This window comes from Schistocerca americana, chromosome 2 (assembly GCF_021461395.2).
Source record: "Schistocerca americana isolate TAMUIC-IGC-003095 chromosome 2, iqSchAmer2.1, whole genome shotgun sequence".
Classification (NCBI taxonomy): domain Eukaryota; kingdom Metazoa; phylum Arthropoda; class Insecta; order Orthoptera; family Acrididae; genus Schistocerca; species Schistocerca americana.
Window position 1 is genome coordinate 18,951,446 of NC_060120.1, and position 72,089 is coordinate 19,023,534.

Sequence of the window (72,089 nt, forward strand, 5' to 3'; positions counted from 1 at the left end):
GAAATGACAGCGAAGACGAAAGCAGTGTGTTAGCGCCACCATATAATGAATTAACTAATGTTCAAAGTAGTAATTTGGTAATTGTGCATAGGGAAATGGAGCGAGCTGCAAATAATGGTGTATGCAGTGAAACAATTAGTGAACAGGGAAGCATTATCGATCGATCGGTCGGCAACAGCTCGCCTCAGGATTCCGAAACGACAGGACACAATCTTGCAAATACTGTTGATTCAAGTTTTGCGTCCTCACTGTTTTCTCAAATAAATCAAGACACATTTTTAGCTTTTTAAAATGCGAATATTGCCGGTTCAAATGCACTGCCGAATAGCACTGAGGAACAGGTTTCAGACACCAGTGCACTGTTATTACAGTTAATGCAACATATGGGACAAAGGCTACAAAAGTTAGACACAACGCTTGAACAAAATCAGAAACAAATCGGACAAAATCTTCAAAAGTTAGACACAATGTAACAAAATCTTCAAAAGTTAGACACAATGGGACAACACCAGAGACAAACACAGCAACAGTTTGACACAATGGAACAAAATCTTCAAAAGTTAGACACAATGGAACAAAATCTTCGGAAGTTAGACACCACACTTGAACAAACACGTGAAGATTTAACTACTGAGTTACATAACATTGAATCGAAATGTCAAAAAGTCTGTAATGACGTAAAAACACAAATTTGTGAGCATTTCCAACCTATTTTTTCGCATCATGAAAATGCATTACAGAATCACGAAGCAGCCATAAAAGAACTGCAAACTATTGTTCATGAAAATCACGACACCTTGCAAGCTAAAATTGACTCAGTTGCATCTACCGATTCGGTTACACAACTTGCAAAAACTCAGGAAAACTTAAAGGACACAGTAGGTACGATTTCAAAACAAATGGACACTCTGAAACTTTGTTCAGAAAAACACACAGAGGAAATAATTTCACTAACGGATAAAGTCGCCGAACTTTCGGATCAGCTCACCAACTTATCTGCAAAGCTAGATGATGATCTGAATGACGCAAGACCTGTAGCCATCACTGACGCAGAAATGAACAAATTAAGAAATTCAAACAAAATCAGAACCAAATTAATACACAATACAAAAGAGAAATCCGGGAAATACAAGATCAGTTGGCACAAGTAATACAAAAATTATTTATTTCAGAGGACACTCGCGCTCTAACACGGGAAGAGGGACTTAGAAATACGGAAAAGCCACAAAATAATAACACAGGGCATTTCGGATATTATGAAAGAAATTGGCAAGGTGCACCGAATTTTGAGATGGAACCGCCGACACGACGTAACAATGACCGATATGCTACTCGTCGACACGATGATTTTGACTATAAGCTGTTAATTACTACACGTAAATACAAAATGATTAAGAATTATGGCCACGACATTCATCCACATGCGTGGCTCCATCAATTCTCGCATTGTTTTCCTCCCAACTGGTCATTAGAGCACAGACTAGAATTAATGTGTGGCTATTTAGAGAATGAACCAGCTGAAAGAATGTGATCGGTCATTCACGATTGTCACAGTGAAGGAGAATTTTATCATTCCTTCCTCTCAGCTTATTGGTCTCAAGCTACACAAGACCGAGTAAAACATAGCATCATAATGATGAAGCTTTTCGAACAATCTGAATTTTCCAGTCTTGTGAAATATTTTGAAGACATGTTGCAACAGAATCAGTACCTGTCAAACCCATACAGCCCCTCAGAACTCATCCGCATTTGCTTAATCAAATTACTTGAACATTTACGACATATTATTTTGGCAGGACGTTGAAAAGACGACATTGAAGCTTTTCAGGGACTCTTACAAGAATTAGAAATTGACATTGAGAATCGTGGAACGCGAAAACTGGAGCACAACAATTACAGGTCACATCCGTCGCAATTCCGCGATGAAATAAATAATAACTGGACACGACGAGGATATTCTCACAACACAAATCGTGACCAAAACAGGAGCACAACAATTACAGGTCACATCCGTCGCAATTCCGCGATGAAATAAATAATAACTGGACATGTCGAGGATATTCTCACAACACAAATCGTGACCAAAACAGGAGCACAACAATTAAAGGTCACATACGTCGCAATTCAGCGATGAAATAAATAATAACTGGATACGACGAGGCTATTCTCACAACACAATTCGTGACCAAAACAGACACCACCCCTATGACAACCACTGGCAGAGTAATAGTTAGAGAGAAAGTTCGCATTTCCATAGTAATGAATATGACAGAGACAATCATAGAAACAGACAATATGGTAACCAGAACTATTATTATCAAGGGAGACAGAAAAATTTCAGACGCAACAGTTCAGCGCGCAGTTACAATTCAGGGAGAAACTCTCCACCACATGACCGACAAACAAGAAACTATGTAAACTACCGACAAAACGACAGACCTGAATTCCATCAGAACTGGTGAGCTTCAACCAGGGCAGGGCCTTCTCGTCAGGGTGAATTTGTAGAAGTTAGGTCTCCTAATCCCAATAACGGCGCTCGCCAACAAAGAGACAGACAATGACTTGCACCACAGGCAGCCATGTGCGCCGGCTGGATCAGAGAAAAATAACATAGATGCTAACCTTGAGAAAAATTCCAGTATTCTTTACCGACGTATACCACACGATGATTCCGTTGTAGCTGGAGCTCTGCATAGTAGTAAGAGTAAAGGTTTACACCACATTTCACTTGTAAAACCGTTTATTGAAAGATAATTTGCTTTTTAACTTTGTCTTTGCCATATACCTTTCATTTTACATTACTAGTATGCTTTGTCAGACTTAAAATCTGTTAACATGCAACAATGTTTGAAGTTAAATATACAGTCAAGAACCAAGAGAACTTATTTAAACAGAAATTAAGAATGCATAGTTATTGTGAACAGACGACACAGTGTTATTGTGTGTGTACATTCTTGCTTGTTAGTTGCACGATTACGTTTCGACTATAAGGCTCACATACTTAGACCATTTACCAGTACTGCTTATGAGATTTTAATGCAACATTTTGGTTTACTTGAAAATACATTCTGGATTTAAAGTACTTTCTGAGAGATACCAGATGACACAGTGGTTAGTTTATCTGACAGCTACACGATTATATCACGACGCTACTAATGTATGACACAATTTACATTGTTGCTTTTGCAGTATATCTGTTTTTCTGAATTCTTCTGGAAAGTAAAACATGTTTTAGTAGTAACTTTTGTGGTATAGCTACAATGTGACAGCCTTTTTCGTAGTACAACAATACGTTACAGTATAGTACTTTCTTGATCACGGTAATGTACATAATAACTACGATATCTATACGCATAGCATTTCAGTTTTGTTTATCATGAGGTGAGTACATTGACTTCTGCAGAACTTAGTTTTCGGAGGACGATAACTACCACACTTCCACAGAATTATCTTATAGCAAGACACACATTTAGCGCTAAAGGACACGTATTTGAGTGATTAATTTTGTACTTAAAACATTTATTTTTAAAGATATTTGAAGTACAATGATACAAAGGTTTTCCGTGATACATTTCATTCCATTGCTGTAATCTGTAACACCTGAGGGTATAATTAAATTAATCCTCAGGGGGGTACACGCTTACTTTGTGTGCCATGTGTTTGCCAAGCACAAGGAGCCCTAGCTAATATGGTATTTGCTTATACAACTTTACACATCGGTACCATATTTCTCTAACACAGAATAACACAGCTATCTGATCATTTAACTGAGAGAGACAAATATTTATTTTACTACATCAGTGACAGATGTTTACGTAATTACACAGTTGGGTAACTTCAACCTTATGAATCTGTATTTTGTCTGTACTGTGTGAACTGTTCATATTTTTTCGGAACCATTGTGATACTATGAGAGCTTTGAATGATGTATTTGGTATGGGATCATGATTTTTAAAGTACGTTTGAGATAGATGACACTATTGAAATGAGCAGAGAATTTTTTTTTAGGTTTTTAAATTATTGCAGAAAGCTACGACGTTTTTGAGATTTGACTGAGGTGTTATGATGTTATTTTTACGACGACGATGTGTATTATGCTGTTGAGGTATGTTTATATCAATAAGCTGATGTTATATGAGGAATCTGATTATGCTACATATTAATTATGATGAAATATTGAAGTGTCGATGCAAGATTGACGTGTCGACGAATATGTATATGTTTAATATGGTTAGGAATAAGGAGTAGTGGTTAGGGACTCTGGTTTGTGAAAAAGGATGTTGGAAACCGAGAATCGTACTTAAGAGTTATGAAATGTGGGTATATGCGTGAATGTTATGCTGGCGAAAATTTTTTGGTCACTGTTATATTTACAGGATTTTGTTTATACAGATTTGAAACGCAAATTCTCGACCTGGGGAGTTTTTATATGAGACTGTCACTGTAAGCAAACTGGTGTCGTAAATATTTCGGTAAGAAAGTTAAGTGACCACCTTCACGTAATGAGTCGTGGGGACCCAGCTGCATGACAGTCGCCTGAAAAAAAAAGCCATTAGTGTGTGCCTTTCAAAGGCACAGGTGGAGAAAAAAAAGGGGGCCACTATCCTCGCTATTGACATTCCTGTGTAGAAAGCATTGAAAATACGACACGCTCAAACTTGAAAACATATGATAACACTGTGGAGCTCTTAATTTATCATACTTACTGAAATGCCTAATGAAATGATGAGAAATATTTTTATGTCTGTACACCTGATTATGACTACTGTCTTTCTAGTTGAAAGATTTTTTACTACCTTATGAAATGGCATATGGCTAATGAATGATATTTCATGCTTTCCTTTGTACATATTTGCTCATTTTATTTAATATCTAGTTTCTAGCTGCACTGCAGCACTGGTTATTATAAAATTTAATACATGTACTAATATCACTATTTTCTGTCTACAGACCCAGTAAAGAATACGTTTATGATGTACTTTCTTAGAAAAGAGAGCACAAATAATTTCCCTTCACAGGAATTGTATAAATAATTTTTTTAATGACTTGGTAACTTTCTTGCAGAGTAAGTTTTTGTGATGCATCACTCTAGAGTTAAGATGTGACATAGGTATTAAAAATGGCCATTTTTACTGTAATATTTTTTCTTCTTGAGCTATGTCATGTTTAGATATAAGTTATTGCATTTGCTGCTGCTGTTTGCCAGGCATAGTGCTACTAAATTTCAGTTTGTATTACTCTGTTAAGCCAGATTTACTACTGATTTATTTTTCTTGTTGCTGCAGATTTGCTCATATTAGTGATAATGTTGCATTTGCTTTGCTAACTTATATATGTATATACTGCAGCTTGCTTAGCCAATTTGAATTTTTTGTCATTGCTGTTTTTGTTAATTGTTTTGTGCTGCTGCATTGCCTCATCTCTTAGTTTAGCATCTGAGCTCAGCAGACTTAAGTTAGGGGTAGGCCATATAAGAGAACAAGTTGTGATGAATTGGAAGAAATGCACTGAGAAGCTATAAGAAAATGGTTTGCCCAAAAAAGTATTTTGAAAGAGGATATGAACAAAAAAAGTAGGGTTTAGGGACAACAGGTTTGGGTAGGATTTTCTTGGAAATAAATGATGGGGTAAGATAATGGAAAATAAATAATGAGGTAAGAAATGTGTGAACATATAAATTCAGAAAGCACGCTTGAATAGAATTTTTCTGGTGGAAACAAATGTTGAAATAAGAGGAAAGATATATGGAATGAAGTTTTGGGGATGGCTTGCAGTACCAAATGTTACACTGAAAACGAACCCTGTCCTTTCCATTGTGTTATCCCACTCTGTGTTTGTGTACTCTTGCATATTTGTGTTTTTCCTGTCTTTATGTGTTTAGCTAATAAGAGTTATGTTGTAGAGTTTTTCTGATAATATGTTATTTTCTTTGTAAAGTTGTTTAGACATTATTTATTCTGTTCTGTTTTAATGCTCATGTGTGAAGTTGATGTTTCGAAAGTTATTCTGACTTTTATGTATGTACTCATGTCATAATTCCTGTAACACTGATCTATATGTTTATTTCTAATCTTTTCTAAAGCTTGTGTTACTACAAATGTTATCTGTATTGTTATGTTCTTTAATGATGTATTTTGTACCTTTGTAATTGTATTCTTATGTTATCAAATTGTAATTGACATCAGTTCATTATGTTATTAACTTGTAAGTTCCATTTCACTGCACACGTTTCTGTTGGTCATAGCATATGGACAATATGTGAGAAGTAGGGCATGTTAGTGATGCACGTGTGTTAATAATTCAGCAAGGGACTGGATAACAGCATTGCCGGTTCTAAGGATAATTCCAAAAACTGTGAGTGCACAAGTGGTGGTTATGGACTTGCTATATTGTCCGCAAGACTCTTCGATGGTGATTGTGCACCTGCACACTCGCAGCAGATGGCTGCTGGCCATCTCTACAAGCACTACAGTGGGTCTGCATCTTTGATGACCCACCAATACCACAATCTCTACCAGGACTACAGTGGGTCTGCACCTCTGGTGGCCCACCAATACCGTAAAAGGACTACGGTGGGTTTACTCTGTGATGACCTGCCTACCAATTTTCTTCAAAACTTCAAATGACTCTGCTGTGGGTTTGCTCTGTTGTGACCCATTACTATTCTGCATGTCGAGAGTCAGCACTGTCTTCCCGTTGGAAGGACAACACTACTTCTTCAAGACTGCATGGAAATCCACTACTTCCGTGTGCATTTTCTTTTACTGCTCCAACTTTGAGAAAAACACTGCAATTTCACTGTGATGAATGATCAGGACTTGTAGGGAAGCAGCCTACTCACGCTGTAGTAAATTCACATCAGTTTCCATTGTGTGCCAGCCAGTCTGCTGTAACTAGCTCTGACGTCATAAATGTTGCGCAATACCTTAAAAATCAAGCGAATGACCTAAAACTTTTCTAGCATGTCAGGAATAATACTAAATTAATGTGTGTTAAATATCAGTTCGATAACTTCAGTCATTTTCGAAATTTGGACGTTTTTATGAAAAAATCATTGGCGCAACAGAAAAGAGCTAGAGACTTCAAAATTTATATTTAGATTCATCTTTCATAATGATTTAATAAAAATAGTACTTTGAATTTCACAAATTAAGATTTTAGAGGAAATTCATGATTTTGTGGTTTTCGTCTCAAAACTGAAGGAAGCAAGATAGATTAAGTAGGCTAATAAATAAGGCTAGGATGTTTAGATTTAAATAGGTTGGAGGTCCGCTATGATTATGAAGATGTGTAAAGTTTCTTTTTAATACCTATAAAATTATAGCGATAGCGGATCTCAACAGGGCCAGTTCAGAGCTCATCTACTGCGTGCAGGGCAATTAAATTAATTCTCTCGCCTAAAGTATTTAACTTAGTCACGTCAAAATTCTATTATCAATACTTACCTGCGTGCTGAATGCACGTTTAAATTAAAAGCTTCATCGGCCATAAGCAAAAGAAGCTATAAATTATTATGTAACTTGAAGTGGTGCGTTACTAGCCCAGCGGCTAGTCGAGAGAGCCGAAAAGATCAGGCGTTCCCTTCGCCGTCCGCACCGCGGCTTTATATATAAGGACGCTACGCGAGGAAGCAAGGCCCCAGTTCTCTCCAGACGCTGAATGACACGCCATCTGTGTCGGTAGTCGCGTCGCATCAGTGTATCTGCTACAAACAGCCTCGGGTGCCGTATTAAGTTACTAGAGATACGCGGAACCATGAAGACATTTTATGTGAAGTGTTAATTCTGGGATGATTTTCATTAACTAGCTTCAGTTTGCGTATTGTCGTGTTTTCACGTGCCGTCGCGGGACAGACATTCTACCAAATATTTAGCGTGGCGTTTGATGAAATATTTTCATCAAATTATGGCGAGCATTCTTTTTAATATTTAATTCGGACATTTATAGTTGCATCAGCGCATTAGACTCTGAACTGCTCTGTTAGTTAGGTTGTAGGGATACTTGTGTTTTTTATCAGTGAATTTCAGAATATACTCAACTATTTTGGAAAACCGTTTTTGATTAGAAATCCCGGACAAACTCCTAATTCCTCAGAGCTATAAGCTGCAGCTATAATGGTATCTCAATTGAAGTGGGCACTAGGATCTCTAAATACTGGCTCCATGTTTTATTAAATCACTTTCTGGGTGCCAAGAAGTAAATAGAGAGCCAGTGTTGAGAACGGCGAAAAACAGCATTAACAACATTCTAAAAGCCAGAAACTGATTCTACATGCAAGCATTGTTACAGCAAATTTATTTATACAAACATATCCGCCGCCCCACAGACTGTCTTTATGGACTGTGAGAAAACTTTAGCTTTTGACGAAAATTGTATCAATAAGTGTGTGCATTTGATATCTTTGCTATTGTAATTATGAAAAATTTTATGAAATCATAATTTGCCACTGCACAAAACAATTTGTAAATTTTTTTGTGGGGAGCATGGGGGCTATGTAAGTAGGCTGTTTATATTTTCTTACTGGCAATGTTACGTAGCGCTCTGTATGAAAATCACTGGCTGTGCTGTGTGCATTCTGTGGCTAGTTTGCATTGTTGTCTGCCATTGTAGTGTTGGGCAGCTGGATGTGAACAGCGCGTAGCGTTGCGCAGTTGGAGGTGAGCCGCCAGCAGTGGTGGATGTGGGGAGAGAGATGGCGGAGTTTTGAAATTTGTAAGACTGGATGTCATGAACTGCTATATATATTATGACTATTAAGGTAAATACATTGTTTGTTCTCTATTAAAATCTTTCATTTGCTAACTATGCCTATCAGTAGTTAGTGCCTTCCGTAGTTTGAATCTTTTATTCAGCTGGCAGTAGTGGCGCTCGCTGTATTGCAGTAGTTCGAGTAACGAAGATTTTTGTGAGGTAAGTGATTTGTGAAAGGTATAGGTTAATGTTAGTCAGGACCATTCTTTTGTAGGGATTATTGAAAGTCAGATTGCGTTGCGCTAAAAAATATTATGTGTCAGTTTAAGCACAGTCATGTATAATTGTTCAAAGGGGACGTTTCAGCATCTTAATATTAACAAATTCCCAGCGTTCAATTCAAAGCTGAACGTCACTGTACTCCCTTTTATGGACAGCAACAATAGCGTTTTACGTCATTTGTCCCCGAAAATTGGCCTTTCGTGGGAGGGCACCGCTGTTGTACCACTGTAACCTGTGTAAACCCACTGATACTGCTTTTTACGTCTGCTAATATGTGCCTTCTTGTGAGCATCTTCTACTGTGACTGCAACTGTTGTGTTCGGATGCAGGCTGAGTTGGCATCCCTTCGCTCTCAGCCTCAGGCAGTGTTGGCTTCAGTCACACAGCTTGAGGCTGTTGCCAATGAGCATCACTGTGGGGGTACGGATGGGGGTTTGTCGGGGACGGCCAGCTCGTCCCACGCATCCCCCGATTTGACTACGACTGTGGTTGCCCAGGATACTACCCGCATTGAGGCTGATCCCTCACCTTTGGTAGAGTGGGAGGTCGTCTCAAGGTGTGGCAGGGGGCGACAGACATTCTGGAGGGCTGACCGGAAGGCCTCTCCAGTTTGTCTGACGAACCGGTTTCAAGCTCTGTCTCAGGCTGATACTGATCTTCGGCCTGACATGGCTGCTTGTCCTGTTCCAGAGGTTGCCCCTCAGTCTGCAAGATCCGGGCAGTCGCAGAGGGTGGGCTTACTGGTAGTTGGGAGCTCCAACGTAAGGCGCGTAATGGCGCCCCTTAGGGATATGGCAGCAAGAGAGGGGAAGAAAACCAATGTGACCTTCGTGTGCATACCGGGGGGAGTCATTCCAGACGTGGAAAGGGTCCTTCCGGATGCCATGAAGGGTACAGGGTGCACCCATCTGCAGGTGGTCGCTCATGTCGGCACCAATGATGTGTGTCACTATGGATCGGAGGAAATCCTCTCTGGCTTCCGGCGGCTATCTGATTTGGTGAAGACTGCCAGTCTCGCTAGCGGGATGAAAGCAGAGCTCATCATCTGCAGCATCGTCGACAGGACTGACCGCGGACCTTTGATACAGAGCCGAGTGGAGGGTCTGAATCAGAGGCTGAGACGGTTCTGCGCCCGTGTGGGCTGCAGATTCCTCAACTTGCGCCATAGGGTGGTGGGGTTTCGGGTTCCGCTGGATAGGTCAGGAGTCCACTACACGCAACAAGCGCCTACACGGGTAGCAGAGGTTGTATGGCGTGGGCTGGGCGGTTTCTTAGGTTACATGCCCTTGGGCAAGTACAGAAAGGGCAACAGCCTCAACGAGTGTGGGGCAAAGTCAGGACATGTGGGGACCAAGCAGCAATCGGTATTGTAATTGTAAACTGTCGAAGCTGCGTTGGTAAAGTACCGGAACTTCAAGCGCTGATAGAAAGCACCTAAGCTGAAATCGTTATAGGTACAGAAAGCTGGCTGAAGCCAGAGATAAATTCTGCCGAAATTTTTACAATGGTACAGACGGTGTTTAGAAAGGATAGATTGCATGCAACCGGTGGTGGAGTGTTAGTCGCTGTTAGTAGTAGTTAATCCTGTAGTGAAGTAGAAGTGGATAGTTCCTGTGAATTATTATGGGTGGAGGTTACACTCAACAACCGAGCTAGGTTAATAATTGGCTCCTTTTACCGACCTCCCGACTCAGCAGCATTAGTGGCAGAACAACTGAGAGAAAATTTGGAATACATTTCACATAAATTTTCTCAGCATGTTATACTCTTAGGTGGAGATTTCACTTTACCAGATATATACTGGGACACTCAGATGTTTAGGACAGGTGCTAGGGACAGAGCATCGAGTGACATTATACTGAGTGCACTATCCGAAAATTACCTCGAGCAATTAAACAGAGAACCGACTCATGGAGATAACATCTTGGACCTACTGATAACAAACAGACCAGAACTCTTCGACTCTGTATGTGCAGAACAGGGAATCAGTGATCATAAGGCCGTAGTAACATCTCTGAATATGGAAGTTAATAGGAATATAAAAAAAGGGAGGAAGGTTTATCTGTTTAGCAAGAGTAATAGAAGGCAGATTTCAGACTACCTAACAGATCAAAACGAAAATTTCTGTTCCGACACAGACAATGTTGAGTGTTTATGGAAAAAGATCAAGGCAATCGTAAAATGCGTTTTAGACAGGTACGTGCCGAGTAAAACTGTGAGGGACGGGAAAAACCCACCGTGGTACAACAACAAAGTTCGGAAACTACTGCGAAAGCAAAGAGAGCTTCAATCTAAGTTTAAACGCAGAAAAAACCTCTCAGACAAACAGAAGCTAAACGATGTCAAAGTTAGCGTAAGGAGGGCTATGCGTGAAGCGTTCAGTGAATTCGAAAGTAAAATTCTATGTACCGACTTGACAGAAAATCCTAGGAAGTTCTGGTCTTACGTTAAATCAGTAAGTGGCTCGAAACAGCATATCCAGACACTCCGGGATGATGATGGCATTGAAACAGAGTATGACACGCGTAAAGCTGAAATACTAAACACCTTTTTCCAAAGCTGTTTCACAGAGGAAGACCGCACTGCAGTTCCTTCTCTAAATCCTCGCACAAACGAAAAAATGGCTGACATCGAAATAAGTGTCCAAGGAATAGAAAAGCAACTGGAATCACTCAACAGAGGAAATTCCACTGGACTTGACGAGATACCAATGCGATTCTACACAGAGTACGCGAAAGAACTTGCCCCCCTTCTAACAGCCGTGTAACGCAAGTCTATAGAGGAACGGAAGGTTCCAAATGATTGGAAAAGAGCACAGGTAGTCCCAGTCTTCAAGAAGGGTCGTCGAGCAAATGCGCAAAACTATAGACCTACATCTCTGACGTCGATCTGTTGTAGAATTTTAGAACATGTTTTTTTCTCGAGTATCATGTCGTTTTTGGAAACCCAGAATCCACTATGCAGGAATCAACATGGATTCTGGAAACAGCGATCGTGTGAGACCCAACTCGCTTTATTTGTGCATGAGACCCAGAAAATATTAGATACAGGCTCCCAGGTAGATGCTAATTTTCTTGACTTCCGGAAGGCGTTCGATACAGTTCCGCACTGTCGCCTGATAAACAAAGTAAGAGCCTACGGAATATCAGACCAGCTGTGTGGCTGGATTGAAGAGTTTTTAGCAAACAGAACACAGCATGTTGTTATCAATGGAGAGACGTCTACAGACGCTAAAGTAACCTCTGGCGTGCCACAGGGGAGTGTTATGGGACCATTGCTTTTCACAATATATATAAATGACCTAGTAGATAATGTCGGAAGTTCCATGCGGCTTTTCGCGGATGATGCTGTAGTATACGGAGATGTTGCAGCATTAGAAAATTTTAGCGAAATGCAGGAAGATCTGCAGCGGATAGGCACTTGGTGCAGGGAGTGGCAACTGACCCTTAACATAGACAAATGTAATGTATTGCGAATACATAGAAAGAAGGATCCTTTATTGTATGATTATATGATAGCGGAACAAACAATGGAGCAGTTACTTCTGTAAAATATCTGGGAGTATGCGTGCGGAACGATTTGAAGTGGAATGATCATATAAAATTAATTGTTGGTAAGGCGGGTACCAGGTTGAGATTCATTGGGAGAGTCCTTAGAAAATGTAGTCCATCAACAAAGGAGGTGGCTTACAAAACACTCTTTCGACCTATACTTGAGTATTGCTCATCAGTGTGGGATCCGTACCAGATCAGTTTGATGGAGGAGATAGAGAAGATCCAAAGAAGAGCGGCGCGTTTCGTCACAGAGTTATTTGGTAAGAGTGATAGCGTTACGGAGATGTTTGGCAAGCTCAAGTGGCAGATTCTGCAAGAGAGGCGCTCTGCATCGCGATGTAGCTTGCTCGCCAGGTTTCGAGAGGCTGCGTTTCTGGATGAGGTATCGAATATATTGGTTCCCCCTACTTATACCTCCCGAGGAAATCACGAATGTAAAATTAGAGAGATTATAGCGCGCACGGAGGCTTTCAGACAGTCGTTCTTCCCGCGAACCATACGCGACTGGAACAGGAAAGGGAGGTAATGACAGTGGCACGTAAAGTGCCCGCCACCACACACCGTTGGGTGGCTTGCGGAGTATAAATGTAGATGTAGATGTAGATTATATCAACGGCTAGGCGGTGAACGGAGATACTAATTAACTCTCTGGTGTGAAACATCTCCCATGAGACAGCTGCCCCGAGTGTCTGCAGTTCTCAGGGTTCTAGCACTGCAGTTGAACTCCGGTAACCTACTTTTGCCTGCTCTCTGCATTATGTCACTGATTTCCTATCTTGGAGTGCTTTTGCTGATTTCCAACAGCCTTAACCTTAACAACGTACAGGTCGTTATATCGTCAATATATGAGACCGGGTCTCGTGGATTTCAGATTTCTACCTATAATATTTTAAGTTTTTATGCTTTAAACGAGTGTCTTACGTTACATAGTTGAGGCTGTGTATAATATCCTAATAATGCAAGGAAGTGATTCTTCATTGAGAGGAATTTATTATCTAACCTCATTACATAACTATCACTAAGACATATTCTGTGCCACCGATTCTCTGGCATCATAACTCTATAAGTCTGCTTTAGTTTTTCCATAGCTCCTAACAGCAGCCTTTTCAAGGAATCCATGACCGATTATTTGGCGGACTTCATTGAGTGCCATTGCGTTTTCTTTCAAATTTAGGATAAATAAATAAATTGTAAGTACGCTGCTTAGGTTCTTATACTATGTAAGTAGGCTGTTTAGGTTTTTATATTGGTAACGCCACGTACCGCTCTGTATGAAAATCACTGGCTGTGCTGTGTGCAGTCTGTGGCTGGTTTGCATTGTTGTTTGCTATTGTAGTGTTGGGCCGCTGGATGTGAACAGCGCGTAGCGTTGCGCAGTTGGAGGTGAGCCGCCAGCAGTGGTGGATGTGGGGAGAGAGGTGGCAGAGTTTTGAGAGCGAATGATCTGGACGTCAGTCCATCAGAGACAGTAAATTTGTAAGACTGGATGCCATGAACTGCTATATATATTATGACTTTTGAACACTTTTAAGGCAAATACATTGTTTGTTCTCTATCATAGTCTTTCATTTGCTAACTATACCTATCAGTAGTTAGTGTCTTCAGTAGTTAGAATCTTTTATTTAGCTGGCAGTATTGGCGCTCGCTGTATTGCAGTAGTTCGAGTAACGAAGATATTTGTGAGGTAAAAATTCATGACAGGTATAGGTTATTGTTAGCGAGGGGCATTCTTTTGTAGGGATTACTGAAAGTCAGATTGCGTTGCGCTATAAATATTGTGTGTCACTTTAGTTAACGTCTGAGTACGTTCAGTTTTGCTCAGATGTTTGACAATCAAATAATGTAAGAGGTATATCAGCACAGTAATTCATTATCTTTTCTAAAGGGACGTTTCAAAATAAAACATAAAAATCTGCTTTCTTCCTATTATTTGCACTATTTTATTTTAGTGATAATCTATTGACTTTTTTATGCTATTCGTTTCTTCCCATCCTGCGACGAACTTGTCATCTCTACGTAGATACTACCCTTAATATTCTGTGTAATTTGGTTATACTTTAAAAGGTTTGTTTGCTCCTATAAATGTGCCTTATGTTGCTTCTGTGATCGGCAAGTAGACCATTCCTTGTTGAAATATCAGGTATTCCAATTATGTGTCCCTTCATTTGGTAGTGGTTTATATATATATATATATATATATATATATATATATATATATATATATATAGAGAGAGAGAGAGAGAGAGAGAGAGAGAGAGCGAGAGTGGCCATTGGTGAACTCACACGTGACTGGCTGATCAGTCGCGACGCCCTTTTTTGCCATGGATCTTTGTCGATTCCTATGTTCGCAGTGCGTTCTGGATTCGGTTTCTTGTTTTGAAGACTTCTGCAAAACCGTTTCAATCCACACCACATCTTGTCTACAGATTTATTGTGTTGGAGAAAAAAGATTTGAAAATTTCTGAGCAGTGTTATTCACAAAACATTTCGCCTCTCTGTCACAATGTCGCGTTTAGCTCAGTAAGTGGCTTTCGAGGTTATAAATTGTGCTATTGGCAGTTCGATTCTCGCAGTCACTAAATTATTTTCATTTTTTTATTTTATTTGAATTGAATTATCCTATCGGATTGAAATGTCAGTTACGAAATCCGGGATCATGGTCTTTTTACGTTTAATTACTAATCGTATGAAAATGCGAGTATCCGTAATAACACCGGTTCCGTTTTCGAAAATCACCCGTAATCAAATCCTTTTACTGAGCTTTTTAGCATTTAAATATCAGTGCGGAAATATGTTTTCTGGATTTTTCCCATGTAAGGCAGCTTATACATCCACCAGGAGAACGTCTAAAATATATTAGCTGGGAAGCAGAAAACCTACATGGACATTAGAGACTTGTAATTTCAAAAATGAATACCCAAGTAGCTAGCTATGTAACGCTTCAGAGTCTCTAAAATAATGCAGATGAAACCCTTTCTTTTACTGGTCGATTCCAATTTTTTTCCGGGACGTTGTAATAAATAGCTAGTATACCGCATCTCTTCACATTAATTTACTTCACATTAAATGTACAGTAGTAATATACTAAATAACAAGCTAGAGTTTCTGCTATAATGTTAGTGTCAAATCAATGTCTTGCGACAGTTGACAGGCGACAGTATTTCCTGAGCGAATTTTGGCAAAAATGACACCGACTTGTGCATATTATTTATGGTCTATCGAGCACTGGCGATTTTGTCTGTGTATATAGGCTCTCTAGTTTTCCAGAATCTTCTTATCTCAGCTTTTATTAATAGTACGGGAGAGTGTTGCACCTTAGAGCACTTTACTGTCTTCTGCCTCTGGATCTCTGAGGTTTTTAAATGATGGCATTCACTTTCTAAGTGCAGCAGTCTTTTTCAAATAAGTACAAAAATCTCTCCGGAACATAATTTTGTTTTCAAATGGGAAATCATGCTCCAAGACACAAAATAGTCATGTACCTAGGAATAAATATTCTACCGAAATTTAAAAGCGTTGCAGTCAAGTAAATCTTGTCTATATGATATTTTATCTTCTGTTCATCAAGTTAATAATCTAGTACACGATAATACAATCGGTAAGTGGAATCAAATTAAGGAGAAGTATTATCAAAAAGAGTTAAAAACACATTTTGAAACTGAAGGTATTGGAAACTAATGTAAATTTCAATTTTCAAGATATGCAAACTTTTTAAGACATTGAAGAAACTCAGTTAATTCGCAATTATCATATGTTTCATGGTAAAAAGCCTCGTATTTCAAGATACAAGATGGTGCACGACCGACGAACTATGGTTGAACCGTGCACATGTTACGTAACTAGTTTCAAAAATATGCAGAATTTCACTTGCCATAAAAATCTGCAACTGAAGAATTAACATGATACTCCAAACAGCTTTAATATATTGAACTGCACTTAAATGTGTAGAACTCTAAATAGAAATTCCTACGAAACAATACCTCACGTCTAACAACAACAAAACTGTAAAATGTGGGGGAAACTGATTATGGCAGTTTCTAGTGCACATTCTTTTATGTGATCCTCGTCACTAGACAGAAAAACCGACCACATAACATCATGTGTTTCGGTACTCTATCCTCCGGGTAAGAGAGTCTCCCCTACATCTTGCTTTTTGCAATTTTTACCCAACATTTATCACCCTTGTGCTCCAGCACAATGTAATTGTTTCGACATTCATTACCTATGTGTGCTCAATTAGCGTTTCACTTCCGTGCAGAACTGTACCACACGTGTGCTTATCTTAGTTCCATATCAGTATTTGATTCCAATGCAGCTGTTCTACTGAAGAAAATTAGACCATGTTGTATCTACTTTCTTAGATAATTTGTTTGTTTTAGGAGACACAGGTGAAACGTTTACCAAAAGCTAAAAATAGAGCACAGTAACAAGCTGGTAAGAAGAACTAGTGAAGTTAAGAAGGCAACATTAAGAATAGCAAAGAAAACGGTAGTAAAAGGAAAAGACTGAAAGGGGAAGAACACAAACGAGAATAGTACTTCGCTTAAAAAAAAAAAAAAAAAAAAAAAAGACACTGTGCAAGATGTTGCATTCAGAAAGACGCATCATTCATAGATACCTGTACGTCTCCAGGTACACAGCTGCTTATGAATATACATTTTTTCGAAAAATGGATTTTATGACACCAATATACACTCTTTGCAAATGGTTCAAATGGCTCTGAGCACTATGGGACTTAACATCTGAGTTCATCAGTCCCCTAGAACTAAGAACTACTTAAACCTAACTAACCTAAGGACATCACACACATCCATGCTCCAGGCATGATTCGAACCTGCGACCGTAGCGGTCACGCGGTTCCAGACTGAAGCGCCTAGAACCGCACGGCCACACCGGCCGGCACTCTTTGCAAGAACCGTAGTTTAGCATTCATTCTGAGGTCCAAGTATTTTACGTAAGGTATTCGAGACCAAATCGCTGCTACCAGCGGTATTCAGTACGGAAAAGTGGGCTGCTGGAGGCGGCTAAAGGCTATATCTGCTTTCTTTTTGAGGAAAAATCTGTTCGGTATCACCTCACTTTCACTGCGGTCGAAATTCCCAATTGTGATACTATTTGGTTGTGAAGCGTTACCCACTAGGCATAAATTTCTTTCTAGGCACCTGCTGCTTACAATATACTTCTTCTCGATCGCTTGTTCGGAAGAAGTATAATACTAATGACATAATACGTATCCATGTTCATGGATATAAAATCTCCGTGGCATGGAGGTAATATCCCCGTGGCATTGTGTACGCAACTCTTTGCATGTTGAAATAAAAAAAATCTGAAAGCAATGAACTGCATCCAACCGAACACACTATTTTCCTCCTTTCTGCCCGGACGATTCTGGAAGTGGAACTCGTGCGTATGGCGGCGGCACCCGCTGCCAGTGCAGCACACAATGCGCACGAAATTTAGCAACCGGCATCTGCGCCGAAGCTTTCAGCGTAATGTGAGCGGAGAGCCATTATTTAGGAGGCAGCTACTCATTGGTCCATTAGGCGGTGCCGCTCATCTGGAGCACCGCTAGCGCGCAGTTGGCAGCACTGTCCCCTGCCCCGCTCCATCCCTCCTTTCGCGCGGGCGGCAAGTTGCCGGTGGAGGTAAGAGGCGTTTCCCGCCGAGTCGATGGTCTGCCCCTGCAACGTATTGCGCCTGGACTTTGCAGGCTCGGCAGCCGTCACTCCTCCCCCCCCCCCCCCCCTCTCCCTCTCTCTCTCTGTCTGTCTTGCTGCCTTTGGTCCTTTCTGACTGAAAGTGCAGTTTGAAGCCTAAGCGTGCTGATAATACTGCCCAATTACTGCTGCAGAAGGAACTGGCTTTGGCCCTAAGCGACGTCTCACGGAATGGACATAGTTACTGTCAAGGCCATCCTGCTAGCAGTTGTTGAGGAACCAAGCTACTGTACTTCTAATGGACAAGAGCTCCACCTTAATAGTAATTACATGGTGCCACAGTCGCGTCGTTAATACATAAAACAAATACACTTGATAGGATGTTGATGGAGGTTCAAACCGCCAAGGATGAGTTATTTGTTTTAATGAGTATTACAAAGTTTGTGATGAAGCAATATGGTAATCGTAATACCAGAATAACATCAGAATTAATCAAGGATGGAGGAGAGAGAGCTTACACTTAGAGATATATAAACTGATCCAGTTGATATGGGAGAAGGACACACTGCCAGAAGAATGCAAATTGGCTGTAATATGCCCAGTATAAAAGAAGGGAAGCAAAATGGAATGTGGTAACTGTGGTGTCACCGCCAGACACCACACTTGCTAGGTGGTAGCCTTTAAATCGGCCGCGGTCCGTTAGTATACGTCGGACCCGCGTGTCGCCACTGTCAGTGATTGCAGACCGAGCGCCGCCACATGGCAGGTCTAGAGAGACGTCCTAGCACTCGCTCAAGTTGTACAGCCGACTTTGCTAGCGATGGTTCACTGACAAATTACGCTCTCATTTGCCGAGACGATAGTTAGCATAGCCTTCAGCTACGTCATTTGCTACGACCTAGCAAGGCGCCATTATCAATTGCTATTTATCTTGTGATGCATGTACCGTCAGACCGATGTTCACCAATTTTGGATTAAGTTAAGTATTCCAGCAGCTATGTACCTTTTTTGCTAGTCTCAATTCCTTGTCATTTTCCAGACCTCACGCCATCCTGCGTGAGCTTAAACGCGTGCCTTTCGGCTCTCATAGTGGCTTGGCTGTCTTGCCAAGTCACAACAGTAACTACAGAGGAATCAGCTTGTTGAATGTAACATATAACGTGCTGTCCATCATTATCCTCAGAAAATTGCAACCATTCATAGAGAACAATGTACAGGAGCACCAAGCTGGCTTTCGACCAAATCGATTTTAACACTAAGACAATTGTTTGAAAAACATTGGGAATATGATAAAGATATCTACACCCTGTTCATCGGTTTCAACGTACATATGACGGTATCCACAGAATAGCCTATTCAATGCATTGAATGACTTCAGAAACCCTGAGAAGCTAGTGAGAATGGTGCAACCTTGTATGGATGGATCAAAGGCAGCAGTACGTTTCCGAGGAGGCACATCAGAAACATTCGAGATTGAGACGGGCCTCAGACTAGGGGATGCTCTCTCATCTGTTCTGTTTAATGTCATCTTAGAGAAAGTAATAAAAGAATGTAGGCAACAGGAGTGGAATGGAGTACAGATGGACGGTAACTTCAATTGTCCCGCATATGCAGACGACGTAATACTAGTAAGTGAATCAAATCACGAGTTGGAAGGAATGTACGAGAAAATGGACAGTTATGCACAGAAGATAGGGCTCAAAGTGAATCAAGACAAAATAGAGTTCATGCAATTAGGAAGAAGGCAAGAGCAGGAAGATGGCAGGAGGTTCAAGAGAGTACACCGGTTCAAATACTTGGGATCTTGGTTTACAACGGACAACAACATGAAAATGGACATCAAGGAAAGAATAGCAGTGGGAATGAAAAGCATGGATTCCCGTAGAGAGATGCTCGGCTCTAGATCGATCTCAGTGAACACTAAGATGAGAATCTACAACACAGTGATATGCCCAGCAGTAATGTTTGGTTCAGAAACACGGAGCATGACTAAGCGAGAGAAGGAAACAACTATTAATATTTAAAAGAAGAGTAATGAGGAAGATATGGGGACCAGTTTTAGATAACGGAGAATGGAGGAGGAGGAAAAACAAGGAAATCTACCTTCTGATGCGACAACCAGTTACCCAACAGAAGATAAAGAGCAAAAGAATACAATGAATGGGCCATGTAGCCCGTATGCCAAATGGAAGACAGGCGAAGATGGCACTATCGGGGAAACCAAACACCAAACGCCCCACTGGACGATCAAGGCAGCGCTGGATGGACGACCTGGCGAAGGATCTAGCAGCCCTGGGGATTGAAGACACCTGGAGGAACCGGACACAAAACAGGAAGGAATGGAGACCGTTTGTGGAATCAGCAGGTGATCTGCAGGGCCTGTGAATGCTGGATATCTATCTATCTACCTGGTATATTTGATCCATACGTATTACAAAAATATATGCATATATCTGTGTACCTATGTATCTGTGTATGTTCCACACCTCATCCTTTTTCAACCAAACTTGGTTGACATATCCCTTACTGTCAGGCAACAATCAATGTCAGGTAAGAACCACTACCTATTGTAGTTCCAGAGACATGACGTCATTAACAATGAGATGCATGAAAAACTGCTGCATCATGGTTCAAATGGCACTGAGCACTATGGGACTCAACTTCTGAGGCCATCAGTCCCCTAGAACTTAAAACAACTTAAACCTAACTAACCTAAGGACATCACACACATCCATGCCCGAGGCAGGATTCGAACCTGCGACCGCAGCGGTCTCGCGGTGCCAGGCTGTAGCGCCTAGAACCGCACGGCCACTCCGGCCGGCGGCTGCATCATGCAAAAATTTTTTAGTTATTGCTTCTTTGCTACTAACTCCATTCGCAACTTACTTCGCAGACGGCATCCTCATACGCCGCTAAATATACCTACACAAATATATCATTGCACGATACATAGTTCATGAAATATGATGTCATAAACACTGAGACGCGTGAGAATATGTTGCATCACGTATTTTTTAGCACTAAGACACCCCTACGTTGAGCCAATTTTAAGGAAATCCACGCCACCTGGCAGGAAGCTTTCAACTGCGAAGCTCGAAGGCCTATGGACCCACCTATTATATCATTTTCCAAAATATTTCGAAAGTGGTGTACTCGAGGATTGCCACCGATCCATTTAATAATGGGATACTTCGTCAATCACAGCTTGGATTTCAAAAAGACTGCTCTACTGAGGGAGCTCTTTATACCCTGACTGAGCGTGTAATAAAATTTTTAAATGACAAAAGTCACAAGACTTATCAAAGGGATTCAGTTGCGTCAGTCATTATATTTTATTGGAGAAAGTAAGCTTCTATGAGATACTTGGTTCAGCGCATGCAACGTTTAGTTCCTGTTTAAGAAGCCACACGCAGAATATTACACTGTTCTGTGTGCGTAATATAGATAGCGACGCCGTATTATCGTAGTAAGTGAAATTGCAAATGGCGTTCCGCAGCGTTCGATCATGGTCCCTTATTGCTCTTGCTCCTTCTTAATGATCTATTTCATTTCAGACAGGAAGCAAAATTAGTTCTTTTGCAGATGGTAACAATAACTGTCAAGCCGATCAAAGCTGCATTCGTAGAAGGAATTGTAAATAACGTTTTTTTAGAGAAAAATCTGAGAAGTAACTCAAGAGAAAGACATTGTCGCTGTGGAGGAAAGTATGAGATTGCGGTTGATAATGGAAGCAAGACGAAATAAAGATCAAGACACATTCATAGGATTTGTCGACCTGGAAAAAGCGTTATGTAACATAAAATGCTGCAAGACGTTTGAAATTATGAGAATAAGAGCGAATAGAGAATAATATTGTAAGAGTGGGAGATCAAGAACAAAGTGCTCGGATTAAAAAGGGTGTAAGACAAGAATGTAAGCTTTCGCTCCTATTGTTCACTCTAGAAGAAGCAATGACGGAAATAAAGGAAGATTTACGAGTGGAATTAAAATTCAAGGTGGAAGGATATCAATGATACGATTTGCTGAAGACATTGCTATCCTGAGTGAAACTGAAGAAGTATTACATTATCTGCTGAATGAAATGAACAGTCTAATGAGTACAGAATGTGGATTGACTAAATCGAAGAAAGGCGAGAGTAATGAGAAATTGCAAAAATGAGAACAGGGATAAACTTAACATAAGGATTGATAGTCACAAGATGAAATTAAGGCATTAAACTACCTAGGCAGCAAAATAACCAACAACTGACGGAGCAAGGAGGACACAGAAATCAGACTAGCACTTTCAGAAAGTTCATTCTTGGGCAAGAGAAGTCTACTAGTAACGAATATAGACTTTCCTTTGAGAAAACAATTTCTGAGAATGTACGTCAGTAGCATAGCATTGTATGGTAGCGAAACATAGACTGAGAAAACCGGAAAAAGGAATCTCGAAGCCTTGAGACGTGGTGCTAGAGAACATTAGGTGAAGTGATATGGAACGAGCAGGTTCTCCACAGAATTGGTGAGTAAAGGAATACATGTCAAACACTGGCAAGAAGAAGAGACAGGAGGGTAGAACGTCTGTTAAGACATCAGAGAATCACTTCTTTGGCACTAGACAGAACTGTAGGCGGTCAAAATTGTTCAGAATTTTTTACATTTGCGAAGAGTGATATTCAGTTATTAAAGAGTGTCAGAAGTTCAGTGATATACAAATAGAATCAATCTGAATTTAAACGATAACCCTTGAAAACGTTAAATCTGTACTTTTCGTGTTTAGATGTATGCTTCCATACTGGTAATATTTTGTGCACTTTTAAATACCTCAAAGGGCTTTGTAAAATTTTTGTGTAATATAAAATATTTCTATATTTTTGTTGGGAAGATATTGTTATAAGCAAATGTCGAATCATCACTGCCTTTTTAATTTAACACATGCTGCCAACCACAGTTGTAGATAGTGCGATACTGAATAGCACAGTAGGCATTTTGGTTTAAGTGAAAGGGTCATCCGTGTATCAGAAGGACAAACTCAGAAATTGCACAGACAAATACATTTACAATGAAGAGATCTACGATGAAACGTTCGTTGGCAGAAATTGTAATATAGTTAATCGACGAAAGAAAGAAGTACAAATTTAGGGAAAAAACAGGAATATAAGTGAAGTAGGAACGAAGCGTTGGTTAGCAGAAGTTATAATATAGTTGATCGACGAAAGAAAGAAGTACAAGTTTGGGGAAAAAACAGGAATATAAGTCAAGTAGGAACGAAACAAGTTGGAAGTGCTAGGAAGCAACGACAACATAGATCAAGAAATGGAAGTCAATATAGAATTCAAATGAGACCCTGCATACGAATCAAAGCTCTACGAAGCTGAAACTATTGCGAAAAGTGGCAACCAAACTTATCACGTTGGCGTGTAGAATCCATGAGTGTAACAACTTACCATGAGGATTTTGCAAATGTATCACCTACATAACGTAGAAGATAGCAAGGGCAGTTAACAGCGAGAACTAAATCTCAGTCATTTTAAGAGCACAAGAAGCCAAGTTCTTGCCAAGTATAATATGTAGAAGAATAGACAAGAAATTAGACGATCTCTTAGAAAGGGAAACTCACCAGAGAGTCAGGGTTGGCGTTGAAGCTGATAATGCAAGCAGGATGAGATTCAAAATGCGCTCATACGATCTGTCGACCCGGAAAAATAGTTCGGTAACGTAAAATGGTATTAAATTAAACTCCCTACATACAGGCTTCGGAAAGTCAAACCACTCCCATCGTTTCCATGCCAACCTCAGCATCACTGGATGCAGACATTGAGGGGCACTTGGTGATCTAACTGCTCTGCTGGCGTATGTCAGATTTTGTGACTCAAGCCGCTACTTCTGGACCAGGTAGCTCCTCAACTGGGTTCAACAGCGCTGAGTGCACCCCACTTGCGAACAGTGCTCGGCAGAGCCAGATGGTCCCCCATCCAACGTTGTCAGCGCTGAGCCGAGTGGCTCTAGGCGCTTCGGTCTGGAACCGCGCGACCGCTACGGTCGCAGGTTCGAATCCTGCCTCGGGAATGGAAGTGTGTGATGTCCGTAGGTTAGTTAGGTTTAAGTAGTTCTAAGTTCTAGGGGAATGATGACCTTAGAAGTTAAGTCCCATAGTGCTCAGAGCCGTTTGAACTTCGACAGCGCTGATCTTTGGAGAGCTGACGGGAACTGGCGTTATCACTGCGGCAAGACCATCGGCGTAAAATGGTGCTAGATATTCGAAATTCTACGGAAAAGAAGTGTAAGCTGTAGGCCAGGAGGTAAAATAGAAAATATTCACGCCAACGAATGCGAAAAGGCAATAAAGGAAGATCGGGAACACAGTCCTCGGACTGGCTTAGCTACAACACAGGCATTAATCTTTCATCCTGCAATCAAAATTCAGAGTGAAAGGAATGTCGCACAGCAGATCCAATCCCGAGGTGTACATATAAATTTTGAAAAATTATTACTTGGCGCAGGTGGCAGAAAACCCGATCCAGCTCATACTGTGTGTCACAGTCAGTATCTGGAGCAAGCAAACAGTGCCAGTGTTGCAGAACTCATAATAAATTGCCACACCGAGCCTAACCATAATCAAGTGATGGAAATGGATCAGTAAGGGGCGCCAAATGCGTCATTCTGCGAGCAACACGATATGGAGGAACAACACGTAACATAAAAGGTCACCCACTCCACGGCTTCCCATTACTGATGGAAAATGTGGAGGGGGAAAAAGTCCACTGACATCTGTGGATAATGTGGGCGACTCATGTAGTCGCAGGAAGCAACGACCTTATATGCTTCATCTCTACCATCATTTCAGAAGTCTCAGTTGCAGTGTCTGGTCACCCTGTCTACATTTGTGACTCCAACGGAATGGCAGACTCTGTTTGGTCGCCTCCGACTGATGGATGGGCCCGGGCCTTCCATGGTGAAGGACTGTGCGAAGTTGGGAAAGGCACTAGAGTGCAACTCCCTGCCTGTACGTGGTACCGTCTCCACGGCTATACATTGCGCTGGCGAGTTGGTCCTGGGCGCCTGCCTTCACGACGCCCGCCGCCCATGACATGTTCTTGGTACACGCCTAAGTGCATGTCCGCCTTCGAGAGCACTGAGTCGGGCCATGCGAGCTGTTCTTGAAACACGGTAAGCTTAAGCCTGAAAACTCCTGACTCAGCTACCTACACGACATCCTGTGCAACACCGAGTCCTGCGTTCATATTCATTGTCACCCGCGAGTGTCTCCGCGTAGTAAAATAATGAGAAAAAATATGTGTTTCGGGAGTATGACAGCTGCTGAGTACAGTCTCCTTCACCTGCAGCGCAACCATCTCACCTGTTCAGCCCCCACATCCTACATAAAATGTGACCTGAGGTTTGTTTGCGACAGGATATCAATTTCATAATGATATTGCCACCCTGAGGGAAAGAGTGGAGGAACTGCAGGATCTCTAGAACGGAATGTGCAGTGTAATGACCACAAACTATGAACCACCACATCACCTGTTCAGCCACCACATACAACAGAAATTCTGACCTGAGGGTTGATTGCTACAGAATATCAAGTTGCTGATGATATGGCAGTCCTCAGAGAAAGTGTGGAGGAACTGCGGAATCTTTAGAACGGATTGAGCAGTGTAATGACCACAAACTGTGAACTGTGAGTACACTGAAGAAAGACGACACTAATGAGGAGTAGCGGAAACGTGATTAATGATAAACGTAATATCAAAATTTCAGATCACGAAATACATCAAGTAAGGTAATGCTTCCACAATGCAAGTAAACACATGACAGACGAAGAAAGTATGGCATGAGAGACAGCCTAGCACAGGCAAAGATGTCTACTGCTACCAATATCGGCATTAATTTGAGGAAGAAAATTCTGGGAAAGTATGTCTTGAGTACAGCATTGTATGAAACTTAATCTTGAACTGTTGGGAATCTAGCAGAGAGTACAATCGACGAGACTGAAATGTTTTGTTGATAATCGAGTGGTCTGGTAAGATGATAAGTGAGGATTTCTCCGTAGAATCAGAAAGGAGAGAAAAGGATAATACACAAGTGATAGGATATCAGACAAGTGGTAAGACAGGAATAAATTCCTAGATCGAGCTTTAAAAGGAAAAACTGTTGGAGTAGACATAGACTGGAATATATCCAACAAGTACTTGAGGATGTTGTGTGCAAGTACCATTTTCGGATGAAGAGGTTGGCCAGGAGACGAATTTTTGGTGGGCCGCTTCAGATAAGTTAAGAAACCTTTGACAAATAAAGTTGCATGAAGAAAATAGTTAATTTGTTAATGGGAGCTAAAAGGGTCCGAACCACGCCAGATAATTTTGATCGTATTTTTATAAATTACCTCGTAAATCAGACCTCCTTAAGGCCACAGCAGATTTTCGTTACCATTGACACTACTTCAAATCAGTCTCCACGTTAAAAAGACGTTAATGTGCAGGGAGGAGACCCCCGAAGAGGGATCATTGCCGATAAAATTTTACTAAATAATTTTTTCCATTCATAATATACGGCCGTAGCCAGCTTGGCCATTCTGTGGTGGAAGGTGCTGGCCGGAAGACCGTGGTCGGCACATTCCTGCCACGTGCTCCTCGGTCTGGCTCCAGTCCCACGGGTCGGTCGCGCTGACGAGGGTGCGCTACTAGCCAGGCGCGTTGGCGGAATCAACCCTCCAATCAGAGACTAGTTCTCTGATGACGTGGGGACGCGTCCGGAGCTCGGAAACAGCTCCGCGCTCTCTTACCTTCAGACCTCAGCCTCGAGTAGTCGCTCCTCTAGCCTCTGCCTCTCTCCTCAGACCTCCTTATATTAAATGGCCTGGGCGACAATCTGAGCAGTTCTCTTAGGTTGTTCGCAGATGATGCTGTAATTTCCCGTCTAGTAAGGTCATCCGAAGGCCAGTATCAGTTCCAAAGTGATTTAGAAAAGATTGCTGTATGGTGTGGCAGGTGGCAGTTGGCGCTAAGTAACGAAAAGTGTGAGGTGATCCACATGAGTTCCAAAAGAAATCCGTTGCAATTCGATTAGTCGATAAATAGTACAATTCTCAAGGCTGACAATTCAACTAAGTACCTGGGTGCTAAAATTACGAACAACTTCAGTTGGAAAGACCACATAGATAATATTGTGGGGAAGGCGAGCCAAAGGTTGCGTTTCATTGGCAGGACATTTAGAAGATGCAACAAGTCCACTAAAGAGACAGCTTACACTACACTCGTTCGTCCTCTGTTAGAATATTGCTGCGCGGTGTGGGATCCTTACCAGGTGGGACTGACGTAGGATATCGAAAGGGTGCAAAAAAGGGCAGCTCGTTTTGTATTATCACGTAATAGGGGAGAGAGTGTGGCAGATATGATACGCGAGTTGGGATGGAAGTCATTGAAGCAAAGGCGTTTCTCGTCGCGGCGAGATCTACTTACGAAATTTCAGTCACCAACTTTGTCTTCGGAATGCGAAAATATTTTGTTGAGCCCAACCTACATAGGTAGGAATGATCATCAAAATAAAATAAGAGAAATCTGAGCTCGAACAGAAAGGTTTAGGTGTTGGTTTTTTCCCGCGCGCTGTTCGGGAGTGGAATGGTAGAGAGACAGCATGATTGTGGTTCGATGAACCCTCTGCCAAGCAGTTAAATGTGAGTTGCAGAGTAATCACGTAGATGTAGATGTAGATGTAGATGAACAGACGGCAATCCCTCTTGGGGCTGCTCAGCCCTACGTAGGCACCCATGTACCATCTTTACATGAATAAATAGGGTCCATTCTAGCTTAATTACTTTTAATTATTCCAACGCCCACAATTTTCCGCTCCTGACATCTATCCTGACGAACATTAATCTGTAACCACTCTTCTCCTTCACAGAGTGTTATGTTGTGAGTCCGTCATGGTGCTCTTACATGAATACTGCTTAATAAATTCACAGATCATCGGATAATGTAAAAATAAAACGCAACGCGTTCCAGGTTTAAAACGTGGTGGTCTGTCGACAACCTTTGACCTGCTATACAGCCTTTGTTTCTGTAACGTTAATACCGCTGCGTAGGAATAGTCGCTAATGGAGAGTCTTGTTTTATCTCCAAGTAACAGAATACAAAATACTGTTTCCATTCAGAGGCTTCGTTTCCCCAGCTACACTCTGTAGACACGCTACAATCAGAAGTAACACATACTTTGATAGGCATTTCTGTTTTGCAGTGATAGAAAGCAGTTCCTATCCTTTCTAGACGTCGTCATCTTGTTAACAACACATACAGTTCAGATTTCAAGACTTTCAAAACGTACCGTAAAATCAGAGGTGGAGCAGCCGGGATATAATTGCGTGCACGTTCCGTTAAACCAGCACCAGAAAGGTTAGAAAATGATCGTTAGGTGCCTCATCTTCAAGCTTACCAGGATTAAATCTATTTATATGCTTTAAATGTTTCGTAAGTTTTCCTACATAAATTGTTATTCTCAGAGCAGTTAGAATCACAAAAGACAGATAATGCTGCTTACAGGTACGAAACCCATACGTTTGAGTAGAAAGCGCTATTTTCGTATTAATTTCATTAAATATACACCGGGAATAAGAGAGAGGGCGTAATATTAGCCATTAGACAATGTTGAAACTTTCGGAGAACGCTAGATGAGTAGATAATTTTCTTATCGTTCAATGCAAAACACGCGCAATACAACTTCATCCTGCGCATTCACTGTTCTGCCGCACAAAATTTGAGAGTAGAAATAGTCGCCTACGTAATTGGAGTTTTTTTTTCTGTATTGTGATTTCATTCCCCTGCCCCATATGGGCAGGGGAGGGCTGTCAGCAGCACAATCCGCCGCTCTTCAGCCGAGTGACACGACAACTAAAACAGGAATAAAATAATACATACATAAGGAGATAAAAAGGGGAACATAAAACAGAGTAAGGGGAGGAAATGGAGGTAAAAATACACTGACATGTAGACGTTCATTGGGGACAGTTAAAAAAGTCACCAGAAAGTTAAAAAACACAGTTGGCGATTCTTAAAACACAGAGAAGACACTGGATGCGCATGCACAGGTTAAAAGTTGGCCACAGTATTAAAAACACTCCGAAACAACACACTTAAAACCCACTGGGAGCACACATGACGAAGAATAAAACTACCAGGTGGGACCTGCCGAGGGAAAGGTCAGAGAGGATGGAAAAGGAGGGGAGAGCATGGGGCAGCTGGGGAAGCGGCGGGATGAAGAGAGGAGGGGCAACCGTGGGTTCACAAAGAGGCAGGAGACACATGGGGCGGGAGAGGAAAAGGGAAGACAGGGCAGGAGGGAGCGCAGAGACACTGAAAGAAGGCACAAGAGATGGAGGGGGAGTAGGAGGGGAAATCCGCTCAGAAGGAGGGAGAGGGAGGAGAGGGAGCCCTGAGGAGGAGGCAGGAAGAGGGGGTTAGAGTTGGTAGGAAGGGTAGATGTCAGGGCGAAGCTCATCATCCGGGAGGGGTAGATGGTGGAAGTTGTGGTGGGAAAGGAGATGGAGGGTGTGGAGATGGAGAGAGGGAGGGACACAACGGTAAAGGCGCGGCAACTGGTTGGGAGTGGAGAGGAAGGGAGACACCAGGGGGTGAGGGGGATCAAGGCGGCGGACAATATATAGTGTGCGGATGTGTTCAAGGAAAAGGAGAAGGTGGGGGAAGGGGATGAGGTCATAGAGGACGCGCGTGGGGGACGGAAGGCGGATGCGGAAGGCGAGGCGGACTGCATGGCGTTCGAGGATTTGGAGGGCTTTATAGAACCGGGGAGGGGCGGAAATCCAAGCGATGCTGGCATAAAAAAGGATGGGGCGGATCATGGATTTGTAGGTGTGTAGAATGGTGGAAGGATGCAGACCCCACGTCTGGCCGGACAGCAGTTTCAGGAGGCGGAAGCGGTTGTGAGCTTTGTTTTGGATGGTAAGGAGATGGGGAGTCCAGGTGAGGTGGCGGTCGAGTGTGAGGCCAAGGTATTTGAGGGTAGGAGTGAGGTGGATAGGACGGCCATAAATGGTGAGGTAGAAATCATGGAGGCGGAAGGAGCGGGTGGTGTGGCCTATGATGATCACCTGGGTCTTGGAGGGATTAACACGGAGGAACCACTGGTTGCACCAAGTGGTGAATTGGTCAAGGTGGGTTTGGAGGGTACGTTGGGACCGTTGAAGGGTAGGTTAAAGGGCTAGGAAGGCGGTGTCATCAGCGGACTGGAGAAGATGAACAGGAGGGGGAGGTTGGGGTATATCAGCAGTGTACAGGAGATAGAGGAGAGGGGAAAGGACAGAACCTTGGGGCACGCCGGCAGAGGGGTAGAAAGTACGGGAATTGGAATTGTGGATAGTCACATAGGAGGGACGATGGGAGAGGAAGGAAGCAACGAGACGGACGAAGTTGATGGGGAGAGCATAGGTCTAGAGTTTGAAAAGGAGCCCGGGATGCCAGACACGGTCATAGGCGTTCTGGAGATCAAGGGAAACAAAGATAGCAGAGCGACGGGAGTTAAGTTGGAGGGAAAGAAGATGGGTAAGGTTAAGGAGCTGGTCGTCAGCAGAGAAGGAAGGCCGGAAGCCACATTGGGTAAGAGGAAGGAGGCGGTGCTGGTTAAGGTGGCGGTGGATACGGCGAGAGAGGATGGCCTCAAAGACCTTACTGAACACGGAGGTGAGGCAGATGGTACGATAGGAAGAGGTAGCAGAGGGGAGTTTGTTAGGCTTAGGGAACAGTAGGACACGGGAAGTCTTCCACAGTAATTGGAGCTGCAGATCTGGTGTTTATTATTGTGCAACACCAGACTGCATCGAGAGGAAAAGCGTTTCATTTTGTTTTACGGTTCATACATTACCTTTAAGCCACCGGCTTCCATTTAGGAGTTGTGCTATAGTTCTGTACTGCCTCTGTTCTTCAGTATTTCAAATTGCGAACTGCCGAGCATGTTTAATTCCGTGTTGTTCTTCCCGTCAACAGATGGCAGTACTTTTGCCGACCTGGTTTATCAGTTTGCTCCCTCGTTCGTATGGGCTACTCCTTGCTGTGCATTCGCTGGTGGTACATCGCGTCCTGTATTCTACCCCGCAGCGCTCGGGGTCACAGCACAGAATGAAACTCTCCTGGTATTCACTCCACACTACTTTACCCAGGCAGTCGTCCGTTGTATTGTCTGGTGTCTCTTTGGTATTGACCTATGTTTTACCGCACCTAGCCTGACAACTGTTTTCTAAAAATATTATATGGTACTTCATTTTTGTTTTCTCACGTGTACTACTGCGTGCGAAAATTACTAGTTGCGGTTGTTGTTTGTCTTCAGTATCACTTCTGATGAAGGGCGTGTAGTAGCCCGAAATCGGTCGTGGTTGAAGCACAGAAAAATAATAAAAGAAACCTTACAACTGAAAGGGCATTTCCAACCTCTAGTACAATGCTCAGCGGCAGATGTTCCTCCGGCAGGATTGTTTGTATTGTGCAACAAATTTACAATCTATAATGGACTGCTTCTTTAAATCAAACGCTTTTCACTTCACCAATTGAACACTCACAAGTTAATGTCCTCTCTTCAGGATTTCGTGCCGCTGTCAGTATAAATGGAACACTTCGTTGTCCGTCTGTATGTCTAACTGTAAGATGGTTAAGAACTATTTTTCTCAGGAGCGGGAAGATGCGGCAAGCTAAAATTTATGTCCAATACCCAAGTCTAGTGTCCCTAGTCCGTGTAAAAAATTTAATCTTCTACGTCAGTGCAGACAAAATTACGGCCATTTATGTCACATATATTGATATTCGCAAACTCACTCAAACAGGGTTTTTCCTGTTTGGCTAAAATCGTGAGATTTGGCAGAAAACCAGGTTCAACAGTAAAACTAGAGGAAAAACTCCGAATATGATCAATTTGTAATTATATCACACGAAAAAATATTTAATGTCATGTTACCCGACTCTCCGCCCGCCTGTTACGACCCGTTTCTTCAGGAACGGGTAGATCTGTAACGTTGAATTTTGTGACACACAAAAGTCACCGATCCTTTAGCTGCGACAAAAATGTAAGCACCTATGTCAATGTAATCTAAAAATCCAGCCATATACGTCACATATTTTGTTATCGACAGGAACAGAGGACAAACATTGTCGAAATTCTCGATTCCTGGGAAAAATGAACCATTTATATAGATAATTAAGGCTGTGCGAAACCCTTGGCGAATACGCCCTACATCCGCTTATTCGGATATCTTAATTAGGGTACAGCCTAGTTTTCATTTACTTTAAATGCTGGAGTAATTTCTAATGTTTTCTGTGGAGCGTTTGTTCAGGTTCCAAAGCTGCACTCCCTAATTTCGAGGCTGCGTCTCACTACCGGTTATAACGTTTGAAGAATTTGCAAATATCAGTGAGCTCGACATTCCCGATTCGTTTGTCATGACGCATTTTGCTGCAGGCCACTACCACCTTATTCCATGAAGTTCTATCTTTGGAAATAGTCACAACTCTCGCCAGAATTACAACAGTGCTTCAAGGATATCACTACAGACATCTACACTGAAGAGCCGAAGAAACAGGTTCAGAAGTGGTACAGAATTTCCGCAACACGACGTGGCATGGACTCGACTGATGTCTGAAGTAGTGATGGAGGGAATTTACGAATCCCGCAGGGCTGTCCATAAATCCTTAAGAGTACGAGAGCGTGGAGATTTCATCCAAGCAGCAAGGTAAAAGATATCACATACATGATCAATAGTGCTGGTATATTTGGTGGCCAGCAGAAGTGTTCTAATTCAGAAAAGGGTTCCTGGAGCCACACTGTAGCAATTTTGTGGTGTCGCGTTGTCCTGGTGGAATTGCCCAAGTCCGTCGCAATGCACAATGGACATTAATGGATGCAGGTGATTAGACAAGATGCTTATGTACGTCTCACTGGTCAGAGTCGTATCTAGATGTATCAGGAGTTCCATATCACTCCAATTGTACACGCCCCATATCATTACAAAGCCTACACCAGCTTGAACAGTCCCTGCTGATATGCAGGGTCCATGGATTCATGAGGTTGTCTTCAGACCCTTACACGTCCATCCGCTTGAAACAATTTGAAATGAGTCCCGTCCGACCAGCATCATTTTTACACTCATCAACACTCCAATGTCGGTGTTGACGGGCCCAGGCGAGGCTTAAAGCTTTGCGTCGTGCAGTCATCAAGGGTACACGAGTGGGCCTTCGGCTCCGAAAGCCCATATCGTTGATGTTTCGTCGAATGGTTCGCACGCCGACACTTGTTGATGGTCCAGCATTGAAATCTGCAGCTATTTGAGGCAGGGTAGCACTTCTGTCACGTTGAACGTATCAGAAAGTCGTCGTTCGTCCCGTTGTTGGAAGATCTTTTAGGCTCAGCGATGTCGGAGATCTGATGTTTTACCGGGTTCCTGATGTTCACAGTGCACTCGTGAAATGGCCGTACGGGATAATTCCCACTTCATCGCTACCTAGGAGATGTTGTGACCGATCGCTCGTGCGCCGACTGTAACAACAAGTTCAACATCACTTAAATCTTTATAACCTGCCACTGTAGCAGCAGTAACTGGTCTAACAGCTGCACCAGGCACTTCTGTTATATAAGCGTTGTCGACCACGGAGCCGTAGTCTGCCTGTTTACAAATCTCTGTATTTGAATAATCTTGCCTATACCAGTTTCTTTGGCCCTTCATTGTGTAATGACCGCATTCGGCCAGGTAATGTCAGGTAATTATCATAATAAAGATAGCTTCTTTTAAATTTGCACTAATATCTCATTTACATTCCATAACATCGATCATAAAACTGATTGAGATGTATCTTTTCTAAGCTTCTAAATCAGTGTTATTCGAGAGATACTTATGTAGTCTGGATTTCAGTTCAAAGGTTGGAATTACGGCCATTAACTTTGGTGTGGAAGCCCACATTAGCACTGCGAGGGCGGGAGTGTACTTAGGAACTGTGGATGACGGTCCAAACAGTTTCGACGCTGAGGTAGCCCCACTGGCGGTGGCTTTGGACTGATTGAGTAGATATTACCCAGATGCAAGCGTACTGAAACTCTCAGAAAATCTCTGGGTGCATCGTCAGTACTCTGTTGGAGTTTCGTAGCGTAACCTGTATTCATAAGTTTCCCTGTGACTGAGCTATGTTCTGTAATTAGCACCTCAGATTATGAGCGATCATGTCATGCGGCATTTACATGTATTATCATCATCACCGCAATGAAGAATTAGTTTTGTTAAGACTTTTTCTTCCTCAATATTCACAAAATTGCTCTTTTCATTAATCTGTGATCCTCCTTCACTATGTTACGCAATTCAATTACACTTCGTTTTTTGATATCTATTATTGGGCATTATTTCAAGTGAATTTACCATTTTACTTCATTTTCTTCAGTTTCTCCCTGTAAACTCTCTAACATAATCTCAATGAATGCTGAGCTCTTGTGTGTCCTGTATTAGGTCACAGAAACCTCGTTTATGGTATCTATATTCAGTTATTGTTTTTCTGTTATGATTCTGTTGCTTCATAAGTAGTTGTGGAGACAGCCAGAATACTAGAAAATTGTACCTGTGATTCGACACCGGGTTTTCCCGCTAAATTATTTCCTATGTGAGTGATTTAGTTATGGATTCAATATTTTATAGGTTGGTCTCTTATTAGGATTCTTTCTAATGTCAACCGATTCTCAGTGAAAGCTTGTATCTTGCGTTTACGTAGCGATATATCAAAATTATACGTTTTTAGTATTAAGTAACATCTATAGACTGACTTTCGTAGGAGCGCTATTCGTTTAAAATCCGATTGGTCGAAAAATGTAAAATCCCACGAACATGGTGTCGCAGAATCCTAAAAAGAGCGCTAAAGATGTGTTGGGCAGTGTCTCTAGCATGCCCATAGATAGCGTCATGTCACTCTTTTCTGTTTTGAGCGCACAGCGAGCACGTAAAGATGCCTAGAAAATAGCGTCTCCCATCAGAAATGAGTGCCTGCTGAGAGATTTAGCCTGATATCAGGCAACCCACAAAACGTAACTGTTGAACATTTCCTTCTTCATGACAAAAAACAAAATGGCTCTGAGCACTATGGGACTTAACATCTATGGTCATCAGTCCCCTAGAACTTAGAACTACTTAAACCTAACTAACCTAAGGACAGCACACAACACCCAGCCATCACGAGGCAGAGAAAATCCCTGACCCCACCTGGAATCGAACCCGGGAACCCGTCTTCATGACAGTTCTCTGTCGTACACTGCAGGGGCAATGAGGACATTCCTATAGCTTTTTCGTTGGGAGGTGTCTGATCACCCGCCATCCACCTTGGAAGTGACTCCCTCTGCTTTTCGTCTCTGCTCACATGAACCGCTGGCTATGAAGACAACATTTCGGCACGAGCTGAAGACCAATGCAGAGAACTGGCGGAAAGCACATTTGGCTGCCTTGTATGACGAGGTTACTAAGAAGTTGGTACAAGGCTGCGACAGATGTCTAAGTCGGAGCGGCGATTTTGTAGGGAAGTAACTGGAAGGTGTAGATAACTGCTGAAAATACAAAATTTTTGATTTTTAATGTGGTTTCCATTTCGCGACCAATCGAACCTCAGTAAACGAATAGCCCTCGTAGATCATGAGATTCGATTATGATTATCAGTCATCAACTAAGAGTAAGCGTTTGTTATGCTTCAGAGTCAAACATTTTTCCAGTTATTAATGATATCAGTTACTGAAATTTAAACAATGCAGGAGCTACCTGACATACTTTCTCAGACACCTTGGGCTTATGGTAATTTATTTGCTTTATTTGCCCATTTACACTTTGCCCGTTTATACTGCGATAAAGGCTGTGAATAATTTTAGCAGCTGGGCCGTGATTTATTTCTATTCCACAATTTTCTATATTTCACGGTTAACCACTCTCGGTAATATTCAACGAAACACCCAGGATACAAAAAAATTAATCACCTCTGGGTGACGTCACGCTAATACCGTGTAACACCGCCTCTTACTTTGTTTATGCCTTCAGTTACGCCAGGATTGTCCACATCTTTCTTCAGGTGTGTCATACTCAGGTCACGTCACTCATTCTTGATGAAATTCTTTAACGCAAAAGGGGGATATTGTTTGCTACGCTTACCCGCTGTCCCGCATAGCAGCAGAGAGATTCTAAGGCGTTAAGATAAGGTAAAACTGTGAGCCTTTGACGTGCGGTACGTTGCACTGAGTGGCAAGCCAGGACCGTATGCAACCAGCCGTGGGAATATGGCAGTTGTCATGTTGGAAGACAGGAGTGGACAGCATACTAACCCTTAAGGTGAAAGAGTTGGACAATGTTAAAATAAACATATTGGTTCAAGCTCATACCAACCTGAATATGGGGCCGTAAGCCTTGGTGTGAAAACATTACCAAAACATCACAGTACCACACACTGAGGGTTCGTCGCCTCAGTGATCAGCTCCTTTAATTACAGCACTGTTTAGCTAATTAACTAGTTAGGATGACAGATAAGGAAAGTTTCTGCTGCGCCACACCATTGCTTTGCATATGCTAACAGCTCAAGTTGTCCCTCGCGAATTGGTGCATGTGGAGGGCTACGTTTGCAAACTCGTAACGAGAAAGTCCAGTCAATTGCTTGAAATTTCCCCAGCTCAGCAGGAGAGCGGTTGCTTATCTCGTACCTAATAAAGCTGCCAAGACGTCCCCATTGGGTTTCCTCTCCGCTGGTCGCATTTTCTAACGTACATACAATCAACAACGGATGATAGAATGACAAGTGGCAAACTCTTAACACTGCTTCAACGCAAGTCTCGAAACAAAAGGAAGCCATCTTATTTTTCTATTATAAAGTAAAGAGCAAACATCTTTAGAGACCGTCTAACAGCAATGCGGGAATCTAAATTCATGGAGTCTAATCTTTACTTATCGAGCGCCATTGCAAGTACACGAAATTATCTCCACACGATTAAAATAAACATTCGAGGTATAGCTCTCTCCGAGGCACTTTTATGTGAAAATACAATCTGTCTGTGGCATATAAGTGTCGCCTCTCCAGAACCTAGTCCACGACTAGGTCATAAACGTTTCCTAAGAGTGATTAGTAATTGCAGTTAACTCGGACATCAAATCTCAACTCATGTTAAGTACATGGTGTCGGCATGAAAGTTCGTCTTAGACTGTCTGCGCAGCTGTCTTCGGTGTCTCGCTCCAACCTGCAGAGGGCACGATTTTGATTGTTGTGTTTTCTGATTAAAATATGACGCTTATTTTGGAGTTTTTGAAATCATTAAAAGGTACTTTTCAGTGTGGATATCGCCGGTAATCCTGTAGGAGGCTTACGTAGACATTTAAGTAGTCAATATTGATAAACAAAGTTATGTGCTTGTCATCAAAACTCGAAGTGTGAATCATCGTATTCCCCGTACACTCCAGTACAACAGGGCACCAACTCACACCTCGATTCTCACGCCTCCTGTACATCTGTGGGACAGGGAGTACCACCACACTGAACTGCTTGCTGGCTCAAAGGCGCGTGAATCTTACAGTGCTGTGTGCTGAACTCTAACAAAATGTGGGCTGACATGCAGCATAAATTCCACATATCGCCCAATAAAAATATTTTGTAGGATTTTCTTGTTTTGTCCAAGAAACTGAAAATAATTTAAAAAATAGTAACTCCAAGCCTCCCGGGGCTTTATCGGCACTGTTAAAGTACAATTTCGCAAAGAGATTCATTTATCGATTTTTCAAAAAACTAAATATGTTTTATTTCCTGAGTTGCTCGTTCCTACTGTCAGATAATGTTTATACTTATTTTTTTACAATAATCAGTTTTTATATTCTGGCTGTGATAATTTATTTTTAACTACAATAATATAATATTTTTAAATAATTCTGTGTTCTGTTGTTACAGTTTACAATAACACATTTCATTGCTTTCAGTCACTTCGCATCAACTATACTCGCTGATCTGTTTCTATTTGTGCGATTATGGAATCAGTTCTCGATTTATAGGCTGATCATAGCTTTCAAATGTAGGCAGCATCCCTTCGTCATCATTATCCAACACAATAATACATGTAACATACGTTAAGTGATACACACGTTAAATATAAACATTGTCAATAATCTTCCTGAAAATTAAACGTTATTTACATAAATATTTAAATATTTATTATACTCTAAGCCACACATGGCTCACTTATTTATTCAATGAGCAGATAGTCAATTAATCTGTTCGTGAACAAAACAGAAACTTTTACACCTCCTTGATGACTGTCAGTAGCCAGCCAATGCGTCATCAGTGTTTTGGTTGCCTCCAATGCGTCCTTGACCGTCACAACTATCGGGTGGCACGACACAATCATAGCCGCCGCTCAACATTCCAGGTGGGCCATTAGCCGCTCCTTGCATTGTGAGCGTATTCTGTTGTGTCTTTTATTACGCTACCCATAGAAGGTTACGACAGCCGTGATGAATGTCACACAAAATTAACATAAGAGTGAAATGACTTTATAAAAATTAATAGAAGCCCATCTAATACTCCAAAGAAGCACACATTGCTATCACCTACGTCTTCTCACTCTACTACGATATGAACGAAAGTGCCGTTTGAAATGGTATGCTTCTGGACCTCAAACCAGTAAAAGTGGTCTCACTGATAACACACATTTCACAAAACATTTTCTGATGCTTTCTGAAGAGTTTCAGCGACGCTTCATTTTCATCATAGCTTGTTATTTGACTCATCTGGCCACGAATTACGCAATTAGTATTTTCTTCGACAAAATGAAATTACACTTTATTCTGCAAAACTTAAATGACTGTTGTGGCTGTATTCGTTACAAATAATATTACCTTTCTCACAATTCGGTTTATTTACATGCTTCTCATCTGTGTTATCTGCATATGATATTATTCGCTTACTACTTCCCTCTTTACAACAATTAAAGTCATTTCAATTACTTCAGCATAAACATTATTCTATTTCCTTTTCTTAACACATTCTCTCACATATTTCCCCTCTGTTTCTCCTTTAAACAAATTAAGTCCGATACTTTCATTTATGTCATGTACATTCCTTTACTTTATTTTCATTACGAAAAATGTCTCATAACATCTCCTTGCCGGTATTTATTTAGTAACTGTCTGTGCCTAAGCTCCTAGACATTAACTTATTTTTCATATATGTCAGTTCTCGATGTGAGCTCAGTTGATAACCTGCGCAATAGTTGCATTGTTATTTTGTTCAATCATATTACATAAATTATCAACTGATTTATCAATCTTAATATTGGTTTCTTCGACTTGTTTACAAGTTTGTTCCAACTCCCATCTTGTTCTACTTTGGTCAGTCTTAGTACTATATCTATGAAGTTCCTTGAAAGAATTCTTGTTGTACACATTGTCACTAACATCTTGTTTCCCATTTACCTCAACAACGTCATCACACCTATATCTTCTATACACATAGTAGATCTGTGAAAGTGTGGTGTCTGCTAGTTTGAACACTCTTCTCTAAAACTACCAGAAGAATTGCAGTGGCTTTTGACACGTAACTTGAGCCTTGCTTGGGGCACCATATAGGCCTTAGTTCACCAAAATTGGATAACGGAACAGTTTTACTAAAGCCGTCTTATCTGTTATTGTGTCTATTTGAACACGTAAATTTCCATAACTACGAAACGTTTTCTCGCGAGGTTTCCGCAGGGAGCTTAAATATAGCTTCGGGCACCATGTAGATTTTATTTCATCATCTGTTCACGGAAAAAAATGTCGTGATTTAAACTTCATACCTACCTGTTTGGACACGCTAATCACTTTTATTGGGTTTTCACAGGCAAGGATAGCTTGGGACACCATACAGGCTTTATTTCATAAAAATCGGATTACAGAAATAATATATATATATATATATATATAAAACTTTTAAACTTTTAATAAAACTTTTAATTAGGATATATATATATATATATATATATATATATATATATATATATATATATATATATATATATGCTCAAATGGAACAGTAACTCTGTTAAATTTTTAAGACTAAACTGCTCAGCTGATTTCGATGAAATTTGGTATGGAGATAACCTGAAAACCGAGGAAGAACAAGAAGATATTTCTTTACTTACCGAATATTATGCGAATCATGGAAATGTATTTATTATTTCAAAAATCTATGTACTCTTTGACTTTTGATGTTTCTTATATTTATGAAAATGCTTTTATTGGTTGATAAGTGCTACGCGATACGGTTCAAAGTAATAAATACAATGAATATACAACTCTCAGTACACTTAATCCATAGCCCCACACTATCTGTTGCACGATGTAAAGACCGTACATTAGCACGATGCATAGGTGTGCGTTCCTGCCCATGCCCTCTGTACGCACTGGTAGGCAGCAATGCCACGCATGCCGACGCATTGTGTGCTGGGACAGCTTAGGAGTGGGTGCAAGGGGTCCCACATCAGGAACTAAGATCGCGTCCAGAAAGCTTTCTCGATGCTCGCACTGTTTCGTTACAAGGCGTTCGCAGATTCTAAGATCCGCGCACTCAACTGTGAATGATAGGAAGTGGGTAAGTCTTAGTGTTACTTCAATGAATGACTTGAAATAAAAGGACACCACATTATTTTTTTATTAAAAATCTGGGACAATCATTTTTAGAGTCAGTCTAACAGCAATACTGGAATCTAAGTTCTAGGACTCTACTCTAGACTTATCAAGCGCCTTTACAAGTACATAGAAACACGACTTTATAACCACTTGTATGACACACATGCATGATTGCATATCAATGTTCTCCAAGGCATTTTTAATCATTAAATTATATTGATGTAAAATACAATCCGTCTCCAGAAAATATGTGTTGCCTGGCTGGGTCATAAACGTTTCCCTAAGCTAACTAATACATTAAACTACTTTGAAATACCAAATAACCACTTAAGTTAAGTAGATGTTGTCGGTGTGAAAGTTAGTTTCAGATTGTTTAGCTGGCTTCAGTGTTTCACTCCTGCTGGACGGGGTGCGTTTCTGACTGGTTGGTTTAGTCAGCCAATGGTTGATATTCTCGAAAATTCTAAATGAGCTTCATTTTGGTGTTCCTAAAATCATAGTTAGATAGCTGTGTGGACGATTTCCATAGTCTAATTGGATACGTATGTTGAGAATGAAGCAATTAATACTAATAAAGATGTGTATGCGCTTGACGCCAAGCCTCGCAGTGTGAATCACTGCATTCTCAGTACGCTCCAGTACGATATGGACTCACAGTCGCACGTCCGTTCTCACACTTTGTGACCGTCTGTCGTTTTGTGGGACAGGGAGTGTTACCACTCTTAGCTGCCACTCTTAGCTGATCGCTGTCTTAGAGAAACGAGAATCTTACTATAATGTATGATGGGACCTAATAAAATGTGGGCTGACATGGAGCATAAATCCATTGGAGCACACAGCGCCTTGCATCATCTGGAAACAGGCTTTTGCGGTGCTTGAAGCCCTGGCGGTAGTTAGCATACTGTGTCACCGTAAGCCATGGCTTTTTCCTGGGTACTGGACTCCACTGTCCACTGCTCGCACCTGCATTGGCTATTTTCTTTCGAAACCTGATTTTGATGGACCTACAGTCACTGACCGCTGCAGTTACTGTTGGGTTTGAAACCGACTGCCGGGATGGTTCCGTTGACAAGTACAGAGCCGCTTTTCTTCCCTATCGTTTCGTAATCATAGCTTGTGCTCCGTTTCTAATACCGGGCTTTAACTCTAATCTTCATCTCTTTTCGTTTTAAACAGATTGTTATTTCCAAGGCGTGACAGCTACGCTGTGCAAACACGATAGCTCTTTCCCGGCTTTCTATCACATCTTCATAAATGACCGTCTTGCTTCAATGATGCCATGCAACCGGCTGGCACATACGCAGCAGCTCACTACTGCGACTGTCAGCAGGGTGACATAACGTCCAGGTTCTACGCCAACTACAGCACTCCAGTCGTACCAGTGTGCTCTTTCACCCGGCGAGATTATACACAAGAACCTCGTCTCTACGGGCTAGGTAGGATCGGATGTAATCCGTAAGTATTCACTAAATGCAGAAATTCACTTCCTTAATTTAAAGTTTTCGGGTCAAACAATAATTTCTTCAGATTCTTTCTGTGACGTTTTCTGCAGCCACTGCATCCACCGAAAAACTTTCGCTCGTCACTGAAAACTGGCGTATGCCATGACGTTTCCGTATTTGCAACCAACCTCTGGAGGTTGCGAAGTTAGGATCACCACCGGGTAGTTTACATCTACATCTACATCTACATTTATACTCACCAAGCCACCCAACGGTGTGTGGCGGAGGGCACTTTACGTGCCACTGTCATTACCTTCCGCCTGATAAACAAAGGAAGAGCCTACGGAATATCAGACCAGCTGTGTGGCTGGATTGAAGAGCTTTTAGCAAACAGAACACAGCATGTTGTTATCAATGGAGAGATGTCTACAGACGCTAAAGTAACGTCTGGCGTGCCACAGGGGAGTGTTATGGGACCATTGCTTTTCACAATATATATAAATGACCTAGTAGATAGTGTCGGAAGTTCCATGCGGCTTTTCGCGGATGATGCTGTAGTATACAGAGAAGTTGCAGCATTAGGAAATTGTAGCGAAATGCAGGAAGATCTGCAGCGGATAGGCACTTGGTGCAGGGAGTGGCAACTGACCCTTAACATAGACAAATATAATGTATTGCGAACACATAGAAAGAAGGATCCTTTGTTGTATGATTATATGATAGCGGAACAAACACTGGTAGCAGTTACTTCCTTAAAATATTTGGGAGTATGCGTGCGGAACGATTTGGAGTGGAATGATCATATAAAGTTAATTGTTGGTAAGGCGGGTACCAGGTCGAGTTTCATTGGGAGAGTCCTTAGAGAATGTAGTCCATCAACAAAGGAGGTGGCTTACAAAACACTCGTTCGACCTATACTTGAGTATTGCTCATCAGTGTGGGATCCGTACCAGATCGGGTTGACGGAGGAGATAGAGAAGATCGAAAGAAGAGAAGCGCGTTTCGTCACAGCGTTATTTGGTAACCGTGATAGCTTTACGAAGATGTTTAATAAACTCAAGTGGCAGACTCTGCAAGAGAGGCGCTCTGCATAGCGGTGTAGCTTGCTCGCCAGGTTTCGAGAGGGTGCGTTTCTGGATGAGGTATCGAATATATTGCTTCCCCCTACTTATACCTCCCGAGGAGATCACGAATATAAAATTAGAGAGATTGGAGCGCGCACAGAGGCTTTCAGACAACCGCTCTTTCCGCGAACCATACGCGACTGGAACAGAAAAGGGAGGTAATGACAGTGGCACTTAATGTGCCCTCCGCCACACACCGTCGGGTGGCTTGCGGAGTATAAATGTAGATGTAGATGTAGATCCTGTCTTAATGCCCATGTACAGAAGTCAATACGATTCTCACAATCGTTTTCATGCATCTCTTGATGGAGAGACATGTGACAGGGATGGAACTTACGTCGATACATAATGCGTAGGACACTTTACTGACTCCTGCCATTTCCTCGTGCTATTGCACGGCAGCTAATTATGATGATGATGATGTTTGATTTGTGGGGTGCTCAACTGCGCGGTCATCAGCGCCCATACAACTTCCCAATTTTTACGCAGTCCAACGTTTTTGCCCAAACCAATCTAGTCACTGACACGAATGATGATAATGAAATGATGAAACGATGAGGCCAACACAAACACCCAGTCCCTGGGCAGAGAGAATCCCCAACCCGGCCGGGAATCGAACCCGGGACCCCGTGATCCAGAGGCAGCAATGCTCATCTACATCTACATCTAAATACATACTCCGCAATCCACCATACGGTGTGTGGCGGAGGGTACCTCGTACCACAAGTAGCATCTTCTCTCCCTGTTCCACTCCCAAACAGAACGAGGGAAAAATGACTGCCTGTATGCTTCTGTATGAGCTCTAATCTCTCTTATCTTTGTGGTGTTTCCGCAAAATATAATTTGGTGGCAGTAAAATGGTACTGCAGCTAGCCTCAAATGCTAGTTTTCTGAATTTCCTCAGTAGCGATTCACGAAAAGAACGCCTCCTTTCCTCCAGAGACTCCCACCCGAGTTCCTGAAGCATTTCCGTAACACTCGCGTGATGATCAAACCTACCGGTAACAAATCTAGCAGCCCGCCTCTGAATTGCTTCTATGTCCTCCCTCAATCCGACCTGATAGGGATCTCAAGCGCTCGAGTAGTACTCAAGAATAAGTCGTATTAGTGATTTATAAGCGGTCTCCCTTACAGATGAACCACATCTTCCCAAAATTCTACCCCATGGACCGAAGACGACTATCCGCCTTCCCCATAACTGCCGTTACATGCTTGTCCCACTTCATATCGCTCTGCAATGATACGCGCAAATATTTAATCGACTTGACTGTGTCAAGCGCTACACTACTAATGGAGTATTAAACATTACGGGATTCTTTCTCCTATTCATCTGCATTAATTTACATTTATCTATATTTAGAGTTAGCTGCCATTCTTTACACGAATCACAAATCCTGTCGAAGTCATCTTGCATCCTCCTACAGTCACTCAACGACGACACCTTCCCGTACACCACAGCGTCATCAACAAACAGCCGTACATTGCTATCCACCCTACCCAAAAAATCATTTATGTAGATAGAAAACAACAGCGGACCTACCACACTTCCCTGGGGCACTCCAGGTGATATCATCACCACCGATGAACACTCACCATCGAGGACAACGTACTGGGTTCTATTCCTTAAGAAGTCTTCGAGCCACTCACATATTTGGGAACAAATCCCATATGCTCGTACTTTAGTTAGGAGTCTGCAGTGGGGCACCGAGTCAAACGCTCTCCTGAAGTCAAGGAATATGGCATCCGTCTGATACCCTTCATCCATGGGTTCGCAAGGTATCATGTGAAAAAAGGACGAGTTGCGTTTCGCAGGAGCGGTGCTTTCTAAAGCCGTGCTGATGAATGGACAGCAACTTCTCTGTCTCAAGGAAATTCATTATATTCGAACTGAGAATATGTTCGAGAATCCTGCAACAAACCGATGTTAAAGATATTGGTCTGTAATTTTGAGGATCCGTCCCTCTACCCTTCTTATATACAGGCGTCACCTGCGCTTTTTTCCAGTCGCTCGGGACTTTACGTTGGGCAAGAGATTCGCGATAAATGCAAGCTAAGTAAGGAGCCAATGCAGTAGAGTACTCTCTGTAAAACCGAATTGGAATCCCATCAGGAACTGGCGATTTATTTAGTTTCAACCCATTCAGCTGCTTCACAACCCCAGGGATGTCAATCACTATGTCCTCCATACGGGAATCTCATCACCAGGCCACGAGCTGCGGACGGAAGCTAATGGGCGGATGGGCTGCTACAGCAGCAAGAACATTAATTTCCCCCCTCTTCTGTCGTCACTTTTTTCCTTCTGTTACGTTGTCTAGTTGTTTACCACATCCACGTAACTGGTTGAAGAGGCTGATAAATAACTGACGAGATGGTTAACGTCTATTGAGATATCTTGCCACAGACATCGTACAAGAACGAACTGCATTCGCCCCACACTCTCCATGTACCACGAAAATTTCGGCTTTTTCTACATTGGTGAGTCCCATCGTCCACACGACCTACTGCTTCAACTGTCGCTCACCAACTGACTAGCAAGTTGCAGAGCACTCAAGGAACGCACAAGCACACTGAAAGCGAACATAACAACATCGTACCTTGCAGCTATGCACGTTGAATGTCGCAAACAAGTGTCGCTGTGGGAACTGTTCAAAATACTAAATCTTCTAAACGACCCGCACTAGAATCTCGCAAAAGAACACCACTGACTTTCTAATATATCCTAGTTTTCGTTTGTGAATGCAAATAGGCAATGTTCCATCTAAAAAGGAGTATGTTTTCACAAATAATTTACTAAGTATTATTACGATCTGTTTATTGGTGAACGGTATGAGATGCTACTACCAATCCATTCTATGCAAACTGTAGATTAATTGATTTGACAACAGAAAAAACGTTACACTATATGCACTTAACATTCAATGAGCATTAATTAGAAATGAAGTCAACGAATGTTGCAACCAGTTTTTTTAGGAGATACTACTTAAGTGATGGTATGTAAATATTTGATATGCACGTGGGACAAAATAAGTGGTGAGAAATAAATAAATATCACGACAGTAGAAATTGTATTAACATAAGATGGATAGTTGAAGGTTTACGTTAATTTAAGAACTGTATTAATGTGTGACTGAGTGGGCTACCTTATTTTTGTGTGATGTCTAAGTCACAGCTGCAAAATACTAACACAAATTCTTTACAGACGAATGGAAAAACTGTTAGAAGCCGATCTCGGGGAATATCAGTTTGGATTCCGTTGGATTGTTGGAACACGAGAGGCAATACTGACCTTACGACTTATCTTAGAAGAAAGATTAAGAAAAGGCAAACCTACGTTGCTAGCATTTTTAGACTTAGAAAAAGCTTTTGACAATGTTGACTGGAATACTCTCTTTCAAATTCTGAAGGTGACAGGGGTAAAATACAGGCAGCGAAAGGCTATTTACAATTTGTACAGAAAGCAGATGGCAGTTACAAGAGTCGAGGGGCGTGAAAGGGAAGTAGTGGTTGGGAAGGGAGTGAGACAGGGTTGTACCCTCTCCCCGATGTTATTCAATCTGTATATTGTGCAAGCAGTAAAGGAAACAAAAGAAATATTCGGTATTAAAATCCATGGAGAAGAAATAAAAACGTTGAGGTTCACCGATGGCATTGTAGTTCTGTCAGAGAGCAAAGGACTTGGAAGAGCAGTTGAACGGAATGGACAGTGTCTTAAAAGGAGGATATAAGATGAACATCGACAAAAGCAAAACGAGGATAATGGAATGTAGTCGAAATAAGTCGGGTGATGCTGAGGAAATTACATTAGGAAATGAGATACTTGAAGCAGTAAAGGAGTTATGCTATTTGGGGAGCAAAATAACTGATGTTGGTCGAATTAAAGAGGATATAAAATGTCGACTGGCAATGGCAAGGAAAGCGTTTCTGAAGAAGAGAAATTTGTTAACATCGAGTATAGATTTAAGTGTCAGGAAGTCGTTTCTGAAAGTATTCGTATGGAGTGTAGCCATATATGGAAGTGAAAACTGGACGATAAATAGTCTGGATAAGAAGAGAATAGAAGCTTTCGAAATGTGGTGCTACAGAAGAATGCTCAAGATTAGATGGGTAGATCACATAACTAATGATGAGGTATTGAATAGAATTGGGGAGAAGAGGATTTTGTGGCACAACTTGAGAAGAAGAAGGTATCTGTTGGGAGGACATGTTCTGAGGCATCAAGGGATCACAAATTTAGCATTGGAGGGCAGCGTGGAGGGTAAAAATCGTAGAGGGAGAGCACGAGATGAATACACTAAGCAGATTCAGAAGGATGTAGGTTGCAGTAAGTACTGGGAGATGAAGAAGCTTGCTCGGGATAGGATAGCATGGAGAGCTGCATCAAACTAGTCTCAGGACTGAAGACGACAACAACAACAACATTAGACTGCTGGTCTTGTCAAAGGGAGTAGTGTTTATTTTTGTTTTAAACTGGAAAGGAGGTGAGTGATATATTGTAGAAATGCTTCACTGACTAATTCTGCCTATTCAATTAGGCGAGGACATTTGTACATAGTCTTCTATCTCTTCACGTAGATTCATAGACCTATCTTCCTCAAGGTAATTCCATATCTGGAAAATGCTCTTCAATCCTTTTTACACGATGTCCGTTTACAAGTGTATGAATTCCAAGAGCAGATTTCGATAGGTTGATCAAACATGTAGATTCATAGAGCTATCTTCCTCAAGGTGATTCCATATCATGATATGGCCTTGAATCCTTTCTTCACGATGTCCGTTGACAAGTGTATAAATTCCAAGAGCAGATTTCGATAGGTTGATCAAACCTGTAGCATGTAAATATTCGTTGAACCGTATCTTGGAGCTTCTCCAGTTTGTGTTGTACACCACAAGGAACAGTTTTGGAAGCTGACTTCATGTATACCTGATACTCTGTGTCGGAGATTGTTATTCCCTGGGTGATGAGTGGCTACCTGCTGAAGTGTGTGGTTTGTGTGGAAGCTTATATTTATGTTTTTGTTTTTAAACATTACTTATTTTGTTAGATATGCTCCCTAAAACACAAAACGAGACATATTTTCTGGTGCTTTCAACCGTACGTTGTGTTGACGTCATTGATATCTCGTGTGAGGCTTTGTTGTCTGAGGATTTTTTTTAATTTTTTGTGATAATTTATCAGTCATGTGATGGCTAGTTACTTAGACTCCGCTTCTAAATTTTCAGGCCAAAACTAAGAAACACATAAGAACGCTAATTTCCTCCTAACGTAGTGGGAAGTGCGTGACTGCATCACCATGAACCCATTGCATCTCACGTTTGGTCAGAGCCTTAGACCCAGAAGAAGAACTATCCATTCAAGGCTCTTCTTGATTCTGGCAGCCCCCTGCATACATACAGATTAAATAACAAACTGCTAGCACTTCTGAACATCTATTATACCTTTGAACACATGTGGGGACACGTATGAACTCACTGACGAAATTAAGGACGTGCACATACCACCGACAGCCATCACTCAACATCGTCAACCTCTGTAACAATATCCCTATAGAGTACACCACAAATATAGTCAGGAACCATCTGCTTCATCATAAGAAGCTAAACATGGCAGAGCTCTACAAGCTCACTGAGTTACTTACATTGGGACTACTATACAATTACTTTAATTTTAGTAACAAAATATACACACGGAAAGATGCGTTGGTAATGGTTAGCAGCCTAGCTGGGAAGTAAGCAGACGTTTACACAAACCACTTAGAGCAAATATCTTTCAAAGTTAACTTCACATCGGTAGGAAAACCATCTAGTATAAAAGATATGTGTTTCTGATGGCACCAATAAGAAAATATACACATTAGCAACAAATATTAGCAACATGCTCAGGTCATTAAATTTCCAGATGAGCATGAAACCAACAACAACTTCAACTTCTCAAACTTAAAAATCTCCTGAAAGTAACATTTTGAAATTCACATAAAGCAAACAGTAGCCGACGTGTACACCAACAGCTCAACTTCCCATCAATAGCAGAATAAGATGACATATTTTACGTCCATTTTGAATCACCTACATAAAACTCCACTTGATCCATTTGAACAACATGAAATAATCGGTATATTCAGAACCATAGCCTCAGTCAATGGCTATAGCCCTAAGATAATTGATAAACTATCAGAAGAAAACCAAAATATATCAGAGAATAAAGCCTCTCATCAGACACATATGGATTTAACACAAAAGACAGTAGAAAGCAGCAGAACATGCGTCTCTTTTCCTCATTTTACCGAGCATATCCTACAAAAAAACTAATCTGTTTAAAAAAACACACATAAATATAAGCTTCCACATAAACCACAAATTTCAGCAGCTATCTATTCATATCTTAAGGAATAACAAACCTACATACAGAAGCATATATAAACACAGCTGCGAAAGCTGCCCTCGTACTGTGCAGGAAAAACTGGTAGAAGCTTCAACATTCGGTTCAAAGAACATTTTAATGTCATACGTTTAAGCAACTCATCAAAATCTATATTTGGAATGCATACAACTAACATCAGAAATAGAGTAAAAAGCATGAAAGGATACATCCAGATGTTACATGATGCTGAGAAAGATAGCTGAAGCTTGGTGGTAGCCACGGGAAGGCAGGATTCGGTTACGATTGTGGACGGGGCCGCAATCAGTTACTATTGGTTGCCTTTTACAGTTACACATAATTTATTTTAAACCCGTAATTCCAGACTCAACAATAAATAAAATATACCACGCGTTATTAATGAAGGAATAAACAACAGTGTAAATAAACAACTTTTTAAAAGAAAGCCACTGTGATCTGGGTAGAAGGCCTTACACGCCAGGAAAGGCAATAAATTAGGAATTGTTTATAACTCGCTGCAACTTACAAATTACAAGTATTGAAATATTAAAGGCAAGTTCAAATGGTTCAAATGGCTCTGAGCACTATGGGACTTAACATCTGTGGTCATCACTCCCCTAGAACTTAGAACTACTGAAACCTAACTAACCTATGGACATCACACACATCCATGCCCGAGGCAGGATTCGAACCTGCGACCGTAGCAGTCGCGCGGTTCCGGACTGAGCTCCTAGAACCGCTCGGCCACCACGGCCGGCTTAAAGGCAAGTCGCCACAAACACAGCAGAAGGCATCAGACGCCAGGAATGGCAATAAATAAGGTTTTAAGGCTTACTGCTAAAATACAAATACCAAATTAAAGTGTTAAAGTAAATGACCACGAACACGGCTGGAGGCCTCACACGCCAGGAATGGCAATAACATAAAAAATTTTCAAACCTGCTGTAAAACAGCAAATAGCAGAAGTTAATTTAAAAAAATAAACAAGCAACTGATCCAGACAGTGCTCCAGGAATCGACCTCTGAGAAGGTTCGGCAACAAACACTTTCACAAGTGATGAGATAGGCAGCCAAGAGTTGCATTCCCTTCACAAGATGGTAACTCAGACTAGTGGCAGTCTAACGAATGACTAATGATAGTCTTGCTGAAGCTACCTCATGTCCGATAAACCAAATGCAACGATGGAACAATACGCCAAAACCGGAACCGACGGTCTGCAATACATCCACATGCTGTTTTCAGAGCTCCCAGAATGAGAAAAAAATAATCACCACCAGAGTAGAGGAATTACCAACCGGCCTACAATCAAGAAAGCTGCCATAAGTACACGCCTTACTGGACAGCAGCAGCAAGCCGAGGAAATGTACACTGTCGTTAAATACACTAACCCCCAGGGCAGGTAACTTGTGCGTTAGCGGTCACCAGGTAAGGAAAATTACCGCTGGTTGAACTTAACAAATTGTAACAAATTGAACGCAGTAAATAGTAATAAGAAGTCGAGGAAAGCTAATCAGATCCGCCTTCCCCAAGCACTCCACTCGCTGCTCTTCGCCTAAGCGGCACTACGAGCAGCAACAGGAACCCGAGTCACTGGAGAATCGCGGGATTTCACAACGGTGGTGTGTCTACTCGCATTGAAATGCACTCATCTTAAAGCTTGCTGGATCCGGTTTATGACGAGGTCGTGCACCCTCGTGACCACAGCCCTTCTATCTGGCAGTCCATGGGTGCTGCCAGCGGTCCCAGCGTGTTTCTGCACTGCACGGACCTGGGTTCTCCTCAGTCCATAACCGAACTCGCCACTCACACGACCCGGCAAAACAACGAGTGAAACGTCCCCTTAGAAAAATTATTGAATTACTGTGCTGATAAATCTCTTACATTATTTGATTTCCAAACAGCTGAGCAAAGCTGAACGTACTCATACATTTCGCTCTTTACCTATTCTGATCAACACTAAACTGACACACAATCTGACTTTCAATAATCCCTACAAAAGAATGGCCCTGACTAACATTAACCTATACCTTTCATAAATCACTTACCTCACAAAAATCTTCGTTACTCAAACTACTGCAATGCAGCGAGCGCCACAACTGCCAGCTAAATAAAAGATTCAAACTACGGAAGTCACTAACTACTGATAGGCATAGGTAGCAAATGAAAGATTTTAATAGAGAACAAACAATGTATTTACCTTAACAGTGTTCAAAAGTCATAATATATATAGCAGTTCATGGCATCCATTCTTACAAGTGTACTGTTTGCGATGGACACACGTCCAGATCATCCGCTCTAAAAAATCCGCCATCTCACTTCCCCACATCCACCACTGCTGGCGGCTCACCTCCAACTGCGCAACGCTACGCGCTGTTAACATCCAGCTGCCCAACACTACAATAACGAGTATTGCAACAATGCCGACCAGCCTCAGACTGCACACAGCACAGTCAGTGATTTTCATATAGAGCGCTACGTGGCGTTACCAATAAAAAAAACCTAAACAGCCTACTTACACGACGTCTCCCCAAAGATAGGCCACAGTTACTACATATCGATAACCGCCGTTGCCGCCACTAGGGGACAGGAAACGCTTGTGAAACCGAGTGGCGCCAGTCAACACGAGAAGCAGACGAACAACCGCAACCATCATTCCATGTAGGCTTTCACGGCCGGCGTCTTTATCAGTAAACTCTTCCGGGCTAAGTTGCCGTGGTCGATCTGTAGAACTTTTTGTCCCTGACGTTTCGTTCTCAATTACGGAGAACATCTTCCGAGGTGAGTCGACGATTGGCTGCTAGGAGCTGGGGCCGCCACTTATACAGAGATCGTAGGGGGCGCCACCGCACGTCACGTGGCGTCGATGTGCAGCTATCTCTGGCTATCGTCTGTTCTCTCGATTGCAGGCAATCGATTGTCACGTGATTGATGCAACGTCGACCGCCATATCTTATCCAATTTCAATCCTTCTTCTTTACGATTAAAATGTATTGATGTTTGTGGATTTCAATTGCCTCTCTATACATACGTGTATAATAGTGCGACGTCCTCGCTAGCACGCTTGTTTCACCAAATTTTATTTCGTGATCTCCATCCTTAAATCGAGAGAACAGACGATAGCCAGAGATAGCTGCACATCGACGCCACGTGACGTGTGGTGGCGCCCTCTACGATCTCTATATAAGCGGTGGCCCCAGCTCCTAGCAGCCAGTCGTCGACTCACCTCGGAAGATGTTCTCCGTAGTTGAAAACGAAACGTCAGGGAGAAGAAGTTCTACACATCGACCACGGCAACTTAGCCCGGAAGAGTTTACTGATAAACCGCAACCATACCAACTAAACGATACCGTCTGGCCTCCAACATAGGGCGGAAACCTACAAACAGCACCAACGCAAGCCGCAGCGTAGCTCAATAGCCGTATCAATCTACTCGTGAAGCAATATAATTTCTTCCTTCGTTTACTTATTTATTTCTCGCCCCTTATTTTGTTCCTTGGTATACCACAATATGTACATAACATATTTAAGTAACATTTCCTAGCAAATTACTTGTAACCATTGTTGAAGTTATTTGAAATTAATGCTTACTGAATGTTAAATGCATGTAATGTAATATTTATTGCTTCCAAATTTTCTACTGTCAAATCTATGAATATATTGTAATAACTCTGAGACATTATTTCGTTTCACTGTTGTGTTTGTCGTATCGCCATCTTTGTGTAGATTTTCCCATATTATACACAATCAAAATAAGTGCTGCGTATACACTGTAATATTTTGTGAATACAAGGAGACAACATTCCAAAAATATTACGCGGGATATTCGACGTAGTAAAATGTAACGTCAACTCAGTATTAAAGATCTGTTCACATTTTGTTCGATCGTTATGAAAAATAGTTACGTTTAAACTGGTCGTTTCTAACATCGTCTTTACTGTAGAGCATCGCCATCCCAAGAATATTTCGCCACAAAAGGGAATAAAAAGTCAAACATCTATGTAAATTTCGACAAATATGCATCTTGACACAAACAGCCACCTGAAGGTATACCTCTCGATTCGAAACAGGTTACGGCGCTATTTGTGGAAATAAATGGCAATATCAATATTTGCTAGTTGCTGTCTTCTTCTCTAAAAGAATAAACCTGTAATTGCTTTAATGTTCCTCCGAATTGTCGTTTCCGCGCACCGTAAACAATTATCTGCGTGGAAAACGGAATGTACGGGGTGTTCAAAAAGCCTCTCCGCAGTGCCGTATGATTGTTAACCGCGCATGTCGTATGCCGCAGTGAATATACCGAACTCAGTGAAAGACAAGTTATTAATTTATTGAATATTCATTTTCACTTCAAAATTTTCACATTAAATGTTTAAAGTGTCCCCCTTGTACTTGAATACACAATTCAAGTCGTCTAATCATGTTTCCAAACACAAGCTGTTACATTTCTTCTGTAACAGAATCAGTAAAAGTGAATATTTCAGTTTTCAGTTCATCGACGGGTTTTGGACGGTTTTTATAGACAGTCGCTTTCGCTGCACCCCAGAAGAAAAAGTCAGGTGGTGTTCGGTCAGGCGATCGTGGAGGCCAAAGTCCCTGTGAAATTATGCGATCACCAAAAACATCAGCAAGCAGTGACACTGAAAGGCGAGCTGTATGCGCGGTTGCACCATCTTGTTGAAAATAACAGTTCAGTATTTCACTTAACGCAAGTTCTCCTATGAATGGGTACAGAAAATCACTGCAGTATCGTTATGCGTTTATTGTTTCGTTGGAAAATATGGGACCCACAATCCGACGTCTAGAAATTGCAATCCAAACTCCTATTTTCACAGAATGAAGTAGTTCCTCATGGATACACAATGGATTTGCAGTACTCCACATACGAGAGTTTTGCGAGTTCATGTACCCGAATAAATGAAATCACGCCTCATCAGTGAAAAACGTTTCATTAAGAATATCCCTTCCATTTTGTTGAACGATATTTTTGAACCATTGACAATAACGCAGTCTCTTGCCATGATCAGTATTTTTCAGTTCTTGCACGACTGCCACTTTGTATGGGAAATGTTCTAATTTTTTTCTTACAGCTGTGTGGGTCGTTCCGACAATAACATCGATTTCCTTACTGACTTATTTGGACTCATGGACATTTTATCGGAAATATAAAGTAGTTTATCCTCAGACAAAACGATACGACGACCACTTCTCGGTACATCTGTCACCGAACCCGTACATCAAAATTTGTTAATCAAGTCTCGCACAGTATCGCGATGTGGCAGTCTCCGGGGAAACTGAATTAAATGTTTGATGAACTGAAACTGTGTATTACCACCAGCTTTCAACACTTGTTCGACTAAAAACACACGTTCTTCATTGGCTAGCATTTTAACAGTGACAAAAACAATACAAACGAACAAAGGAACTAAACGTAACCGTTCACGTCAATACGAAACGGACACACACCAGCGATACTACTGACGCTGGCTGAGATAAACGGAACAGTGGAATGCTGGGAGGGGCCACTTGAAGGGAAGTAATCCAGGCAGGCGATCAATCATACGGCAAGCGCGGCTAACAATCATACGGCACTGCGGAGGGACTTTTTGAACACCCCGCAGTCTTTCGATTTGTTTCAAAATGATCTGTACGTCGTTTCCAGTACACATCTAAATGTCACGCTGTATAATATTTCAGCATGGCTGATGCTCTTGCTGTGAAAACAAATTAAATTCGACACCACTACTGCTCTTAAATCACTGCTGGAATCGTCGCCATAGGAGGAAGGCCGGGCGACGTAGCGACCCCACGCCACGAGCGGTTTTCCAGCAGGTTTTCAGCTCTGTTGCAGAGTGTTTGCACACGCGCAGCTGCGCATTATGCACTCATCCCGACCCCGATCCGCCGTCGCGGACGCAGCTCCACTCGGCACCTGGTTTTTCCGCCGCTATGTAAATCGTTCCCCGCCTGTGGGCCGCCCGTGCGAACATTTCCATGCGCCGCTGCAGGGACGCGGCCCGCTAAACCGCACGCGGCTGTGTTATGTTGTCGTAAAAGCGCTGGCGTCACGTCATCTGGGGGCCGTGTCCCGTCTGGCAAATCGAGCGCGAACGATGTGACGTCACACTGGCTGCATGCGAAGATCACGGCCGCTCCCGACCAGACGGGAATCAGCTCTTATCGGGGAACCCGTTAAACTGATGACGCGCGATGAGTTTCCTCCCATAAAGCACGGTAATAAACTTAAGGTATCCATACTCGTTCCTTCAAGCGAGGTCATCTAGAAGAATTACTACCACTAAGTAGATATAGATAGTAGTGCGCTCATCTCCATAGTAATTTACATGGAAAGTATTCGAAATCGAGCAGCTAAAACCGAATGAAATAATTTTAAAAATGATGTCTGTTGTAATGTTTATGAATTCTGTATTTGTGCACATTCAATGTTTGAAGGTTGACGAATCTAATATCGGTACTATACTACTATTTTACAGAGAACTTTGACTGGCAGTGAAAGGGTCCTGTAGCCACCTTTCATTAGTCCGGTAGCCCATTCTCACTAGCATTTCTCTTTCTTTTCCTTATTTCTCTTTTCTCATAACTCTCATAGTAGTGTGGTTGAATGAATGTGGTTGTGTATCACGTTGCTAGATGGTGGCGTAGTCTGCTGCAGAAAGTCTGCGATAGTCGTACAGATTCAGCAGCAGTTGTACAGAATAGCCAACTCTCGTAGTGGTCAAGTAGGCAAAGAAGTTTGTGCTACTTGTGAGAAATCCACCTGCGTTAGGTTGCTGGCGGAAATGGCAACTTTGGGTTTTCCGGGCCATGCGGAGCGTGGAAGAGGCTGGAGAAGAAAAAGGCAGGCAGTCTGCCGCCGGTACGGGAAGCGTCCACAGCTGTGCTCCAGTCGAAGAAGGGTGAGTTAGACTGACCGCGTGGAGCGTTGTTACTTGGCGAGAGGAGAGCTGTTAGCTTTTGGTCTCGCTTTTCAACTCTGAAAGATTGCTTTGCCTTGTCGCAGCAAGGAATGCAAAACTTTGGCAGATTTTTCTTTTAGGAAATTTCTATTGCAGACTTGGATCCGCCGGAAGAGCGCCACACAAAGGTGTCGATAAGAAGTGAGCACTCGCTCCTGAATGAATCTCTGTTTGCCTTCAGCTGTGCCTGTATAAGCTTTTATTTTTCTAAATATTAATAGCTTTGCCTTCTCGTAAATTTTCCTTTCTCTATGTCTCTTTCGTCCGTGGGGAGCCAACCTCGTGGTTGAACATTAGAGTTTCTTGGGCTACCGTCATCACTAACTGTCCGATCTCATGTTTGCTTTAAAGAATCTTAACTGTTCATGATTGTGTGATGTGATATTGTTGCAACTTGGCCACGATACCTAGAAATTGCGTCTCCACAAACCACGTTGGCACGCGGGTGTACTGTGAAACGTGTACCGTTTCACGAATTATTGCGATCAGTTATCAGGCAACAGCAGTTGTATGAATGATTCACACCAGTGCTTTTAGGTGTAGATTATAACGTTGAATGTATAGATGCTTTTCTTTAATGTTTTAGGAATTAATGTTATCAGGAATTGTGTACATGCCTCACATCCGTATCTTAGGAATAAATGATTTTATCCACAATTTTCTCTTGCATTCCGAGGTTACGTTTTTGCACCTAAGCCACTCACCTCATAGCTTTCCCGGTTAGCACATCCAAAGCGTTTCGTTACGCACAGGTCCAGTGATTGGTTTCCCCTTTTATTTTAAAACAAATGCTTTACATTAAGTCTTATTTTCAGGTGCGTTGCTGGGAGCTGATCTTATGCACAGTGTTCATGCATTTTCTGTTTTATTCTAAATGTTTGATTCTCGCGAACAGTGCACGGGCAATACTAATAATTACATCGTATTCGCTGTAAGCGACATCACAACGTACGCATTTTTATGAGTTTTTGGCCTGCGATCAAACTCATTTACTTTCCGACTCGGCCAAATCTTTGATTAGTTGTATGGTCAGAGTTGGTGCCGACCCTAATCTTAAGGTAATAACCCGTAGAAGAAGGTTAGTTACAGCAGAATGGTTATAGTCACAAAAGTATCTTTTTACAAGTGCTTAACATTTGTTTGGAAAAAAACACAGAGTCATTAAGCTAATCAGTCCACCTCAGATATTTCCGAAAATCTTCAAAATATCATCATTCTGATGAACTGAAAGTCCTCGCCCAACGACGTATATTCACTTTTCGTATATACGTTAATTGCAGAGATATTGGTATTAGCTTCTTCCTTTTCTTTCAAATGAAACAATAGTAATTTCAATCTCTGTTGGTCCATCATTGACAGGATGGTTAAGCAATTGTCGATATCAATCAAATTCTCCAAAAGCCGTGTACCTAAGATGTTATTTTATTTTAACGACTACCAGTTTCGGAATTCCACTACGCCGTCTTCAAACCCCTGCATAGAGTGCAAATGTAGTGTATATCAGGGTGTACAAAGCAAGTTTACTGAAACGGACAGGTAATCATAAAAGCGCTTAAAGCTACAAATGAAAGTAGTGGCTTTAACCAAATCCAGCACAATAGTCTAAAACATGAGTTCAAAAATGGTTCAAATGGCTCTGAGCACTATGGGACTAAACTTCTGAGGTCCTCAGTCCCCTAGAACTTAGAACTACTTAAACCTAACTAACCTAAGGACATCACACACATCCATGCCCGAGGCAGGATTCGAACCTGCGACCGTAGCAGTCGCGCGGCTCCGGACTGAGCGGCTAGAACCGCTAGACCACCGCGGCCGGCTAAAATATGAGTACATGTTCGTTAGCTATAAAACTATTTAACACCTGAGAACTTGGAGAGCTCCCTTTAGTTAATTAGGATTTGGGATCCTTGTTGGTTTGTTTCACTGTGGTAATGCCGACCCGTCAGGTGAAATAAAGGATACCAAATCACATATTTTTATTTCGGTTTGCTGTATAACCTTGGCCCATAAGGTATTTGTGAATATTCTTAGTGTGCTCTTTGCATGCTGTTTTTCTCTTAATATGTCGTCTGCCGTTGGGTTTTGCGTCAAGTTGTTTTGTTGCTGCGACAACTAATTATATCACCAGTTGTGATGACGCTCGGAGTGGCCGCGTGGTTAGAGGCGCCATGTCACGGATTGCGCGGCCCCTTCCGCCGGAGATTCGTCACTCGGGCATGCATGTGTATGTTGTTCTTAGCATAAGTTAGTTTAAGTAGCGTGTAAGTCTAGCGACCGATGACGTCAGCAGTTTGGTCCCTTAGGAATTCACACCAGTTGTGATACTACCTACGCCGTAAATACGCATGTTATTATACTTCATAGATTACTGTGCGACATTTTACTTTAAATGAAGATAAAACCTCAGATACTACCGGTTTCTTCATCTGTATGAATTATATAGGATTTTATATTTTAAAAAAGGACAAGCTTTGTTTCAGAGGAGCTCCTGACTGTATACTGTATGGTTCTAACTTTTTTAATGTTTTTACATGTTCTCTTGTAAATCGGTGGTGTTAAGCAGTTGTATGACTAACAAATTTGCACAATTGGTTTAGTCTGTTGTGCTGGATGCACACAGAGATCTGGTTGAATGCCACTACTTTACTTTGTCGCTTTAAGGGGTTATATGATTACCCATCAGTTTCTGTAAGCTTGCTTTATACGCCCTGATATGCACTACATGTATACTCTCTTATTATGCAGGGACCTGAAAACGGTATCAAGCAAAGCCAAAAGTGGTTGTCGTTAAAATAAAACAAAATATCTTAGCTACACGGCTGGTTGAGAATTTGATTGATACTGACGATAGTAATTTCTGTTGCTAGTAAACTAAACTAAACTCCGTCCGAACAGACCTTAGGAGGCCCAATGGTATCGACCGATCTCCGTGTCATTCTCAGCTGGTAGTCGTTACTTCTCAGTCAAGTGGCTGCTCAGTTTGCCTCGCACGGGCTGAGTGACCCCGCTTGTCAACAGCGCTCGGCAGACCCGAACGGTCACCCATCCAAGTGATAGCCTAGTCCGATAGCTGTCAACTTCGGTGAGCTGGAGCGCCCCTTTAGCCAGACGGGTCAGTTCCGTATAACAACAGGAAACTCCGCAGTCGATTTCATAGCCAAAAACCTAAAATATAAATATTGTAGTTTCTTTGTAACTACCAATCGGATTTCGATGAGTGAAACGCAGGCCAATTTGTTTCTTCCAGAACTACTGCTTTAACTGGGGATATTGCTACAGGTCCATTTGAAAACGTGAACTTGAGACCGATATCTCTAATTAATACGGCTATAAAATGGTATCCCTTTCTCTCTCTCTTTCTCTCCCTCCCTCTCTCTTATTTTATTTTATTAATTTTAGTCTTCTGACTGCTTTGATGCTGCCCGCCTTGAGCTCCTCTCATCTGAGCAGCGCGGAGTAGCCGCGCGGTCTAGGGCGCCTAGCACGGTTAGCGCGGCTCCCCCTCGTCGGAGGTTCGTGTCCTCCCTCGGTCAGAGGTGTGTGTGTTGTCCTTAGCGAAAGTAAGTTTAACCCTTAACAACGCGAGGTGACTTCTCCGCAACGTATACCACGAAGTAGGGTCTCTGGGTCCCCTATGTTTAAACACTTTGGGACCGCTATGTTTAAACCGAGATTTAAGGCAAAAATAATTTGAAATTTTTAATTTATGCTATGTAATATTAATTTTTACAATTATTTAAGTGTTGTTTAAATACTTCTAGTTTATTTTATAGAACTAAACAAAGCCTGCAGCTTTCTACTACTTACCACACGATAGCACATAATTTTGTATGGTTCTTTTAAATAGTACACATAAATAGACTGTTAGAGTACTGAATTTTACATTCGTAAAAACTATACATTCTCTGTAACAAATAGATTTCCAAATAAAACTAAATTCCAGCGTTTAAATTTGCGCATAAAAATTCCAGGCGATAAGCACAAAAAGAAAGTCTGTCAAATAGGCATTCATTGCTGGGAACAACATTTTTATCACCACTCGGAACACATTCAATTTTAACAGACATTTTAAGTATTTCATTGAAGAAACAGATAAATCCACATCACAACTTTCCCGAAGTTCTTCCTTTGAATTATACTCTTGTTCGATAGCAGAACTGTGATCACTGGTTAATGTAAAATCGTAGTCATTTTCGTTTATTTCTTGATCTATATCATTGACTCCTTCCTCCATAGACTAAAAATTTCATCGAACTCTGGAAAGTTAAAAATGACACAATCGTGTCAACACGTATTGAGCTATACGGTACCGTACTGAAGAAAATAGGTGTACAGTTCACGAGACACGGTCTAGGCGACTCCAACACCTATCAATAACACTTGTCAACAATAAATACAAAAGCCGACAACAAAACATCGTAGACTTGGTAATTTAAGGAGGGTAGGGGGAGTATAGAAGCACTCTACCGCAACTGGCTTTGTAGAGAGAGTTCGAAAATTTTCACGCAGTCTGAGAGACCACACCTCGTGAGCTAAGGGTTAAGTTAGATTAAGTACTGCCTAAGCCTGGGTCGGGTGACCTCAGCAGCTTGGTCTCATAGGAACTTACCACAAATTTCCATATGCCCTCTCCTCTGACAACCGTTCCATCTTGAGTAGCACATCACTTGCAACTTGCTTCCTCAGTTATTTTCTCGTTGTATTCAGTGAAATGAAGAAGAATTACAGGATCTGTTGGGATGAGCAATGTAATGCCTAGAGAATATGGGCTGAGAGTGTAACGTCCTTTTTATAAAGAAAAGGAGTCCTTTATGATTATGTTGAAAGAATGTCTCAACTCTGGAATGGATACAAAACTCTAGTTGTCGTGTTGCGTGTTGTAACTGCAAGTGATGTGCTTACTCTGTGTTGTTGTTAGCAAAACTTTGCACGAATCGATTGGGCAATGCAACTCCCAACACCAATAACGCAATTCAGTTGCTGCAAAAAACATTCATCCCCTTAGGGACTGAATCACGTGGCCCTGTTCAAAACTGATAAGTTTGGTTCCTGTGCACATAACAAATACCTCTAAAGCAGCAATGGAGTAACGCGATATATTCTGGTCTCTCACAAAAAATATGAATACTAGCTACAGGCTCAGCAGTGTGCAGTGCTGGCCCTAATACTTTTAAATGCACATGCAATTCTTTTGCCTGATAAACGAGAACATTTAAGAATATTCAACTTCTTTTTAAAATATATGACCTGGACTGGGAGGCGGTACTGATTATGGCTCTTTTTGTAGCAAAATTATATTGCAAGTTACGTGTGGCTTTTCAAAAACATCTGACAATTTTAGTTACATTACCCACAGATGATTCACAAACAATGAGATTTAAACAGCAAGTATTATCTAACTTCATTAATCCAACATAAATGCAAATTATCAAATTTCACATTGCTCTGTTAGAAAATCTAGAAAAGCATTACAAAAGTGAAGTATCTAACTAGTCTTTTTCTCAAAACAGTTAACGTACATTCTGGGGTTACTCAACAATTACAAATTATCAGCCAAGTCATCTATACTAACGTGCTGGCAAAAACAGAAATCATAATTATTTAAATCTTTACCTTGTTTCCATGAAGACTTCTGCTTCCATGTTCAACAGTATTGACATATCTACATTAATCTAGCTCTTGGTGGCTTCACACAGCACACCACAGAAACTGCCTACTCCATCGTCTTTCCCTCACAGACCGCTACCTATAACTGTGCGCCCAGAGCTCTCTTACTCCAACAAAGCAGTACAGTATCTTTGGTTCTGTAGTCACGCACAGTCAGCGATCCGCATTATCGAGTGTATCAGAGACATCCATTGTTTATAGTACACTAGTTTCATTTTATTTTATTAATATTCTTATCTTATTCTGGTGCCACATTCAAGTGCACCCCACTATACTTCTTTCAATAGTATACCGAAAAAAGACGAAAGTAATGAGAAGTATTAGAAATGAGAACAGCGAGGAACTTAACATCACACACAGGGTCCTGGGTTCGATTCTCTCCGGGATATGGATTTTCTCTGCCCGGTGGTGACTGGGTGTTTGTGTTGTCTTCATCATTTCACCATCATCATCATTTCTGAAAGTGGCTAGATTGAACGGTGAAAAAAAATTGGACAGCGTAAAAATTGGGACTTCGTATTGGCGCTGCTGACCGAGCAGTTGTGGGTGACACAACTCAAACATCATCATCACAATTGACGAAATAGACGAAGTTAAGGAATACTTCTACCTAGGCAGCAAAATAACCAATGACGGACGGAGCAAGGAGGCCATAAAAGTAGACTAATACTGACAAAAAGGGCATTCCAGGCCAAGAGTATCAAACATAGGCCTAATTTGAAGAAGAAATTCACAATTGGAGCACAGCATTTTATGATAGTGAAGCATCGACCGTGTGATAACCGGAACAGAAGAGAATCGAAGCTTTTAAGATGTGGTGCTACAGACGAATGTCGAAAGTTAGGACTGATGATATAAGGAGTGAGGCGGTTCTTCGAAGAATTGACGAGGAAAGGAATATGAGGACAGCACTGACAGGAACACCTGACTGAAACAGATTTACAATATCTTAAACAGTTCAGGAAACATTTGAGGGGAACAGCTTCGCTGAACGTCCCTGTATGGTACCACATGTGGTACTTTCTGAGTCGCACTACCCAAAACACTAGATTCTGTGGTGTTGTAAACTCTTCCGGTTCCAGAGTAAGGTTTCAATAGCCTCTCAATAAATGTGCAATGTGCATTGTGCTGCCTCCCCCCGCTCCCCCTGACCAGGTAAGCAAATAAACGAACTGTTTGTATAAGAGCTATATCCTAGGAATGCTGCTATCTGGTTTAGCCCAAAGTTCCATACAGAGCTTTCGTAAAGCTGCGTATCAAATATCCAAGTATGTCGCGGTCTCAAACTCGGCTGTTACGCACGCAAAGAGAAGAGTCACTCGTGTCATATGAGCGTAGCAGGTAGCAGAACAGATATGTGCTAGGGTCCAGTCCCAGTCTAGAACACAGATTTAACCTGCACTGCACAGTGGAGTTAAAATTCGCTCTCAGCTGCCATTTCTCAAATATGTTCATTACTATAAGTAAACAGTAACGCAGTCTTTTACATATGCTACTTTAAAATTACAGGTCTAGTTTGTGTCAAGTACTATCTTATTATGTTCGTAATCATATCCAACAGAAATGTGATAGTCATCTAAAAAGAATCAAATCTGGAGGAGAGTGAACATGTCTAGAGAAGGAAAAGATAGGAGGATAAGGTGAAAAGATGAAATGGTGGAAAGAAAACAGAAACGGTTAGGAATGAGGGACTTATATTTTCTGTTGAAAATGCGACAGAAACAAAGGGTCGTTGTTGGACAGAAGGAGGCCAGCTAAGGTATACGAGAAGAAGACTACGCCAAGGGTAATAGGGTAAGCTATAATCTCCTCTTCATTGCTTAGATGTTTTGCTTGAGACGTAGGTTACTGGGTAGTTTGTTACAGAAAAGTATATCTGAAGCGGAGAAGGAAACGGATTTTTGGCAGTTGAGATACATTTCCCAAACCATCTTGCCTTCTTTCTCGACTATTGGGCTAACGACCATAATGTGTTTTTGATTTAAATGAGTTGGGTGAGGTGGGTATTGCACAGTGAGAGAAATAATACCTATTATTTCATTTACGTCACTTTGGTCTGTGAGAGAGTTACGAAGACATCGAGAAAGATAACTGGAGAAAATAAAAGTTTTCCAAGGTAATATTTATGCTCTTTATTACCTGAGCAGTGGTATTACCTTTCTGCCCTTTTGTAACCCATTCCCTTATTTTACGGAAAATGGCACCGTCGTTTCCACTAAACACCCCGGCTCTGCTAAGCGTGAACTCGGCGCCAGTAACGGAAAGCGCCTCTTTTGACGCATTAGTACCCGCCGCAGTGAAAGCACAATGAGACGCGCGAATCCTATTATGCGACGCCGACGACGCCGCGCTCCCTCTATTGTCATGGCGCCACAATAATCCCCACAGACGGTGGCAAAACCCCTCAAGATGTTCCGTTTCCACTCCGTTGGCTCACCAACTGAAACGTGCGTACCTCGCACGCAGCCGAAAAGTGCCAGTATGCTGCTTTCGCGTTCTTTGAAATTACAAAGGGGCAGCAGTTTCACAACATAAGTTCTTTGACCTACTGTTAACGCGACTATTGCGTCTTCTGGTGTACAACAAACAAATTTGTTCTCAGGATGGAAACGTCGTCTGACCTTCAGTGTGGGGGCCCGGTGTTCTATGGTCAAGGGTCGACGATAATTATAGCAGTGACAGAAGACGATATTTACAAGTCAGCTTACAATGTGAGGTAGAGCTTTAACCGGGCGCTACTACAATTTTCCGCCCTTTCCTGTTTCATTTACGACTGGAACGTGAATTACTCTCAAAGACCAAAGGAAAAAAAAGCAACCAACCACGAAGGAATTATGGAATGCGACGGAGTCTGGTCGATATTACGTACATGTACAGAAATACAAATAGTTACAATTTCGGAAGAAATTGGGTAATTTATTCAAGAGAAAGAGCTTCTTCACAAATTGAGCAACTCGTTACCGCGTTGATCCACCTCTGGTCCTTATATAAGCAGTTATTCGATTTCGCATTGATTGATAGAACTCTTGGATGTCCTAATGAGAGATATCGTGCCTAATTCTGTCCAATTACCGCGCTAGATCGTCAGAAGTGGATGGAAGGCCTTGCCCGTAATGTTCCCAACGCTTTGCATTGGGGAGAGATTCGGCGACTTTGCTACGAACATAAGCAGTAGAAACCCTCGCCGTGTGCGCACGGGCGTTATCTCGCCGAAATGTAAGCGCAGGATGACTTGCCAAGAAGGGCAACAAAACGCGGCGTAAAATGTCGTCGCGTGTCATTTCTATGTATACCGAAAATGACGTACAGATAATTTTGAAACGGATGTAAGAGTTACATTCCTCTGTCCATGGACACGACAGTTCAGACGAACATTAATGTAATTACAGGTTTATTCTTTCAACGAAGAAGCCAGTACCTGCCACTACTGATAACGATATTTATTTACACAAATAGCGCAGTAGTCGGTAGACGATTTTTCACATTAAGAACATGTTTCTTGACAAATTACATAAGCTTTTGGCCCCTTATTCTCCCTTGTGGCGAAAGATACTTGGGATGGTTGTGCGCCGCAATAAAGGCGATGTTAGAAGCGACCTATTTAAACGTAACTGTTCTTCATAACGGTCGAACACAACGTGAACAAATCTGTAATGCTGAGTTGTAGTTACATTTTACCTGCGTCGAATATCCCGCGTCATTTTGATGGAATGTTGTTTTTTTGTATTCACGAAAAAATGCACTTTATATGCACCACTATTTTAATTGTATTTAACCAAATTGCGTAAATCCGCAGACACACACCACAAAGGTTTCCCACATGGGAAAATGTACACAAGGATGGCGGTACCACACGTAACACAGTGCAAAGAAATTATATCTCACAGATATTACAATATGTACATTGATTTGACAGAAGAAAATTTACAATTGTTAAACGTTACACTATATGCGTTTAACATTCGGTGAGTATTAATTAAAAATAAAGTTAAGAGTTAGGAAATGTTAGTCAAATGACTTTATATAAATTTTGTGTTCCAGGAAACAAACGCTACCTTGGCCAGCATAGTCACCGGATCTCTCCCCTATTCAGAACTGTTGGAGCATCATTGGTAGGACCTTCCAAAAGTCTCGAGATTCTGATGATGTAATGCACCAGTTGGACAGAATATGGCAGTATATCCTTGGGGAAGAAATCCAACTATCACTCCCTGCCAAGCCCAGTAACTGCTTGTATAGGGGTCATAGGTTACTGACTTACACAATTTGTGAAGCTCTTTTCCTTGGATGAGTCATCCAATATTTTTGCAGTTTTAATCATTTGTTTGTCTGTATCACACCTACTGACTTCCGCCTCATTTGGATAATTCCTTCGCTGTGCGTCTTTTCTCGTCTTAGAGTGTGTATTGCGCTTTAATTTCTCCGAATATTTCCTCTAGAGGGCATATTCTGAAAAGTGAAAATACAGGGTGTTCCAAAACGAATATACGTATTTCGGATGCATATATTTATTAAACTTTAAGACAAACGAATATGAAACTTTACACACATAGTTACGAACCTCTCAAGTACAGATTGCAGATGTTCAATATCAGCAGGACGAACAATATGTAAGTAGGCTGTTTATGTTTTCTCTATGTAAGTAGGCTGTTTACGTTTTCTTATTGGCAAAGTTATGTAGCGCTCTATGTGAAAATGAAATCACTGGCTGTGCTGTGTGCAGTCTGTGGCTGCTTTACATTGTTGTAATACTCGCCATTGTAGTGTTGGGTAGCGGCAGCTGGATGTGAACAGCGCGTAGCGTTGCGCAGTTGGAGGTGAGCCGCCAGCAGTGGTGGATGTGGGGAGAGAGATGGCGGAGATTTGTAATTTGTCATGAACTGGTATATTTATACATGATGATATCAAGGTAAATACATTGTTTGTTCTCTATTAATATCTTTCATTTGCTAACTATCCCTATCAGTAGTTAGTGCCTTCCATAGTTTGAATCTTTTATTTAGCTGGCAGTAGTGGCGCTCGCTGTATTGCAGTAGCTTGAGCAGCGGAGATTTTTGTGAGGTAAGTGATTTGCGAAAGGTATAGTTTAACGTTAGTCAGGGCCATTCTTTAGTAGGGAATTTTGAAAGTCAGATTGCGTTGCGCTAAAAACATTGTGTGTCAGGTTAAGCACAGTCGTGTATAAATTGTTCAAAGGGGACGTTGCATATGTCGACCCTTAGCCGAGGATACCTCACTGGAATCTTCTGATCTTTTGTTGTAGTTTGTGTAATTAGTGTAGATTTTGTTTATTTCTAGCGCGTAATTGTAGAGAAAATCTCCTTTGTAGTTGCAGTCTTTCATTGTTGTACAGTAAAACAGTTGTGGCATGCATATAGATTTGCACCAAGTATTTCGCAGCTACGCTTGCAATTAACTAGATATTATTTTCAGTGATATGTTAATGTGTTCTCCTATTTTTGCACTTCAAATTGTGCTTTTCTGTGTTATCGTGTGAAATATTGTGACAATTATGGCGTGTGAAAAACGTAACACTAGGCTCCAAACTAAACTGAGAAATAATAGTGACGACGAGCGTAGCTTATCAGCGCCGCAGAGTAATGAATTTACTAATGTTCAAAGTAGTAATTTGGTAACTGTGCACAGGGAAATGGAGCGGGCGTCAAACAATGGCGTGGACAGTGAAACAATTAGTGAAGAGGGAATCATTATCGATCGATCGGTCGGCAACAGCTCGCCTCAGGAAGCCGAAATGACACGACACGATCTCGCAAATACTGTAGATTCAGGTTTTGGATCCTCACCGTTTTCTCAAATAAGTCAAGACACATTTTCTGCTTGTCAAAATGTGAATGTTTCCGGTGTAAATTCACTGCCGAAAAGCACTGAGGAACATGTTTCAGACACCAATGCATTGTTATTACAATTAATACAACAAATGGGACAAACACAGCAAAAGCTTCAAAAGTTAGACACAGTGGAACAAAATCTCAAAAAGTTAGACACAGTGGAACAAAATCTTAAAAAGTTAGACACAATGGAACAAAATCTTCAAAAGTTAGACACCACACTTGAACAAACACGTGAAGATTTAACTACTGAGTTACATAAAATCGAATCGAAATGTCAAAAAGTCTGTAACGACGTAAAAACACAAATTTGTGAGCATTTTCAACCTATTTTTTCGCGGCATGAAAATGCATTACAGAATCACGAAGCAGCCATAAAAGAACTGCAAATTATTGTTCATGAAAATCATGAGACCTTGCAAGCTAAAATTGACTCAGTTGCATCTACCGATTCGGTTACGCAACTTGCAAAAACTCAGGAAAACTTAAAAGACACAGTAGAAAGACACATGGAGGAAATTAGTTCATTGTCAGAGAAAGTAGTTGAACTTTCGGATCAGCTAAATAACTTATCTACAAAGGTAGATGATGATCTGAATGACACAACACCTGTAGCCTTCACTGACACAGAAGAGTATGAACAAATTAGGAAATTCAAACAAAATCAGAATCAAATCAATACACAGTACAAAAGAGAAATCCGGGAAGTGCAAGATCAGCTGGCACAAGTAGTACAAGAATTACGTATTTCAGAGGACACTCGTGCTCCAACACGGGAAGAGGGACTTAGAAATACGAAAAAGCCGCAAAATAATAACACAGGGCATTTCGGAAGTTATGAAAGAAATTGGCAATGTGCACCGAATTTTGAGATGGAACGGCCGACACGACCTAACAATGACCGATATGCGACTCGCCGACATGATGATTTTGACTATAAGCTGTTCATTACTACACGTAAATTCAAAACATTTAAGAATTCTGGCAACGACATTCATCCACAAGCATGGCTCCATCAATTCTCTCATTGTTTTCCTCCCAACTGGTCGTTGGAACACAGATTGGAATTTATGTGTGGCTACTTGGAGAATGAACCAGCTGTAAGAATGCGATCGGTAATTCACGATTGCCACAGTGAAGGAGAGTTTTACCATGCCTTCCTCTCAGCATATTGGTCTCAAGCCACACAAGACCGCGTAAAACATAACATCATAATGATGAAACATTTCGAACAATCTGAATTTTCCAGTCTTGTCAAATATTTTGAAGACATGTTGCACAAGAATCAGTACCTGTCAAACCCATACAGCCCCTCAGAACTCATCCGCATTTGCTTAATCAAACTGCCCGAACATTTGAGACATATTATTTTAGCAGGACGTTGCAAAGACGACATTGAAGCTTTTCAGGGACTGTTACAAGAATTAGAAATTGACACTGACAATCGCGGAACGCGAAACCAGGAACACAGCAATTACAGGTCACATCCGTCGCAATTCCGCGATGAAAGAAGTAATAACTTTACACGACAAGGCTATTCTCACAACACAAATCGTGACCAAAACAGACACCACCCGTATGACAACCGTTGGCAGAGTAGTAATAACTACAGGGAAAGATCACCTCTCCGTGGTAATGACTATCACAGAGACAATAAGAGAAACAGACAATATGGGAACCAAAATAAATACTATCAAGGGAGACAGAATAACTTTAGACGCAACGGACCAGCGCGCAGTTACGATTCAGGGAGAAATTCTCCACCATGTGACCGACAAGAAAGAAACTATGGAATCTACCGACATGACGACAGACGATATGATCGTAACGACAGACCTGAATTGCATCAGAACTGGCGGGATTCAAACAGAGCAGGGCCCTCTCGTCACGGTGAATTTGTAGAAGTTAGGTCTCCAAATCCCAATAACGACGCGCGCCAACAAAGAAACAGACAATGACTCACACCGCAGGCAGCCGCGTGCGCCGGCTGGCTCAGAGAAAAATAACATTGACGCTAACCTTGAGCAAAATTCCAGTATTCTTTACCGACGTATACGACATGATAATTCCGTTGAAGCTCGAGCTTTGCGTACTAGGAAGAGTAAAGGTTTACACCATATTTCACATGTAAAACCGTTTATTGAAAGATAATCTGCTTTTTAACTTTGTCTTTGCCATAAAACGTTTCACTTCACGTTACTAGTATGCTTTAGAAACTGTTACCATGCAACAATGTTTGAAGTTCAATATCCAGCCAAGAACCAAGAGAAATTATTTAAACAGAAATTACGAATGCATTGTTATTGTGGACAGACGACACAGTGTTATTGTGTGTGTGCATTCTTGCTTGTTTGTTGCACGATTACGTAACGACTATAAGGCTCACATACTTAGAACATTTACCAGTACTGCTAATGAGATTTTAATGCAACATTTTGGTTTACTTGAAAATACATTCCGGATTTAAAGTACTTTCTGAGAGATACCAGATGACACAGAGGTTAGTTTATGTGACAGCTACACGATTTTATCACGACGCTACTAATGAGTGACAATTTACAATGTTGCTTTTGCAGTGTTTCTGTTTTATATTTGCACAGTTTTTCTGAATTCTTCTGGAAAGTAAAACAGGTTTTAGTAGTAACTTTTGTAGTATAGCTACAATGAGACAGGGTTTTCTGTAGCACAACAATATGTCACTGTACAGTACTTTCTTCATCACGCCAATAAGCATAATAACTACGATATCTATACGCAAAGCATTTCACTTTTTTTTATCATGAGGTAAGTACATTGGCTTCTGCAGAACTTAGCTTTCGGAGGAAAATAACTACGACACTTCCACAGAGATTATCTTACAACAAGATGCACATTTAGCGCTACAGGACACGCATTTCAGTGATCAATTTTATACTTAAAACATTTAATTTTAAAGATTTTTGAATTACAAAGAAAGTTTTCCGTGATATATTTCATTTCATTGCTGTAATCTGTAACACCTGAGGGTATAATTACATAAATCCTCAGGGGGGTACACGCCTACTTTGTGTACCATGTGTGTGGCAACCACAAGGAACCCTAGCTAATATGGTATTTGCTTATACAACTTTGCACATCGGTACCTTATTTCTCTAACACACAAATTACACAGCTATCTGATTATTTAACTGAGAGAGACAAACATTTATTTTACTACATCAGTGACACATGTTTACGCAATTATACAGTTGGATAACTTCACACTTATGAAACTGTATTTTGTCTGTACTTTGTAAACTGTTCATATTTTTTTTGGAATCATTGTGATACTATGAGAGCTTTGAATGATGTATTTGGTATGAGATCATGATTTTTAAAGTACGTTTGAGGCAGATGACACTTTTGACATGAGCAGAGAATTTTTTTAATTATTGGAGGAAGCTACGACGATTTTGAGATTTGACCGAGGTGTTATGATGTTATTTTTACGACGACGATGTGTATTATGCTGCTGAGGTATGTTTACGATTAATAGGCTGAGGCTATATGAGTTATTTGATTATGCTTCATATTTATAATGACGAAATATTGACGAGTGTCGATGGATACGTATATGTATAATGAGGTAAGGAGTAATGAATAGTGGGTAGGGACTCTTGACTTGTGAAAAAGGATGTTGGAAACCAAGAATCGTACTTTAAGAGTTATGACATGTGTGAATCATGTGTGAATGTATCACAATGCCACTGAACATTTTTTGGACACTGTTATATTCATAGGATTTTGTTTCTACAGATTTGCAACGCTAATTCTTGACCTGTGAAGTATTTTTATGTGAGACTGTCACTTTAGCGAAA